This window comes from Motacilla alba, chromosome 4A, assembly GCF_015832195.1.
Source record: "Motacilla alba alba isolate MOTALB_02 chromosome 4A, Motacilla_alba_V1.0_pri, whole genome shotgun sequence".
Classification (NCBI taxonomy): Eukaryota; Metazoa; Chordata; class Aves; order Passeriformes; family Motacillidae; genus Motacilla; species Motacilla alba.
Genome location: NC_052045.1, coordinates 5,255,309 through 5,316,256, shown reverse-complemented (window position 1 = coordinate 5,316,256; position 60,948 = coordinate 5,255,309). Strand labels below are relative to the sequence as shown.

Below are 60,948 nucleotides of genomic sequence, written 5' to 3'. Positions count from 1 at the left end.
TCCCCATGGAGGGATGGCCTGCTGTGGGGCACAGGCCCACTCCTGTGGGGCACAGCCACGCTGGGAATCATGGATTTGGAAAAGCTCTCCAAGACCATCGAGTCCACAGTGTGCCTGATCCCCACCTTGTCACCAGCCCAGAGCACTGAGAGCCACCTCCAGTCCTTCCCTGGACACTTCCAGGGATGGGGACTCCAAACCTCCCTGGGCAGCTCCAATGTTTAACAACCTTTTCCATGAAGAAATTCCTGCCCCTGTCCAACCTGACCCTCCCTGGCCCAGCCTGAGGCCATTTCCTCTCCTCCTGTCCCTGTTTCTGGGAGCAGAGCCCGAGCCCCCGGCTGTCCCCTCCTGTCAGGGAGCTGCGCAGAGCCACAAGGTCCCCCCTGAGCCTCCTTTTCTCCAGGATAAACACAGAAAGACACATTCCATGGGCACCACACGCTGGCCCAGTGGAAGAGCAGCCACCCTTCCCCTCTGCTCAGCCACTGGGGTTGTTTCCAGCGTCGGAAAACAGGAAATGGGGTCATGGAGTGTCCTGGCCCGGCGCCGACTCCTCCGTCTCCCGCGGGTCGTTCATCCCGGGCAGCTGCTGCCAGCTGGGAATCATCTGCTGGAGAAACCGGGAGCACAGCCTGGGCACGTGGCTCTGCTGAGTGCAGGATTTAAAGCCCATAAATTGTAAAACCCTGGAAGCGTTCAAGGCCAGGATAGCTGGGGCTTGGAGCAACCTGGGATAGGGGAAGGTGTCCCTGTCTGGCAGAGTGGAACAAGATGAGCTTCAAGGTCCCTCCCAACCCAACCCATTCCATCAATTCTATGAAACTTCACTGGGAATTTCTTCCCAGACAAGATTTGTTGAGGTGTTCAGGGTGCAGCCATGCAGAGCCCTGGCACAAGGACAGCTTTTCTTGTTGGGATGTGTCCAAATCTGCAAGAACAACCCCAGCCAGAGCTTCTGCCTCTTGGAAAGGGCAGCAGGAATCTCCCCAACGTCAGATCTGGGATTTGCTGGACAATGCAGTGCCTGTGCTCAGCTCTGACCTTTCCAGCACTAATCCCACACTATTTGGCTCCACAAAACTGGCATTTGAGCAGTCTTTGGGAGCAGAAAAGCTGCAAAGAGCCAAGCTCCAAGGAGGAGGAGGTTTTTTTTGTAGCTGGTCCCTCTCTCATTTCTGCCAGAGCCCCATTCCTGGGTTCTGGAGGAATTCTGAGGACTGTGAGGGTGTCCCTGCTCCCTCTGGCCCTGTCCTTCCAGCTTCCCAGAGCCTTCCCTTGGGATTCCCTCACGCTGGCCCCCACTCCCCTTGCCTCCTGCACGCCAGCATTTTCCAGCTCCTCACCCCTGATCGTTCCTCAAGTGGAAAATTCACCCAGGCTGAGTGTCCAGCAGCTTCTTTGGGAATGATGGTTGAATAAAGCCTTTCCCATCTTATCTTTATCACATCATTAAGGCACTCAAAGGTTTCTGTTTGAGGAACAAGGAGAAATTCCACAATCAGCAGCAAACGCTGGGGAAGAGCTCAAGGGGGAAAAGCCCTGAGTCAACACAAAATTATGGAAAATTGCTAATCAGCCCCAAATGATTCCAGTTCCAGTATCAAAGAATTGTTCTACCTCACCTGGTAACTGCAGGTCCTTTCTACATCGTGAGGAGAAATGGAAGTGATATTCCAAGGGTCCCAAGTTAATTCAGCTCTTAATGACACCGGGAATGTTCCCTTCCCTTAAATTACAAATGACACAAGTGAGACTAAATCCCATAAAACCACAGGAGCTTGGAGTCAAATTTGAATACATTTGTATTATTTATTGGCTGTATTAAATATATTATCTATTTGATAGTTACAATTTAGTAATACAATGCATGGCAGCTTTAACATACGTTTGAGATACCTCAAAAATGACAATACAAGAAAACCGAAGATACCTAAAATACATTAATGCCACGAGGGTACATCCTTCTGGAATGGACAACAGCTGATGGAAAATCCATATTGCAGTATAAATCCCAGATATTTTCTGGAAATATGAGCATTTTGTGGCAATCACAAAAGGATTTGATTTCATTTTTTAGCAGTGGTGACTTGTTAGTATTTACTCTGCAATCCTAATTTCAGGACTATTATTGCCAAATAAACCTCTACGAGTTGGTTCTAAGGAGTTAAAAAAGAACCCTTTGGCAATGGAGATTCGCTGCAGGCAGTTTATCTGCTAAAGGGAGACTATGAGGAAAATAAAGACAGATTGTAAACTCTTCTGCAAACTAGAGACTAATATCTGTATAAAACTCTGACACTGGAGGGAGAGATTTCTATGATATCATAAATGATTAACTTAAAGTTCTGCTACAAGTAGAACAATACATTCAAACATACATTTTTTTTTCTTTCCAGGACTTTTAATCAAAATAAATAGAGTACAAAAATGAAGAGTACGTTTTGAAAAGATTAATTTCAGATTGCACCATTGATCTACTGTGAAGAGGATTAAGTGATACTAGGTCATAATTTAAGTTTTCCACATCTGAAATACAACACAATGCCTCAAACTCTAACACAACGTTATTCCTCAACTGCTGTAGGAGAAAGACCCTTAGAAGTGATTAATTAATTACTGGAAACACATCGCCTGTAGCTCTGTCACATCCACCCTCCCACCCACGAGTGCATCGTTCTGATGGCCGAAGTGGAGCCACAGACTTTGCAAAATACCCTAAATCTACCATTCTGTGGCATGTTCCAAATGCTGTTGGCAAGACCCATCCTGAAACACTGGAAATTTGTGAGTTCCAGCTTTCAAAAGCTTTGATCTAACGGAGCCAGGAGCTGCCAGGCTCCTCCTCAGGGATTCACAAGCAGATGGAACACAACAGTCAAATGTAGTGCACAGTGTCCACAAAAATATCCCCCAGCCGACCAGGACGAGTTTCAGACAAGTTCATAGCAGGCTGAACATTCCCAACAGGAAAACCATGGAATGTGAAGCTGCTACCACTGGGATAGCAAGTTTAAAACATCGTATAAACGTTATCTAAAAAGAGTTCTCTCACGTACAATTTGCTCGTTGGGGTTAAGTTAGAAGGGCACCCAAAGCAGGCTGAACTTTTTATTTTTTAGGTTAATAATAGTACAAAAACATTTGCTCAGTTTGAGCCAAATAGTGTAACATTTATCATAAATGCACTCTTTCTCCTTAAAGACAACTCCTGTGCTGTTCTGAGCACGCTGCACAGGGAATTACTTTTCTCTCAGGCACTGAGAGTGAAATGTGGATTAGGCCAAAGCTGCTCAGGACAGCAGGAACATTCCGGGCAGAGCCTTTCCTGGGCATCCCGGCCGAGCGCCACGTCCTGCTGGCATTGGTTTGGATTAAAACCCTAAAAAACCCTGGCACCCTCTACTCCAACACTTGAAATGATTATTACTGAATCCCAAGTATTAAAATAACTGTAAAGTAGTAATATCACTAAGTCAATATTCTGCTTTCCTTCTACAGTCTAGTAAATGTGGTATGCTCTAGTAGGCTCTGCAGTTCTGCTCTAAGCTCAAAGCACTTGTGCTGCTGGATTTCATGGATATCAAACTACAGCGAAACTCGATGGAACAGCCATCGCCTCCCGCTGCTCCGGAGGTGCTGGCAAAGGACCGTTCTGGCAATGCCTTCCCTCTCCAACTGGCTGGGATGGGGAGAGAGGAGGAGCGTGCACACACCCCTCCAGTGTGCACCGTAAGGCAGCTGATTGCTGTTCTCTAACAGCTCACCCTGATCGCAGAGGCCCCAGGATCACCCTTTCTACAGGAAATCTGTGTCCAGCATTTGGAAAGGATCTGCCGAGCCAGCCTCGCCGGCAGCCAGCAGCAGGAGCGGGAACGCACGGAGCGAGGGCTTCCCAGCTAGGATTTCATCGAACTACCCATAAATACCCCAGAGAGCTCTGTACAGACAGCTGAGCGGGGCCAGCTCCGCCCTACTTGATGACGAAGTACTGGATGACCACGGCGAAGAGGATGGCGACCACGGCGAAGCCGCAGAGCAGCGCGATGGCGATGGCGCGCTCCTCGCGCAGCCGCTTCCCGCTCTGCGCCAGCTCCGCGCCCGCCGGGGCGGCGGCGGGGCCCGGCTCCCGGCGCTGGCAGCAGAACACGGTGCTGGGGCTGTAGGGGCCGCAGAGCTCCGGGCAGCCCGGCAGGTCGTGGCACTGGCGGCCGGCGCAGACGCGCGCGCGGTACTCACAGTTCGTCTGCGCGGCCGGCAGCCGGAAGCACGGCTCGGGGCCCTTGTACACCTGGCAGGAGACAGGAGCCGCTTCAGGCAGGAGCGCCGCGCTCAGCACCCGCGCCTGGAACTGCCTGTCCTGCCCCAGGGGTGTGGGCGCTGCTGGGCACAGCCTGGAGTTGCCCTCTTGTCCCCCGCTTTGTGAAACCCTGGAGCTGCCCTCCTGTCCCCAGCTTTGTAAAACCCTGGAGCTGCCCTCCTGTCCCCAGCTTTGTAAAACCCTGGAGTTGCCCTCCTGTCCCCAGCTTTGTAAAACCCTGGAGCTGCCCTCCTGTCCCCAGCTTTGTAAAACCCTGGAGCTGCCCTCCTGTCCCCAGCTTTGTAAAACCCTGGAGCTGCCCTCCTGTCCCCAGCTTTGTAAAACCCTGGAGCTGCCCTTCTCTCCCCAGCTTTGTAACACCGTAGGTTAAATCCCTGGACAATTCACGATTCATTGAAGTTTCCTGCTATGCCCCCACACTAAGGCCTCACCTAGATTGGGAGGCTCAGAAAGGAGAAGAAAAATCATCCCGCATTTTCTTCCTTAAAGCTCCTCCAGCAAAGTGGAGTGTCTGATTAACAGAGGCATTGGTACCACAGACCATCAGGATTAAGAATCAAGAGCCAAAGGAACTGTTGGGAGAACAGGATAAACCAGTGCTCACCCACTTCACACTTCCTTAAATGACAAGTCTCCCTGTCATCTCCCCAAACAGAATTTCAACCTTCAAAACATGGAATCACAGCATGGTTTGGGTTGGGAGAGACCTTAGAGCCCATCTCATTCCACCCTCTGCCATGGGCAGGGACACCTTCCACAAGAAATATGCACACCTTTCTTTGGTAATAATTTTTCCAGGAAAAACCCCTCACGTTGCTGAAGCTGTATAAAAGGTACCTGATCAAACTCTCTGCCAGCAGCAAGCTGAAGGATGTAAACAATGGAATCTCCTTTCATCGGCTGTAGAGGCTCCCACGTGATTTCAAAAGTGTTTTCTTCCAGCTGAATCACTTTGGGTGCTGGAAAATAGAGTGATTTGTTGGTGCTTTAGAAAAAGAACAATGGTCTCCACAAATGTACAGCTGTCATGCTTAGAGGCAATGCATTCCAATAACTTAAAGCAATTAAAATTTCTTTTCTTTCTTTCTTTTTGCTTTTATTTCATGAGCTTAAAAAATGATCATTGCTGTGTGTAGGTTACACTTGCTGGTCTTTTTGAGCTGCCAGGGTGAGCCCATGTTTGTAAAGAGGAACTTTCAAGTCACTACAGAACTCAGCATTTCTGCCCATGTGCAAAGCTGAAATCATGTTCTAACCATGGTCCAGTCAATCAATTTTGCTGCAGGCACTCAGCACTCTGACCTTCACAGTGGCTTTAATGATGACCTTTAATGTCCATGTTAAAAAGTGAAGATCAGAGGAATTAACTGTGCCCTCATTTGCCTACACACTGCTGTAACTTCAATGGATAACCCTGCAAAACGCCTTTCCAGCTGAGCAAAAGTAGGAATGCTCAGCTCAGGGGTGGAAGAGCTGTGCAGGAGGTGATGACAACAAGAGCCCTTCACAAAGCCCCTCACAGCAAATCTGTGTCTCTGTCCCCATGAAGACTGGCTGAGGGTCAGCTTGTAGGATCCAACCCTGCTCACCAGTGGCTTGCAGCAGTTGCCAGGGCAGTGCCAGCTCACCTTTGAGAGGAGCAGGTGGAGACTTGGTGGTGGTGAAAGCACAGACCTCCGAGAAGGCTCCTTCCCCAGCCTCGTTGTACGCCTGGATGCGGAAATGGTACGTGGTGGATTCGCTGAGCCTCTGCACCTTGTAGGTGTGACAGGGACCATTATAGACTGTCACAAACCTGGGGGACACAGAACACACAGAGTTACCCGGCAATCACCAATGTCAAGGGCAGTATCAGACCTGAAACACTTGGATTTAAAGACAAAGAGGTGATGCTGCATTCTGGGTGTCTCAGCTTTCTGCCCACTGAGGCTGCAGAGCCCAACTCCTCTGAATCAACAGAACAACCCTTGAATATCCAAAGGAAATTGAAATTTCCAGTTAAAGAACAGCTGGCCAACCACTGTTTCCTATATGCAGGCCCGACTTTGTTTTCGAATGTCCACAAATAACCCTGCCAGCACAGGATGGTGGTAAGGTATTTATTCTTTAGACAGTATTTACTGTTTACAGGCAGCAGAAGTGCAAGTTGTTGACAGCATTGCTGGTTGAAAGATAGGATGCAAAACTGCAAAAGGTCAAACTCTGGGATGCTCAAATGACTCAGTGGTGAAAACAGAAGGGAGAATAACATGAAACACCTTAAAAATTTGACACGAAGTGGTAAAACCACAAGATCCTTAATGGTCTCACCTGCCAAACCTGTCCTCCATCTGCAGGTTGAACTGAGTAGGGTTGGGAATTAAAGCTCTGCTGGGCCCTTCTCCCCATTTTAGTTTAAGGCTCTGGTAGCTGAAGACAACACATTCCAGGTGGGGAGGGTCAGGAGGTAGTGGTTTGGTTTTGGCTTTCATGGAATGACTGAAAGGACCGACTCCAAAGCTGTTGATGGCCTGTACCCTGATCCTGGGGATGGGAGAGAGCAGCCACATGGTCACAAAAAGTGCTGGGTAACAAAGCAGGAGTTAAAGGGTGTACAGAGTGTAACTCCAAACAGCAAAGCAATTAAGATGCAGTTAGAAATTAAATCTGAACTCAGCTTCAACCAAGACTGATCTCACAGAAACCTGCTCTGCTCTTACCTGTCCATCCATCTTCTCACCACACCTGAGCATCCCAATGAAAAATTCTGAACCCAGAAACCTTAAAGTCTTGGCTTTGAGACAGAATGTGAACCTTAACACCAACCACGATCTCACTCCTGCCAACGTCACGGTTGGACTCTGGATATGACAATTTTAGGAGGTTTTTTTTTGGAGCTGCAAGGATGAATTAGGCAAATAGTCTGTAAGCTGCATGAAAAATTGCTCTAAAAATTTAAAGCACTACCCTCAAAGGACTTTTAAATCCTACAAATGTGATTTGTAGAGCAATTCTTCTTAATTTGCAGAATAATTCTTACCTGTACAGGGTGTCAGGCAGCAGGTTCTCAAGGACATGGGTTGTGTTTCTCCCCACAGTGACCAGCTGCTTCTCCCCATACTCGATGTTGTACCCTGTGATCTCTGCCCCGTGGCAGCAGGGCTCTTCCCACTGGATTGCAAGGCACGTGGAGAAAGGAGGGGAAATTTCCACCTGGTCCTCTTCAAGTAAGTGAAGCACGGCCACGGCTGCGGGCGCTGATGGAGGCGTTGTCACCACGCCTGTGTCCCCAAACAGCCCCGCCCCAGCCACGTTCACAGCCTGAAAGACACCACACAGGAGTTACCAAACCCCTGCTTTCCCAGCAGGCAGTCACAGCTCTCACAGCCTTCGTGTGTTCTTAAAAGCAACGTGGAAGAGAGCGGAAAATCTCCTGAATAATTTGTCACAGGGCAAAGCATCTGTAAAGCTGGTATTTCACAGCAGACTGGATCTAAACTCTTCCAGATTCAGGGAATGAGGGACTGGGGGACCAGGGAAGTGTTTTTCCCAATTACCTTCTCTATTGCATGAGCAGGTGACAGCACATGACTTTACTCCTCTCTAGCTGGAGTTTGTCCCCAGACTGCAAGTGCCCAGTGGCACCAAAAGGCTTTTCCTACCTGGACTCTGCAGTAGTAGGTGGTTGCAGGTGTGAGCCCCTTGACCTCATAGCTCTGGCAGGGCCCAGTGTAGATGATGTGCATGGACCCCTCCACCTGGCCCCACTCCAGCCTGTACTCGGTGATTTCTGCTCCATTGCACGCTGGGCTCTGCAGGGTGAGGGAGAAATTCTGCTCAGCTCTTGCACTCAGACACTCCCACCATCCAGGGGGGAGCTCTGTCACACTGAGACACTGGGCAAGAGTCATAGAAAGTGCTAGAAAACACCTCCAAGATCAACAAATCCAACCTTTGGAAATGCTGGGGTTGAAACCTAAGGTCTGTTCCAAGGGATTTTAAGTTAAAAGGTGACACGTGGCTGTAACACCACCACAGTTCACACCAGACTTCTGACTGTCCCACAATCTCTTACCACTTAAAAGAATTAATTCACTATATATCAATTACTACACCATGAGGAGGATTAAATGCCACCCAATTTGTCCAGTTAAGACTGCAATTAATAACTCCCAAAGTTTACAAACCCAACACAGATGTCTATAAAGAAATGGGCTTTGAAGTATTCCACCTCTACACGTGCTACTTCTCTAATTTTTGTGTCTCATAAACGTGTCACTACAATTCTAAAAGCCAAACACTAATTTGGGCGGTACTGGAAGCCATCAACACCTACCTCCCACGAAACCACAGCACAAGTTGCACTTTTGCAGGTGATCAGGGGTTTGCAGCACTGCTCAGGGGGTCCTGGAGCAGTGCAAAGCTCTGCCTTCTCAGAGTGGGGGCCAAACTGCAGGAAAACAACACTGCATGAACACAGCAACAGCACCAGGGCAAGAACTGATGTGCAAGTGAAGCAAACAAACTATTTTTAACTTGACAGGGAAGTAAACAGCAGAGCTCAGGGCTCAGTTTCAGATTCCTTGCAGGTACTTGAAGCTGGCCCCGTTCCCACAAGGATATCTGAGCTCCTCCCACTGCCAGGGGTTTGTAATTTCTCCCTCCCCCAGCCAGGATCTGCCTTCCAGCAGCAGCTGGGCACTGTTTCACAAACACTTTCATGCCACCAACGTCTATCTCACGCTCCTCCCTGCCTGGCATGGCTGGCACCCACCCCTCTCCACCACATCTGCAGAGCCTGAGCTCGGGGAAACACATCCAACATTTCCAAAGGCACAAACATCAAGAGGTTCACACCACGCAGGCTCCAGAATCCCCTCAGCACCATCACTGCTGTCGCCGGGTGGGGTCAGTGAGATGTGTGAGTGCAGTGCTCACCCCGACTCTGTTCCCTGCCCGCAGCCAGAAGCTGTAGCTTCTCCCTGGGAGCAGGTTGGTCACTCCAAACTCAGCTGCTGGGCCCTGGTACAGCACCCTGCGCTCGTCCTGCTCCGAGCTGGCCATCTCCAGGAGATACTCTGTGATCTCAGAGCCTCCATCCACAGCTGGGGGCCCTGGCAAACAAAAACAGATTGCATTTGCCTGTTAATTTCCAAATTCCCTAAGTTAGGGCAGGCTCTTGTCATGTGTCTGAGCAGAAATACTTAATGAGGCTTGCTTTCCCCCCCCAGGTACTGATACTTAGTTTAAGATGGCCTTCATCAGGGTTTTTTCATGTATTTTCCCTGTTTCCTTCACTAAACAGTGTTTATCTTCATTAATTTTTGCTTATCTTCTTTACTGAGATAACAGTAAGAAAACAAGAATTGATTTTTAAATTGCCAAGCAGGTGCCAGTTGTCTGTCAGGGCAGACAGGAGGCTTTCTCACTGGAAAATATTTATGTCTTCTTAAGTCTCACTGTACCACCCCTACCAGAAGTGGACAGAATCTTTGGTCTTCTTAAAAAAATCCCACAAAACAAACCAAAAACCCCACCCCAAACCCAAACAAACCTAAGGCCACAGACAGCATCTCTATATATTTTTATTTTTACCTTTTTTTTTTCCCTGATGAGTTCTATAGATTTTTGATTAGGATGACTGAAATCAGAGCAGTGTTTTACTCCAACTCTGGTGCTTACCCCACTGCAAAGTGATTTCCTTAGGCTTGGCTTTGCCCACCAGGGCTGGGGCAGGACAGGGCCCGGGGGGAACGGCCGCTGTGGTGACAGTCGTGACATCAGAGGCCTGCCAGGGACACAGGTCATTGCAGAGCACAGACATAAAGCACTTTGCTAAAACACGAACAGAAAGGGAACAGAAGCACCTTTCCCCTCCTGGCTCACCTGGCTCTCCCCACCTTTACTGGCACAGGACACCCGGAGTCTGTAGGAGGTGCCAGGCCTGAGGTGGTCGCAGACGTGCTCCCGCTGGGCTCCGCTGTAAATGGGCTCCCACCTCCCTCCTGAGGGAAGGAAAAGCACTTTACCCTTTCAACCTTTCTAAAATCCCACCTGGAAATTCTCCCATGCAATTATTAAGGTGGTCAAGCCAGAGAATCGATCTGAAATGATTAATTATACAGAGAACATGTACAGCACACACACACGAGATCAGAAGTGACTGCTGGAGTAAAGCACCATTTAAGTTGGAAAACATCTCCAAAATCCAAGTCTAAACCATGTCCCACATCTAAATGTGAATTAAATATCTCAAGGGATGGAGACTGAGAACTGTATCAGCACCCAGAGGTGATTCCTTACCAACTGATGCCTCGGAGATTTCCAAAAAGTATTTAGAGATGTCTGATCCTCCATTATCCTTGGGGGGTTCTGAAAGAAATCAACACCCTAAGTTACAGAAGATCTAATATCAAGGCATTATTCTGTTATCAGCTTTTCCAGTGAACATATTAATATTCATTCAACAGAAAAGTCAACCAGCTAGAGAAACCAGCGTGCTTAATTGTTCACAATACATTTTTCAGAGCAATTTTCCTCCTCTTATTAATTATGATTATGCCAGGAGGAGTAACTGCAAAACCACTCCCAATTTCAGGTATCAGCTCTTATTTTTTAAGTGAACATAGGAATTATTTCAACATCACAGTAAACCCACAGGGGGGTTTAGGACAGCAGTCAGTGCTTCTCAGAAATGAATGAACAACAGCAGTGTGCTTCCACAGCCCCAAAATAAACCATTTTTTGGGTGAAATTGAGTATTTCTCCTGCAATAACAATACCTGCAGATAAATAATCAGCCTGAGTTCCCTCTCATTTAATTAGAGAGAGGCTGTCCACACCCCAGCAGCACTGGAACACCCCAAGGCACCTACCCCACGTGACTCTCACACTGTGGGGATGGATCTTGCCCTTTACAGAAGGTTTGCTGGGAGCTCCAGGTCTGTCAGGTTTGGTGCTGTGCTCCACCACCTCACTGGGGCTGCTCTTTCCTTCACTGTTGTAGGCAAAGAGCTGTTGGAGGAGGGAACAGAATAGAGAATAAATGGTTTCTTTAATGACAGTAATATATGTTGATAATACATGAGGATAAACATGCTGGTGATTAAAAAAATCTATTAAAAACCCAACCAAAATAAAGAAAACCATTTATACCAAAATTAGCTGATGGAAAAAAAATCTGGTTTGTATTATTACTTCACCAAAACCTGCTCTAACAACAGGTAATTGTGGGGACAACAGGTGAATTCCTGCTGTCTCCATACAAAGCTGAAAAACTTGCTGGGAAATGCCAAAGCCCAGGAAAGCACATGAAATTAGGAACAAACTGTGGTACAAACCCTGAACTTATAGGACGTACTCCTCCTCAGGTTTCTTAAAGTGCATGAGAGCTCATCTCCATTGTACTGGGGCTGGAATCCATAGCCCTGGCAAGGAGGGAAAACAAGGATAACACAGTCACTGATGGTTAAGATGAAACAAAACCCAGAGCAGGTAAATCACATTTTTTTATCTTCAACTTCATTTCTGTGCTATGAATTGCAAACAATACTTTGTGCCATCAATCCCATGCAATGCTTTCTCTCTCTGCCATCAATCCATGCAATGCTTTCTCTCTCTGCCATCAATCCATGCAATGCTTTCTCTCTGCCATCAATCCCATGCAATGCTTTCTCTCTGTGCCATCAATCCCATGCAATGCTTTCTCTCTCTGCCATCAATCCATGCAATGCTTTCTCTCTGTGCCATCAATCCATGCAATGCTTTCTCTCTCCCATCAATCCATGCAATGCTTTCTCTCTCTGCCATCAATCCATGCAATGCTTTCTCTCTCTGCCATCAATCCATGCAATGCTTTCTCTCTCCCATCAATCCATGCAATGCTTTCTCTCTGTGCCATCAATCCATGCAATGCTTTCTCTCTGTGCCATCAATCCATGCAATGCTTTCTCTCTGTGCCATCAATCCATGCAATGCTTTCTCTCTGTGCCATCAATTCCATGCAATGCTTTCTCTCTGCCATCAATCCATGCAATGCTTTCTCTCTGTGCCATCAATTCCATGCAATGCTTTCTCTCTGCCATCAATCCATGCAATGCTTTCTCTCTGCCATCAATCCATGCAATGCTTTCTCTCTCCCATCAATCCATGCAATGCTTTCTCTCTCCCATCAATCCATGCAATGCTTTCTCTCTCCCATCAATCCCATGCAATGCTTTCTCTCTCTCCCATCAATCCATGCAATGCTTTCTCTCTGCCATCAATCCATGCAATGCTTTCTCTCTCCCATCAATCCATGCAATGCTTTCTCTCTGTGCCATCAATCCATGCAATGCTTTCTCTCTGTGCCATCAATCCATGCAATGCTTTCTCTCTGTGCCATCAATCCATGCAATGCTTTCTCTCTCCCATCAATCCATGCAATGCTTTCTCTCTGCCATCAATCCATGCAATGCTTTCTCTCTGCCATCAATCCATGCAATGCTTTCTCTCTGTGCCATCAATCCCATGCAATGCTTTCTCCCTGTGCCATCAATCCATGCAATGCTTTCTCTCTGTGCCATCAATCCATGCAATGCTTTCTCTCTGCCATCAATCCATGCAATGCTTTCTCTCTGCCATCAATCCATGCAATGCTTTCTCTCTGCCATCAATCCATGCAATGCTTTCTCTCTGCCATCAATCCCATGCAATGCTTTCTCTCTCCCATCAATCCATGCAATGCTTTCTCTCTCCCATCAATCCCATGCAATGCTTTCTCTCTCCCATCAATCCCATGCAATGCTTTCTCTCTGTGCCATCAATCCATGCAATGCTTTCTCTCTGTGCCATCAATCCATGCAATGCTTTTTCTCTCCCATCAATCCATGCAATGCTTTCTCTCTCCCATCAATCCATGCAATGCTTTCTCTCTGTGCCATCAATCCATGCAATGCTTTCTCTGTGCCATCAATCCCATGCAATGCTTTCTCTCTCTGCCATCAATCCATGCAATGCTTTCTCTCTGTGCCATCAATCCGTGCAATGCTTTCTCTCTCTGCCATCAAGCCATGCAATGCTTTCTCTCTGCCATCAATCCCATGCAATGCTTTCTCTCTCCCATCAATCCATGCAATGCTTGCTGACCATTTATCAGAAGGCAAAAAAAAGTTCATTTTTATTTCACCACTATGAAGGAAGTTTCCACACAAAGCCCAGCACTTACAGAACCTTCTTCCTCCATGTCCAGGCTGTAGGTGAGGGAGTCATCCGAGGCCCCTCCTGCAGGAGGGCTCCATCCCAGGGCCATCCAGGTCACTCCTGCTTCCAGCAGCGTGGGCGGCGCCGGGGCCGGCGGCACCACCCCGGCCGTGCCGAACGTCACCGTCTCACTGAACCCACTGGCGAGGAGATTTTGAACAAGGGTGAGCAGCAGCTGATGGAATCCAGGGGGAAATCCAGCATTTGGTATCCCTGGGCTCCTGGTTACCTCATTCCAATGTCGTTTTTAGCAGCCAGTCTCAGGGAGTATCTTGTGGAGGGAGTGAGTCTGGTGAGCTTGTACTGCTTCAGGTGCCCGTAGTAACATTCCTTGAAGGGGCCATTCTTCCCCTGGAAAACAGGGAGATCCAGAGTCATTCCCTAATCCCTGCCAAGGTCACCCTCCTCACTCCACATCTTCCTAAATCCCAGAATCTCAGATTGGTTTGGGTTGGGAGAGACCTTAAAGCTCATCTCGTTCCATGGGCAGGGACAACTTCCATGAGAAATGTCATTTCACTCATTTAACAGTAATTAAAAAAAAATTACTGAGCCTCAAGCATGCAAAATTTAATGTATCATGGTCATCCTGAGTCCGCTGATGGTCACCCTGAGCAGTCCTGACAATAAACCACATTAGGACTGAGATATCTGATTACTTTTGGTACTGGAGATTTGACAAAAATGGTGATAAAGCACTGAGCTGAAAACAAAACACATTCTGGAACTTTACATCTCAGCAAGATGCTCCAAGAGCTGAGGGAGATTTGTGACACAGCCCAAAGATGTCAAATGCTCCTGCATTTGAAGAGAACACAGGAATGACTGATGCTTTGGATGACAAATGTGGTGATTTTAACACTGTCCCCTCCCACTGATCATTTGTCTCTTTAAAACTGTCAGGACAGTTGCACCAAAATAGCTGCTGTACCTAAGGAAAGGGTATTTTTAAGTGTAATTGCTCTACAGATGTAATTATGAATTTTTTTGGTACTAGAAAAGCTCTTACCTCATCCCATTCTAAAAGAAAATTAGTTATTTTGGAACCATTGTCATTTGAGGACTGAAAATAAAGAAACAATGAAAAAAAGAGTTAAAATCAAGTGGTTGTAAATGTGTTTTACAAATATTTTTACACATTGAATGAACTCCAACTGCCTTTTAATACAAGGCTGCTGTGCTACTTCTTTTAGTTCTGACAGTTTAGAATATGAATTTATAAATGGTTTGATTTTATAAATGAAGCAAATTCTGTTCTCAGAGCTCTTTTCCTGGTGCCTTGCACTGTGTGCTCACCACCTGCCTGTGCAATCTAAGGGTTCACACAAGCAACATCTGATGCATGAAATGGGAACTGCTTCATTGTCTAGGCACAGATACTACAAATAATTTCACTCAAGTCATTTGGCTGGAACCATTTTTCAGCATGTTTTCACCAAAAACCAAGCAAACACAGCTACCAACAAGCCTTGACAGGTAGTGGTTATATTCAAAAGTCAGATTAAAAATGAGAATCTATGGATGGTTCTGTCCAAAGAAATTTAGTCTGAATGGGTCAGAATAACTAAAAGAACATTAAGTCATATCTATTTATCATCCAGGACATCAAGCAAAGATACAAATAAATTAAAATCCCATTTTTTCCTCTCTGCCAGCTCAGAAGAGATGAGCCCTGCTACCAACTCTGCCACACTACAGCTGCAGGCAAGAAACTCAGCAAACATTGAAAAAAAGAAAGGTAATTATTATTTCATTATCAATCTTCACTGAGCAACTTAAAAGGCAACACCTACAGCACACACTGAATTCCTGACAAAGCTGATTTCAATCCAGTGCCCAGGAATCCAGCAGAGTGCTCTGCCCCCCTTCACTCAGCCCCAGGTGTGGTTCTTACCTTCCACTGCAAGCTCAGGCTGTTTTTGGTTCTGTTTATCAGTTTTGGGGCAGCTGGACAGTCTGGCTCACAGCTCTCTGTGGTGAAGCTCACCAGCTCTGAAATGGTTTCTTTGATGGAACTGCTGGTTGCTGAAACTCTAAACAAAGGGTAATTAATGATGTGGCTGTTGCACTGGCATCTGGAAATGTAAGGGAAGAGTTGGCAGCTTCAGGGATTTAATCCCAAGCAGTGGCTGCAGGCTGGGGGTCACACAGTTCACCTGCTGACCCCAGAGCCCCATTTCTCACCCTTCATTTACTCTGCCATTACTCTCTGTCACAGTGGAGGTATTTTAGTGCTGAAATACCTGTGGGATAGGGGTGGAAACTATGGCATGTGTTCCAAAATGGCAACAGGATATCTGACTGGAAATGAGCATTTTGCTAAAAACACCTTAAAATTCCAATACAGCCAATACTTGTGCAGGAGTATGGGCACTAAACAGGCCAAATCATAAAATAACAATTGGATTGTTATTAAACAATGAAATCACAATTTTCATAGGAATTGTTTCATGTTTTCAGCAGTCCTGCCTCTTTCTGTGGAAAACACAACACTGTGCAGGTGGAGCTGTGCCCAGCACTTCCCACACCCAGAACTGTTCCACAGCTTGAGAGCAGGATTTGCTGCAGGGAATCTTTAATCTGATCTGCTCCAGTGCCCCAGCACTGAGTGTGACTCTGGCTCCCCTGGTTTGTTTAGCAGCTGCTCTCTCCCTGGCCAGCCCAACACCTCCAGTCAGGATCATTCACTCCTGATCATCCCCACTGAGCCCAGTGCCACCTCCCTGCTTGCACTGCTGCAGGTCAGGCAAGCATCTCTCTAATCAAACTGACAAGTCAGATCTCAGATCCAATTTCCAGGCTGAATTATTTCATTTCCCACTGACTTCAGCCCACAACAATCTACAGAGTGTTGTTCTTAAAAAAATACCAGCAGAGAATAATTTTAAGTTTTTAACTGAGGAATCTGAGGAGACAGAGAAGGGTAGGGAAGGAAATGAGTCGGTATTTTAATGAAGTTAGAAGATAAATGGGAATTCAGATAGCAAACCCAGTGTCCACAGCATGGTGTTCTTTCAGAGTATTCCTGAACTGTTTGTATCACCCCTCTTCCACGAAGCCACAATAATCCTGCAATGCCCATATCCCCCAAAGCTTTATTTCCTCCCCAGCAGCATACCTGGCATGATAATCAGTGGCTGGTCTGAGATCAGGAAGTGTAATTGTTAATTCTTCCCCACTGTGAAAAGGCAAAAACAAACAGAAAGCAGAGTTACAGCTCTTCCTTAAACCTCAGGGCTCAAAGCTCATTGAAAAGCAAAACCACGTAGTGCACATTTAAGTTTCCCACTGTCCATGTACAACTCTTTAGTGACATTACTTAAAATTTATTTCATGTGAAGTAGGAAGGTCTGCAAGTCAACAAACAGCTCCTGATAGAGAGATTGCTGATTGGTTAATGGTTTAAACATTGTGCTTAAAGGAAGAAACTAAACTTACACATAGACAGATTTAAATTTTCCATTTTTACCACTGTTGGATATTGCTACTTCAAATGTAAATGCTGCTGGACTATGACTATGGCTCTCTCCATTCTGTGAACTAACTGGGAGATTCCAGGACAGAACGGCTGATCTTGCTTGTATATCAGAAACCTATTAAAAGCATAAATAATGCAAGTAAGTTTGCTTTCTGCAAGAAAAGGTTAATTAGTCAATAACATGGCGTCGCTAATTGGCCTAGGAAGCTCCTCACTGGAGGAATTCTTTTCCCTTTGCAGTGGGAATATAGAGGCATTCTTTGGATTGCAATGATTTCCTCTTTTCATTTCTAAAGGCTTTCCCTTCCAACACCAAACCAACACCACAGTGGGGCAGGAAGAGAAAATTCCTGCATCAAGGTTTCCATCACTCACTTGGAGCAAATGTTCAGCTGGGGAGTCTTGGGCAGGAACCCAGATCAGATTTAGGCACAGACACCTTACTGTCATTTTCTGACAGCTCCCTCACACAATATTCAGCCACTGATCCTAAGGACAGCACAGGCTCTGTTTGTAAAACTCAACATTTCTTGTCTGATATTTTTTTTTAGCTGCTTAGTTCCCACACTCCAAATTCTGTCTGCCCAAGGCAACGCAGCCCTGGGGTAGCTCCAAGTACAGATGTCAGAAGCAGCAGGGAAAAAGTACTAAAGGACCAAAAAACCCCTCAAAAGCTGGTGCAAAGGAACACAACCCCTGTTTGCTGTGTGGATAATGCAGAGAAGAGCTCATGAAACTTGCTCAATATCAAACACAGACATTTCAATTACCCTCACCAGCCTCCACCTTTCTAAATAAGTCTCTAAATATTCCAATATTTGCTCCAGTTTCTCAATATAACATCAAAAGAGGACCTATTTGTGTAAACTTTATCCTCAACACTCCTAAATCCTCTCTGCTGAGCAAAGGATGGTTCCAAGAGTGGACAAACTTCCAAGAGTTTAGCAGGGCCCTGGTTTGCAAGGGAAAGCCCTCACATACACTGGAAAACTGCAACAGTGGAATATTCTGGGATTATTCTGGGATTATTCAGGCTGGCAAACTGAGAAATACTGGATTTCCAGCATGGGTGCCCTTTCCCAGCTATGAACTCTGACAACTGAACTGTATTTATCTTCTCTATTAAAAAAATTAAACCACTAAGAACAAAGAAAAAGGGATTGGTAAAACACAAGTTATTTTCTAGGAAGCACAGGCCCAGAAAATAATGGGATTTTAAGGCTAATACTTACAACTGGCTTGCCAATGCTCAAGTGAGTATCACATTTCCTGGATTCTGTGTCAGATTCTGCAATTCAAACACAAACCAGATTATCCCAAAGCCTGAGAGCAACCCAGGCTGTTACCAAAAGGCCACCACGAGATGGAGTTGGCCTCATTAGGACTTGAACAATGGTTCTTATTGTGCAAAGTTCATTTCCCCTGTTTGTTTTGGCTGTGTGAGGGGCAGAAACACCAACTATCCAAAACCAACAGTGGTACAAAAACCCTTTTAGTACATCCTGCACAAAGGGGATCTTTTCCTAATGGAGCAGAAATAGGTTTTCTTTGACAACACAAAAACATTCCTCCAAAAATGAGAGGTGTTAAAAAAAATGACAATAAGATCTTATCTCTGCCTGATGTGTTTTCCTGGAATTTCTAGAGCAAAATATTCCCAGTTTGGAAGAAGCCTGACACTGTCTCAAAGCAAAGCAAAGACACTGCACAAGGGTTTTAGTAGCCACAAGGTATTAAAAAGCTGAAATTAGAACTAATTAAACAGCAGTTTCTACAACTGCCCAAATTTTTGTATTTCTTGAAGGTTTAAGTGGCTCCTGGTTAACCAAAAAGTACCACAAACAGTGACACCAGAAGTTCTGGAAGTACCTCTGGGTCACCCTCACTGGGAATATTGATCAGTCCTGACTCAGAAATGGCAGGGAAGTAAAAAAGTTTAAGATTAAATCTTCCTGAAGACCTTAGTTGATAAATACCAAATGAAAAAACTTGATATTCCAATGATTCCTAGAGGGAAAAAAAAAATCTAACCATAATGGATTTCAGGCTTCCTCTAATCCTGAACAGCCAAGCAAATTTATTAATTCAGCTTTTTCAGAAGCTGTTTTGCAATGAGTTTATAGAAAACAACTGAGATTTCCCCTGTCCATGCCACCTACCTCCCATCTCTGCCTCTGGACTGCCCTTTGTTTTTCCTATCTGCTTCTGCTTTAGTGCTCCAACTGCCCCTTGCTGGCCCTTGCCATTCCCATTGGGAATTGTGGCATTGGAAGAATTAAGGACTTTATGTGGTGAGGAGGGAGGGCTGTTCAGTTTATTGTTGGTGTGACCACTGGCTTGTCTGTCCTTTAGCCTCTTCTTGAGGTGCTCCTGCATTTTGAGACTCCTCTCGTCCCTCTGGATGAAGTTTGTCCTCCCATGGGAACGAGGTTCTGCAAAGAAGGGAGAAATGACTTCATTATTCTGAATTATTCATTTGACATCTGAATCTACAAGCTGGAAAAATCACTAAAACCCAGCCCCTGGAACTTCCCTGTGCTTTGTCAGTCTGGAGGTGCAGGGATTCTGGAGTTTGGGGTCTTTTTAAACTGAATTTTTTGGGCCTTTTTCCTGTCAGCTGCTCCAGATCCTGCTTTACAGCTGCCTTTCTTCCCTGCTACAGACACATTTACAAAAAACTAAGCAAATTTAGAACCCAACTGATTTTTTCCAACGCATCCTGAATGCTATTTTAGCCTAGAGTGAGTCAAAATACCTAATTACAGAATTTAAACTTGAGAGACAATGAGTAGTCTTAAGTCTAATTTCTGTTTTAAGACTTGATAATAAAAGAAGGATTAGAGCTTGGATTAATTCAACATAACATAATCAGTCCTTCACTGATTTTTTGCTTTGTTCAGTTTTTAGAGTGGGTCTGCACTTCACCCTCCACTATGGATAACAACATTTTTGGGGTTGTTTTTGTTCACTTTTCAGTCACATTTGGACTAAAAAAAAAAATACATTTGTGTATCAAATTAAGTTCATTTGCAATAAACTTCACACCAAGGCTGTGACAAACTCAGTGGGCAGAGTTTTAGGGAAAGGACTTTTAGGGGTCACTGCTGTGGGATTTCCAGTGGCAAAAGCAAGGATGCACGGGAAACACAACATTGGAAAACACAACATTTCTCAGGTACAAATTTGCATAACTCCTTGAAAACAGAGGATTCAGAGAAAAATCAGAGGACACACAACCAGACTTTGCACACCCAGGGACTCAGGTGAGTCCCTGACCCACAGGGCTGTTCTAAGTTAGTAACACAACCCCTGGGGATGTGCGGGGAGGCAGGGCCAGCTGTCCCCAGAGCTTGGGGACACTCTGGGCTCTCACCTTGCTCCTGGAACACGTGTGGTGGCGGGTGCTGGTGCATGAACTGAGGTGGGAGCTCTCCTGTGCCGGGCACCGCGGGGAACACGGGGTGAGGGGGGGGTGGGAGCAGGGCGTGGGGGTGGTGCATGTAATGGGGCACGTGGGGGGGAGGGGGAGGAGGAGGAGGGGGATGCATGGAAGGATGGAATTCCCCCGAGTGGGGCACCACCACCACTCGCCGAACTCCATTTTCTTCCACCACCTGCAGGGAAACGGGAGAAATCAACTGTGAGGCCAGAGAGAATCCCATCAAATACTGTACATTCAACAAGGGATTTCCCTGCTCTGGCTCATCTCCAGAACCTGACAGGCAGGGTTTGCACACCAGACTGGATTCCAGCAGTGACCAGGCAGGTGCTGCTGGGATAAGGTGGAGTTTGAGGCAGTCAGTCACTCCAAAGTGCTAAACAATCACAGAATCCCAGGATGGTTTAGGTAGGAAAAGACCTTTAACTTCATCTCATCCCTTCCACAGAACAGGCTGCCCCAAGCTCCATCCAGCCTGTCCTGGAACATTTCCAGGGCTGGGAGTCCACAACCTGCTCACTCCTGAATTATGTCACTCCACTTTGGCAGAATCCAAGAGAACCAGCCCCGGGCTCCTCCAGACACTGGGAACACAAAGTTATCACCTCATCTGACAAGAACAGTCCAGGTAACTCAAGCTCTGATTTAAAGCTGCTTTCCAACTTGTCAATCCCTGTCACAACAACCAAGGGAAAACAACCCAACTCTGCTGGTTTCAGGTGACAGCAAACACAGAACAAATAAATGTGGTTTTCAGGCTGAGCAGCTCAGTGCTGCCAGGGCTTTGCCCACTGTTTGCACTGAGGGATCCATTTCACAGGGATCAGAAATTGTCTGGGGGAATCTTTCCTCAAGGTCTGCAGAGCTGAAGAAGAGCAGAAGCCCAAAATGCAGCTGTGTGAAAAGAAACTGCCTGGAGAAGCCAAGAACTCACAGGTTTCAAACCTCCTCACAACACTCCTGCTTTTCAACATTACTACAACACAAGTTCCGTTTTCACATTTGGTTTTGATTATTTCCTTTTAAAACACATTAATTTAGAAATAAATCAAACTGGGAACTGGGAGTATCTCTGGTAATAACTGCAGGTCTGACCTGAACAACACCCAGGAGTGGAAAATCCATGGGAGTGGAAAAGCAAAGCTGGGAGAGCCCAGAGCCCTGCTCATTTCCCAAACACATCACTGGAACCAGTGTTTGCATCACCACCACACTCTGCTCCAGCAGTGCTGCTTTGCTGGGATTTCAGATCAAGAAAGGGGCACTGAAAATTCAGATAAATTCTTCTATTAAATAGAAAACCTGCAGTCAGTTGGGACTGTTCACATGACCCAGCTTCACCCTGCAAACAGGACTGATGAAAAATAAACAAGTGGATCCTGTTCATGGAGCTCACACAGTCAATTCAGAGCTGTCCTTGTTACTAAAAGTGTTCTTAACTGCTGGGAGCAGGATTAAAAAATTCCTGGAAACGGGATCAGACATTACTCAGTAACAGAAGGGACAGAGCCCACAATAAAGTGAAACAGTTGGTAAGTTCAATGGAAAATATAGCTTTTTTTTCCCCCAGCTAAAATCACCAATAAATAATAAAAATATTATTAAAATTTCCCCAAAAACCACCCAGCAAGAGAAGGAGAAGTGAAGGTACCTGAGATACGTAACCGGGAGGCACAAAAATCGGCGGCATGGAACCGTTTGGTGACATCATAGGGACATGTGCTGGACCTGCCAAGGACAAGGGGCCACTTTTTAACCACCACCAAGGCTTTTCCCATCTGGAGACACCTTTTGCCAAAGATGGGAGCTCACCCTGGAGCGTGAAACATCAGGGATTGCATCCCATTCTCTGTTTGATTATTGGCTTTATTCCAGCCACCACCCTTTGGCCAGCAGTGTCTTTTTAATTGCACAAAAATCTGTATAAATAATTTTAATTTGTGACAGCTAAAAGTCTGTAGCACTGAAGGCAAATGCAGGTATTGGGGTAAAGCTGATGTAGGAATTTAAAAATTGATTTTAAAGACATTATTTTTTATATTAAGCTCAAGGGAAGTATTCCTGTAGGGGGTTTGATGAAGGCAGAATGGACACATTTTACATAATATCATGTAAAATGGTGAAAAATACTCCAAAAATGGAAATACTGCTAAATTCAACTTGACTTACAGGAGATATTTTGCCCTGACTTGGGTTTTCTGTCACCCACCCAGAAGGTAAGAAGGAATTTGCAGGCACAGAGCGGAGCAATGATTCCCCCACCTCACAGCACAGGGAGGTCCCAGTGCCCCTTAAAGTTCTGTAATTCACTGTTAATAAATACATAGATACAATGTGTTAGGATCCTGGGAAGACACTTAGCCAAGGATCACGGCAAACCATTTTTTGGGAGTGAAAATCTGCAGGATTCAGGGAATCCTGGCAGCTTCCCAGTGCTGCCTCATTTGTGCTTGGACACAAACTGAAAAATCTGATTTATTCCAGTGCAGAAAACACATCTGACATCACAGAAAAAAACCCCAGTGGAATAACCCAAGAACCAAAATATTTGGATTCAGGACTTGAGCCTCCCTTTACCTTGAATGCACTGAATGTGTCCATCCTCAGTTGTAATTGTAAATGTTTCACCTGGGTTTACCTGGACAAGAATCACCTGCAGGAAACAAAACACAAAGAGGGGTTGGGGGCTTTTTAAATTTTAGACATTCTCTGGGGGAAAATCCCTTCTCTTTAGAGAAAAACAACATCAGAGCTTTGGCAACCTTGGAGTAAAACAGGAAAATGGGTAGAATGATGGGTAGAATGAAAATATTTCTTCCTACTTTGACATAAAATCCTTGTATTTTTCCTATGGTTACTCCCAGAAGTGCCTCACTTGGTATACATGAAATACGCTTTTAATTTCAAATTTCACACTGATTTTTCTGCTTTTTCTGAGGCAATACTGCCCTGAGATTCAGTCTGCATTCCAGGCTTTTCCCACCCTCTGTCCTGCAGCTCCTGTGAGCCCAGGTGAGTTTTCCCTGTGGAAGGAACCCAGGTCCCAGTGACATCCTGCAGGTCCCTCTGGTCCCCCTGCACACAGATCCACCTGGAGCTGGGCCAGGATCACTCCTCAGGCACTGCTGGGATCCCAAACCTTCCCCTCATCCTGCCCCAGCTTCAGGGGAATTTTGGCAGCTGCACTTTATTGTAGCATCTATCATATTCCACAGTTAATCCTTTAACAAAAGGGGGTTTGGCCAGGTAAGAACTGCAGGTACACAATTCAAATTCCACCTAGGGACAGCTGGAGCTGATGTAAAAATTGAAATAAAACGAATTTGTTAAAGCAGCTGTGAAAATCAGTATCATTTTCTTCCACTCAATTTTTATACAGTATTTTTGCACCATTCATGGAGTGACATTTGCAGCAGGCAGATGGGATCTGAAGAAGTCACCTGGTCATTTAATTCCTGGGAAAATGAGCTACACGTGACATTAATGAATAAATTTTTCTGTGCTGGAGCTCTCTGAACTCCCCAGGCAGAAGTTTCACTGTGATCACTACAGACTCCAAGGATATATTATAAATGCTATTTAACACTGGTTTTGCAGCTTCTGCATATTGGTGTATTAATCTTTGATTTTATTTTTCATAACCTCCCTCGTAGGGGAGAATTGATGCTCCTTATACAGGAGAATTTTATTTTGGGTGGATGATTTGTTTCTGGATATAAGGAAGCCACCAAAATCCCTGAAAAGGCCATTTAGGCACTCAGTAATATTTATTATGGTTCCAGAAGAGTGAGAGATGGCAGAATTAATGATGAATTTTATGCAAATCTGTCACTTCAGAATGCAAGTAAATGCATGACTTCAATGCTAATACATTTCTTAGGGTAAAGGGAGAGCAGTGGTGTCAATTGTTTAAAGAAAACTGACAATAATTTGGGCTGGGGATTTGCCAGAGCACAAGAAACAGGAAAAAGATTTGCTGTGGATCCAGGATTCCACAGGCAGGGACTGACCTCAGGAAAAGGCTCATCTTTGAGGGCAAAACTCAGAGGCAAGAAAGGGAATGTTTGAGAGATTCAGAGCCCCTGAGGGTGGCACGTCCCCAGCACAGGCTTCCATGAACTGCAGCTCTCAGAGCAGAGGGAAGGATCCCGACAGTGCTGCAACCCGGCAGTGGGAGCCTGGAATGCCAGGAATGCTCCGGCCATGCCTCAGAGCAGTGACTCACTGGAATTAATGAAGCAAATGCAGTCCCAGGCACCTTCCAACAAGGAACATTTCCAGGAAGCTGGAGCAGGGCTGAGGGTGGATCTGAGCCGGGTGAGCCAGGGGAGTGCTGAGCCCAGGAGCTGCCAACGCCTCCAGGTGTCCTGAGCACCTCTGCAGGGCTGGTGGCACCAGCACAGCCAAAGCTGCTCAGCCACAGCTCTGCTTTTAGCCCTTTGCACACATTTTTGGATCCAGAAACCCTTCCAGAAAACTTCCAACTTTTGCTTCAAGTGAAATGGAGCTAATGGATTCAGTGGCCAAACACACAGGTTTGGTTTCTGGAAACAAATCTCTCCACAATAATTAAATATTAGCACTGTCCTCCACAGCACTGGCAGAGAAATAATGACAAATCCTCTGCATTAATAAAGATTCTGAATAAACATCTTCTTTAAAAGATTCTATTTAAACTTCAAATCTGCTCTTTAAGTGCATCTCCACAATACAACTCTATTATTTTCCTTTTTTTATTTTTAATCTCACCTGATTGCAAAGTCTTCTCTAGGTCCTAAAAACATCAGTGACTGTCACCTCCATGTCCCACACACAGAGCTCTGGGGACAGGAGCCAGCTAAATCTACATGATCTCCTTTCCTCATGAAACCTGAACCACCTGAGCCACCTCCCAGCTGGGCAGGGCTGAAATTTCACCTTCTACTGCCAGAACTTCAGAAATGTCTTGGAGACTTTGCTCATTTCCAGACATACTCATTGTACTTCCACCTCCTGGGTCTGAGGCAGAAAGGGAAAAGGACTTTTTCTTTAAAAAAGCCCATTTTTCCAAGTGTACAACTGAAACAACACAGATTTCTCGTTCTTATCTGCAGCAATGGCGAATTAAAGGAGAGCTCATGTAAACTTTCAGCATTTATGGCCTGCCAGACCTCAGAGGATGGGAAGAACTCCTAGTATTTGTAGTACAAAGCACCCAGCTCTTTCTGCTGAACACTAAATTCACATTTACTGACAGACTTGGGCTTCAAAATTGTTCTGCTGCCACTTTTTACCTGTATTCCTAATCCTACCAGGGACTTCAGAAGGGCTGTGACCAATAAAGCTCTAAAGTTTCAACTCAATACACTCAGGTTTCACCACTGCACTGTAATTATTAATGAAGACACTTAAAACCAGGAAGCCAAGGTCTTTCCTTTCATTTTCCTGTCATAGATTTCCTCTGCAATCCCTTGCTAATCTTTATTCATTACTTCACGGGACTTTCAAAACCTTTATTAACCCCCCAATTTTTCCTGTGATTTTTGGAGTTTGCAGCTCCATTTTAAAACCTTTTTTTTTCCACTGCCTGGGAGCTGAAAGATTTTTTTCCTCTCTCCACTTCTGTTCAACTCCTGATGTCAGTGCTCACAGCCTCATCCTTCCCCAGCTCTCAGAGCAGTGCAGAGCTGCCTGGTTTTTGTGGAGCCACCATCCCAGTTGCTCCCAGTGCTCCCAGTTCAGGGCTCACTTGCCTGCTGGATGCTGTCCCCGTTGACCATGTGAGGTAGAAGTGGCACTTCATTCAGCAGAGGTGTGGCTTCCAGGGGGGGCGGCTGCTCAGCCATCATTTCTTGGGATCACTCATGGACACCTGCTCACCTCAACCACCTGCTCCAAGAAAAAACCAGGGATGAGGTCAGACCCAGCTCTCCCTTCCTTAAATCATTCCCTGCTTGTTTGACAAACTCGGCTCTGCCAACTCCAAGCACACCCAAACAGTCCAATGTTATCCTGGTTTTCACTTTTAACTCTCTTCATGTAAGCAATAAATGTCCTTTCCCCAAAATTCTTCCCTTTAATTAGCAGGAATATTCAGCCACGAGTGCTGGAATTGGTGCCTCAGCGCAGCAATTCCACAGTAGAGGAATTTACATTTCTACAGCAATTTATTCCTAAATTTGCAGTTCAAATTCCTAAACTGCTTCCACTCCAGACCCCAATAATGCACACGCCACATTTACATTTTAGTGATGATCAAAAAAACCCCAAACCATGCAATTTCTCCAATGCAAAATCTGCCAGGGTGAAAGCAAACAAAGCTTGAGACAACACAAAATCCTGTTTTGTCCAAAAATTTTTGACTGACAACCATGGGGAAATGTGAATGGAAAAGTGCTGCAGAGTCGTGAGCTTCCAGGGAATAATCTGTAATTAGAGCAAGTCAAAATACACATGATACAAATTAATTATAGTAATTAGAGCAAATCAAGCTACAAGCTCCCGATGGCAGGGAATTTTCAGTGTATAGTTAATCCAGCATCCATAAAAAGCACAAGATAACAGGATACAGGAAATGCTGACACTTCCTGCTCCTTTCCCATTACCTCCCATAAACCAGAAGGCAAAATGTGGTTAGGAGGGTCCAATTCCTTCAAAATAAAAAGCAAACCACAAAACATCTCCTTAAATCTGTGCATGAACCAAGTCAGACTGCTTTAAAGTGTCAAGTCTTTCTTCAGTTCTCCATAAGCAGCAAGGAAAGTGCAATTTTTGGGGGAAAAAAAAGACAAAAATCGATTAATTCTGTACCTCTGGGACTGTATTTCCAGCAGATTAGTAACAGTAGGAGAAATATAATATAATTAACATGATTTCTTCTGGTTTTAACTGATTTTGTACAGAAAAATCTGTAAGAAAGCTGAGAGTACAAAGGTTTTTCCTGTGTTATCAAGACACTGCAAAGGAGCTGGTGGAATCCACTGATAAAACCCCCATTCCTCCTTTGCAAAAGCATCTCCAGAGATGCAATCACACAGCCACAAAATGCAGCACAACAAACTCCTCAAGACTTCCCAAAACCCAGCTCCTTTCACAAGGAAATTCTTTCCCAGGGCTGCTCCAGTAACAGCTTTAAGAAGCCAAACATCACTGCAAGGTGCAAGGGCTGGACAGGACCTCAAAGATCAAATTTGCATCAGGTTTGGCCTAAAAACACTTAATAAATACACTGAACTGCCTGAGCATGGTATTTATTTCCTGAATAAAATAATCTCCTTTTTGTCAGGTTTGGAATTGCCTCTGCCAAGGATGCAAATTTTAACTACTCCACTTAAAAACCCCTGCCCGGACCAGTAAAATTCAGGCAAAGGTCTCTTCCTTTACACCTCTCCTATTTTTTGAGGTTGGATCTAAGCCTTAAGAGCCATGACAGGAATTCACTGTACACAGGCAAAATGAGAATTCTTTATTTTATATATGCATATGAATTTCTTGACTCTCAAAGAAAACAGAAATTAATACTTAAAATAAAGGGGAAAACCCTTTACCAAAGGGCAACTCCTTCTGCATTCAATTTCAACTACCCCAAATAAACAGCTGCAAAAAAAAAATGTGTTCTGAAACAGCACCCAAAGGCACCTGCAACTTTAAATAGAGGTTCAGAGTTTCTGTGCTCATCCTCTGCACCTTCAAATAAAGGTTCAGAGTTTCTGTGCTCATCCTCTGCAACTTGAAATAAAGGTTCAGAGTTTCTCTGCTCTTCCCCTGCCTTGGCTCAATTTAATTCTCTCTTTAGGACAAATTACAGAGCAGAGCCCCAGCACCCCTGTGGTTTTAGAACCCTTCATCTCCTGCCTAGTGACACAGGATTTCATTTACACGGACACCTCCAAACACCTTCTGCTTGCTTAGTGCTGTAACTCCATTTCTCTAAGGAAGAATTTAGTATTTGGAGTATCAGGAAATAATTGGTTTTAAACTGTTAATGATAAACTCCAAAAGCAGCCAATTTTGTGTCTTAGTAGCAATGGCCATATGGTCAGAGAAAACAGAACTATTGACAGGAACAAAACCATCTGAAGAGGTTTTGGGGCAGTTTCACCTGGCTCACAGTATTGGTATTTCCCTGTGCAGCTGGGCTGGGGTGGCTGCAAGTAGCAGAACACTGAGGACAAAGAGGGACATCCTGACAAACTGGAAAAAAACCAAGTTATTTTGGGTTTTGAACACTGCTTCATTCCTTGAAAACACTGATAAGAGCAACAAAACCACCCTGCCCTCCACGGGAACACGGTCAATGAATGTGGGACTCAACCCCTCCCCACTTCAACAGGTAAAACTCTTCCAGGGAAATAAATCCATGATTCACCTCCCCAAAGTCTCCATTCCACGCAAGGAAGTAGGTGGTATTTGGGTAAATAAAAAGAGAATTCCTGAAAAGTTATTACATACTCAGCACAATTTCCTGCAAAGCAAAACAAAGACAGAGCTCTATCTTGAAAAGCCATTTCCCAACACCCTCCCACGGCTGGCCTGGAGCAGGGAATCCAGTCCTGCTCTCCCTCCGGGGCAAGGCTGCTCCCCAGGGAAAGGTGGAGGACAACCAGCACAGGGGCAGAGAGGAGACTCCAGGATCCTGAACCCACCTCCACCCACACTCCCACACTTGGGCATCACAGAATCCAGCATGGTTTGGGTTAAAAGGGACTTAAAGCCCATCCAGTGTCACCCGTGCCACCGGCAGGGACACCTTCCACTGTCCCAGGCTGCTCCAAGCCCTGTCCATCCTGGCCTTGAAGGTTTCCAGGGATCCAGGGGCAGCCACAGCTTCTCTGGGCACCTGTGCCAGGGCCTGCCCACCCTCACAGCCAGGAATCCCTTCCCAATATCCCATCCATCCCTGCCCTCTGTCAGTGGGAAGCCATTCCCTGTGTCCTGTCCCTCCATCCCTTGTCCCCAGTCCCTCTCCAGCTCTCCTGGAGCCCCTTTAGGCACTGGAAGGGGCTCTGGGGTCACCTTGGAGCCTTCTCCTCTCCAGGTGAGCACCCTCAGCTCTGCCAGCCTGGCTCCAGAGGGGCTCCAGCCCTTGGAGCAGCTCTGTGGTCTCCTCTGGATTCTCTGCAGCAGCTCCAGGTCCTTCCTGTGCTGGGAGCCCAGGGCTGGAGGCAGCCCTGCAGGTGGGGTCTCACCTGAGCAGGGCAGAATTCCCCTGTCCCTCCTGCCCATGCTGGAACGAGCCCTGGAATCGGGGGGTTCTGGGGGCCAGGGCAGGTCCAGCCTCTCCTCCACCAACACTCCCGAGTTCCCAAGTTCCACATCACCCCTAAAAGTCTGTCAGCGATTCCAGGCTTCCTCTAAAGCCTTGGATTTACCCCAAACCAAGTCAGGTTGGAGAGGCAAATGCAGCTGGGGGGTTGTTCATGGAGCCACCCACAGGGAGAACTGCATCAAAGAGCTGCCTGGTCCCCAAAGGCACTTTATCCCAGCCCATCTCAGGAAGAGCAGCTCAAACTGCTTTTACTGTGGTCTGCTCTTGGCAGGCAGGGATTTATCATCCCCAGGAACTATTCAAGTGGTCAGGGAAAAAAAAAAAAAAAAGAAACGAAGGAAAAAAGTACAGTCCTGGGAATTCACAGGCTGCACTGACATTAAAGATGAGCTAATACACTAAATCTTACATTCTAGACTAAAAATAAGCAAGAAAATTCCCATCTGGAAGCATTAAAGACCAGGCAAATTTTGTAATTTATAGGAATAAACTGAAGTTTAGTGACTCATTAAATATGAATCAATAGCAGAGCTTGTAGAGGTGTCTCTACAGCTTTGTCACCCTGTCCTGAAGATTTTTGACTCAGTATGGAATTAAACAGATTAAATTTTAGAAAGGTTACATTTTGCAAGGGCATTTCTGGCCTGATTCATTTTTTTTCAGTGGTTTCTATTACACACCAGCTAAAGGTCACTCCCAAACCTGGGCTGAGCTTAGGGATGAATTCAGCCCACAGAGCCACAAAAAAAGAAAATATTTTGCATTAATCATCTCAGCAACAAACCTGAAGCTGGAAGAAGTGATAGTGGGTAACGCATTTCTAAGTTAAATAGCTTGAGTTAGTTAATTAGCTTCTGTTTTCATAGATTATTCAGCATCTAAAAACCTGAAATACAGTAATTTTTCACATGAGAACATATTTTAAACTAAATAAACCAAATCCATATTGTAAAAATTGGCCCTGAGATGTGTTCTGGACTAATTCAACAATCTCATGTTACATGGTCCTGTTCCCATATTCAAAAGAAGGCAACATTTTCCAGGGACACTCCTACAAAAGCTTCTAAGAAAAACAGTAAATCTCCAGGACTGCCCTTGCAGCAAACAATTCCTGTCCACAGAGCTGGGCCTGACCTCACTTCCTGCTGCAGCAAAAAGGCTGAGCTCTGCAAGGCTCCAGCAGCAGCCTCCCTTTGCTCCAGCCCAAATCCCAGCCCAGCTCTGCAAGGCTCCAGCAGCAGCCTCCCTTGGGTCCAGCCCAATTCCAGCCCAGCTCTGCAAGGCTCCAGCAGCAGCCTCCCTTTGCTCCAGCCAAATTCCAGCCCAGCTCTGCAAGGCTCCAGCAGCAGCCTCCCCTGACTCCAGCCCAATTCCAGCCCAGCTCTGCAAGGCTCCAGCAGCAGCCTGCCCTCACTCCAGCCCAATTCCAGCCCAGCTCTGCAAGGCTCCAGCAGCAGGCTCCCTTTGCTCCAGCCGAAATTCCAGCCGAGCTCTGCAAGGCTCCAGCAGCAGCCTCCCTTTGCTCCAGCCCAGCTCTGCAAAGCCCCAGCAGCAGCCTCCCTCTGCTCCAGCCCAAATTCCAGCCCAGCTCTGCAAAGCCCCAGCAGCAGCCTCCCTTTGCTCCAGCCCAGCTCTGCAAGGCTCCAGCAGCAGCCTCCCTTTGCTCCAGCCCAGCTCTGCAAGGCTCCAGCAGCAGCCTCCCTTTGCTCCAGCCCAATTCCAGCCCAGCACAGCCCCTGGAGCCCAGCCAGCCCCCGAGGAGCGCTCGGTGCTCATTGATTCCAGCTCAGATTCCATGGAAAATGCTCCCTGGGAGCTCCTGAGGGCTGGCTGATATGGGATCATCCCAGCCCAAGCCTGGAAAACATCAGGGATTCACAGCAGACAGCTGGAAATGCTAAAATCCACAGAATTCCCAGAATGACAAGGTTGGGAGAGACCTTAAAGATCATCGAGTCCATGCCATGCCCTTGTCCCCAAGCCAACTGTCTCCAATGGTTTGGATCCCAAGTGGAATAATGAGTAATTCCAGGGCACGGGGGCAGTTACAGACAAATGGTTGGAGCTGGGGATCTTAGAGGTCTTTTCCAACCGTGATGACTCCATAAATGTTTTGTAAACTCCTGGGAAGAGTTCCCAGCATTCCTGAGCCTCCTTTAGCCATTTCCAACGTGCAGCTCAGGATGAGGCACCACGTCAGCTCTGTCACTTCCACTTCAATGACACAGGAGAAGCGACTTCAAAACTGTCACAGCAATATCTGGAAGGAAGGCTCTGGCCAGAAGAATCTTCCTGGATAAACACATCGCTCCTGTTTTATCAAAAGAGTTTTTTGGAGCAGTCACCACTAATTTATAATCTACAATTTACAGACATGTTTGTCTTTAGGCACTGACAATGAATTTGCCAGTATTTACTGCAGGACATGGAAGAACAAAAAGGTTGTGTATTTCTTAATTGTAATATATATATATATATAAAAATTTAATAAACTGAAAAAAAACCCCTTTTCATTGGAATTGTATCCTTTAGTCATGTTATCTACTGTGAGATTATCTGTTGTGCAAATGTGTTGCAGTATTACGGATTTAGTGAGTTTCAAAGTTCCTGCTGCCTCACATTAAGGTATTTTCCTATTTTATTAAAAACCCCTCTCCAGAAAGATCTCACACTGACTTTAAACGGGAGGAACACTGCAGACAGGCATGCATCAGCTTTATTCCACTGTCCAGAGAAGAAACCAAACTGATTTCATAAACAGTGAAAAATAAGTTTATAGCCCCAGACAGAAGCTGTCCCAAAGGCTGGATTTTCATTACAGCAAGTGCTGGATTTAACATGAGAAAGTCCCTATTCTAAGGAGCTTATAACTTAAATTGAGACTTTATTTTTTTTCTAAATACACCATGCCTGAGTTAGAAAGAACAATGTGTCCAGGAAGGAGAGCCTGAAATTCAGCAGAGACTTCCTGATTTCCAGGTTCAGTGCCTTATGCGACCTGCCAGCCTGATCCTAAATGTTCACTTATTGCAAGAAGTAAATGACTCCAACATTGCTCTTTACTAAAAGCAGGATTGTAAAAAGAGTGAAAGCTTGACTTACACCTTTTTATACTGACAGAATCACTCATTAGTACTATAAATATTATATAATACATAGAAGTATAGCAACTATATTTTCTCTGAGCAGGGGGAAAACCCCATGTTCTCTGATAAAGAATATTATCTGTTACTGCCATGCCTTAAAATCCAGCTCTCCTGCAAACTGCAGCTCTGAGTATTTTACACTCCACTCTGTCAGTTCCATTTTCCATCACTCATCTCCAAAGGCTGTTAAAAAGAACAACCACAGAGCCATCCCAATGCCATCCCCAACCGCAGGCTAAGGAACAACCTTGTCAAAAAGATCCAGCCTTAATTATGATTCCTAAAAAGCCCAGATACGCCCCATGCAATTCTAAAGCAGAAAAAATTGGGGAAATAAGACCCAAGCTGCCCTCTCCCACCCCAAATTTTTCCAACAAACAGCATTAACGAGGTGTTGAAGGTACCATCCCACTCCTAAAACAGTTTGTGCCCCAGGACCACACGCGAGACCTGCTGGATGGACTGGGTTTACTCTGAGCAAGATTAAGGCAAGGAGAGATTTAACAGAAGCTCAGTTACAACCTGAGCTCTGGAGGGACCACCCCTGCTCCATAAGTCATCTGTTCCCCACTAAATCCATGTTTTGATTAAAATCCTGGAAATCATTTCTAACGGCCCCCAAGGGAACTCAGCCACAGCATCTTGTGGGAAGTTTGGCTTCCAGCCAGGAGGGCAACACAGCCTTGAGCCTGAAAATGTTCCTCATGACTTACCCAAGAAACGGGCTCAAATATTCTGAATACTGAGAGCTCACCTGGAAATGTCCTTCACGACTTACCCAAGAAATGGGTTCAAATATTTTGACTATTCAGAGTCTGATCCAGGGGTGGATTTGACCCAGGTGAGGTCTGTGACCCCAGGAAAGCTTCTTAGAATAGGAACTTTCTCATGGTAAATCCAGCACTTGCTGTAATGAAAATCCAGCCTTTGGGACAGCTTCTGTCTGGGGCTATAAACTTATTTTTCACTGTTTATGAAATCTGTTTGGCTTCTTCTCTGGACAGTGGAATAAAGCTGATGCATGCCTGTCTGCAGTGTTCCTCCCGTTTAAAGTCAGTGTGAGATCTTTCTGGAGAGGGGTTTTTAATAAAATAGGAAAATACCTTAATATGGGATCACAGACCCCATATTTGACCTCACCAAAATCCCAGCCCAGCTCCACACACCAGGACAAGGCTCCCACACTCTGCTCCAAGCGTTTGCTTGGATTACAGGAGGATTCTTCATTTACTATTAACATTCATCTCTCAGGACACCACGAGATCTCAACTCTCCTTAAATTCTCCCTGGAGGAGGACTAAGACTGGGATGGAATCCCTCACTTCCCAGACACCAAAACCCCTAAAAGCACCCAGAACCAGCAGCTCCAACCCACGCAGGCCACGGGAGCTGTGCCCCAGGGATGTGATCACTTTCACCCTGGCTCAGCCTGGCTCTGGATCGGGTTCCTGGGGGAGCGTGCCAGGAAAGCCATCAAACAATTGTCCCCTGCAGCCTCCCCCAGCACTCCAGGATTGTTTTCCAGCCTGAAACTCCATCCCTCAGGATTCCACCCTCCAGGCTTACACCCACGTTTTTCCAGGGGCTGCACAACTCCCTGCTGCTCTTCCCAAAAGAAACTCCACTGGGAAGAGCTGGGCAGAAAAGCTCTGCCAGTGTCCAGAGGGCATTCATTTGATTTGAGCTGTTATTTAATATTATGCTCACGTTAAGGCCACGCTTGCCCTCAGAATTATTCATTGAGGAGGCCTGTAAAATTGGCAATAACAGTTTCTATAATACAAACATGACATGACTTTTAGATAAATATTTTCCTTCGTTGTTTTAGTTCTTTTATGGCTTTTCTGTTATTGCCAGAAAAGCAGAGTTGAATCCTGAGCACTTGTGTGCTGCTTCCTAAGTGACCAGTCCCATAAACCAAAATCCAGGAGTTCCTGAAAGGTCCTAGTCCTGTCCTAATCCCAATCCTGCTTCTGCAAATGTTCAGAGAACGGAGCACCTCAAAGGACTGAGCTATTAAGATGCTTCATTATTATTTCAGCTTAATAAATAAAGGGATTAGGAATTTTCTAGCTGCAAAAATGTTATTACAAAAAAAAAAAAAAGAGAGAAAAAAGAATTAAACCTAAAACTATCTTTTTTTCCACCTGTTTGGAAGGTGACACTTTCTGGAATAAGCCAAGGTGCTCATTTTAACATCTTAATGCTACAGAAAGACAAAAACTTTGAAGCTTAAATAAAAAGCCCTTATTTAATGCAATTTAACAATAGGCTTGTTTTAAATATGATTTTCCAAGTGTAAAACTGTGAATTTAAAACATTATTCTGGGTTGGTTTTTTTTTAGGCCTTGAAGCAAACCAGTTTATTTACACATTAACCATGTACTATGGAAATTCTATATCCAAATGGTTCTCTAAATCACTTGGAAGCTATGGAAGCAACAGACACCACAGTCCATGGAAAAGAAATCCCAAAAAAACTTCTGCCCAGAGGCACAAGACAGAGAACAAGGCCTTGTGTGTGCCTGGAATTCTCTCTTGGGCCTGAACTGGTCAGCAAAAAGGCAGCTGGAATTCCCACCTGGAAGTACCACAGAGCTGGGCAGATGAAACAAAGAGTTTCCAAGTGTGCCAAGGTTTGCCAGCTGGGAACTGCAAGTTCCTACACGGAGCTGCACCCTCTCCCAAGGCTCTGAAATCCAGGAGAAGGATCTGCATAACTGAGCACAGCCGTTCTCCATGGCACACATTTGTCTTGAAGTGGAAGGTAAAACTGAAGCCATTTAATGACCATTTTTTTCCTTGAAAATAAAAAAGTTCTGCCCATTTACCAGCTTCCCAGGGAAAAGTTCTGTTTGGGAGCCTGGAAGCAACCCAGAGGAATGGCTGCTGTGTGTGCAGACACGTTCCCTCCAACAGGAACACATCATTCCACAGCACCTTGTTCATCCCAGTCCCTCCCTCCAGCCAGGAACACCCAGCTCACAGCAAGGAATAAATATTAAAGTATTTTAAAAGCTTTTTTTAGAATCTTCCATTGAGGACCAGGAAAAGTGGGGAATTTAAGTGCACCCAGAGCTTGGCTGCTCTGCTTTGTCCTGCGCCACGTGTGTCCAAACCTGGATGAAACCTCCTGGGATTGAGCCAGGAAAGCACCAAAACTGAGCCCTTTTTAGTGCCAGAGCTGGGTGATACCTCCATGAATTTGGGAGCATTATGGGATGGCAGACACACAGAGCTGGTATGAAACAGAGGTGATCCAAAAGCTCTTTCCCAAATGCTTGCATTCTGCATCTCCACCGATTTATTTACTTTAAGCTCAGCTCAGGGAGGGCAGTCATGCAGGTTATGAAAACCAAGAGCAGCCAGGCCATTTCCAGGAGAGGCTCCCTACCATGAGGCAGCTCAGAGCAGTCAGCAGCAGCTGCCTAATCCAACAAAACGGGAGGAAAATCAGCATTTCACAGGTGGAACAAACAGGAGTTTGCTCTCAGTGTTCTGTAGGCTCCAAGGAAGCAAAGGCTGATTTTCCACCAGCTCTGATCTGCAAATCACCAGTGCTGGATGCAGCACAAACAGGCCTCTCTCATTTAACAACCCTCTTATATCAAGACTTCAAAACCAAGCAGAAAACCCCAGCAAAAGCAAAGGATTTCTTCAAATTGGAGCAGATTAAGCAAACCGAGCAAGGAGGAATTATTTTGATACAGCAGCTGCAGACTTTTCCTTGCACAACACCAGAGGTTGGGGCTGTAACACTTTAGCTGAGCACTGGGTCAAATTAGGCTGGTTAGAACAGGTTATGCTAAAACCCAGGGCTAAAACACACCAACAAATGACTGCAATTGCCACAGCTGAGCAGTCTCGTGGCATCAGACCATGTGCATTTTTTTAGTTCATGGAAAATGCAAGGGAAAAATGCAAGTGTGAGATCATCCTCATGAGGCTGGAGCAGGAACACTTCCCTCAGTCTGGGTGACTGGCCAGGACCAGCACAGAATCACTGCCACGGCTCAGCTGATGGCTGGCAGCACACTGAAATCATTCCTGTCTGTACCTGAGCTTTGGATATTTATTTGCAAATCAGTGAACCTGCTGGAAGTTTGGGGATTGAATCACATTTTTATGGAACTGCCTAAGTAGAAATTACCAGTTTTGAAGAATCTAAGGATGATGGTTTATGTAAGTAAGTTTATATTTTAAGAAATCCAGGCATTGAAAAGCAAAATTTACAATACACCAAAAGCCTGTCTACGTACTATCATCCAAATCTGAATAGTTCCTCTAAATAACTCTCACCCCTCACACTGAAATGGACAAAAATACACACCTGGGTGACATGAAAAAAGCTTTTTTCAAGCAGGATCTGCTTAAAACCAACATGAACATCTTGCAAGTCCTCCAGGAGCATAAAACTCCTCCCATGCAAACATTAAACTGCCTTCACTGCTCACTGGAGATGACAAACCCAAGTGACATCAGTGGGCACCTTAACACCTCACTCAGCAGAACTGAAAGCAACTGATTCCCATGGAAGAGATATTAATGCTGAAGTTATTTAATAAAGGTCATGAAACAGATGAAAAAACTTCATCTGAATTTATAAACCTGATTTAACCTGGTTAAATGCTTTTCCTCCCAAAACACCTGTACAGATCCAGGAATGTAGCACGATTATCACTTCTTTCTTTACCTCTTGTATGAAATCCATCTGCTGATCATGTTTTCCTTTCCAACATTCCTCCCCAAGGTTTTGACAGATTCCCTTCTGCTTTTCCAGAAGATCAGTTCCCTAACTTGACCAGTTCCACGAGAAGGAACTCAGTTCCATGATCTCCAACTGAATCCAAAGGATCTGAGCAAGGCACTACCAGAATGCTGTCACCCACTCCAGCTGTTCTCTACACAGGAAATGCATTTGGCTAAAAACAGAATTTACTTTCTTTATCCAAAGCCAATTATGCAATTCTCTCCAAGAGAAAACTTCCAGCTAAGCGGGTGAAGGGAGAAGAAAGAGTAAGAAATGTGAAAACAGAGATAAGGCTGCCACCTTACAAAATCAATAATGTTCCTGTGGAACCTGAAACTCTTCTTACCTCAAGAACTCAATCACTTCTTCCTTCCCTAATTCATTTTTTCCATTTGATAAGAAGTAGTCCAGAACTTTCTTCCAGAAAAAAAAAAGAGTCCTAAGTTTTACAGGTCTGCCAAGTACATTAATTTCAACTTAAAGTGTTACTTAGACACTTAATGAGAAAATAAAAATCATAAAACTTTGGAGAATTCTAAATTCTGTGTAATTACCGTTATCACTCTCCTGGCTTGGAATTCCTCCTGGTGAGTGTTCCAGTCCTTGCTGCAGAGTAAGCAACGTGTGCTGTCCTCAAGCTTCTTTCTGCAGGCAAAAAACCCCACATTTTCATCTTAGTGCCTTGGCAAACATGAAATCCAAAGAAAAACAAGCTGCAGGGAACAGCAGAGATCCATGGAAAGAGCAGGAGCCAGGAGGGGACAGGCCGTGGTGACACCACTGGGGAGATCTTTAGTTATAACTGGATTTATTTAGTTACCTACAACATCCCTGTTCTACTCCTCTGCATGGCAATAAAGACAGAAAAATCAGATTCCAAACATACCCAAATTTAAATTGGCATGCACACATTTCCTGTCTGATAAGGGGCATAAAAAGACATAGATTGTACATAAAGCTGGAAATACAATCCCAGTTTGCTGTTACAGGGCAGCACAGAAGGAAATGAACAGCTCCAAGAGCTGTTAAACCACTTCAGATGTTGTATTTAACAATGTAAAAATCACCACCTTTCTCAAGCTGCATCCAGCACTAAAACACTTCCTAAAATATTTGCACACTGAGCCCTCTTTTGGCCCTCCAAACGCAGCAGGGTTTTGCAGGGATCAGTCAATCCCCAGTGTTGTTCTTCACATAACTGTTAAGGTTGGAAAAGGTCTCCAAGATCACCAATTCCAACCTGTGCCCAATCCCACCTTGTCACAGCCCAGAGCTCTGAGTGCCACCTCCAGTCCTTCCCTGGACACCTCCAGGGATGGGGACTCCAAACCTCCCTGGGCATCCCCTTCCAATGCCCGGCCACCCTTTCCATGCAGAAATTCCTGCTGAATCTCTAAAGGCCCGGGCAGGTGCAGAGTGTTCTGCAGTTTTACTGGAATGCTCCAAAAAAATCTCAGTCCTGGTGGCTCCTCAGGCTGCCTGGAGAAGCTCCCACACAGCAGCCCGTTGTCACTGTCACCAAAAAGGTGATACTGTCTTCAAGTCACACGGATGACATCACCCGAAGATGCTGCTGAAGTCGCAACCTTACAAATGTTCCTCCTGAGCTACTTTAAACGAGACACTGGAAAAATATTGAATGTAAAGCATCAGGCCCCAGAGTGAATCTTGGGCAAAAGAGGCATTTTCCACATCAATCAAGATCCTGGGAACAAGGGGAGATTTACATTAGGATTGAAAGGGCCCAAGGGCTGGGAGCCAGTGGTCTGTCTGTGCTGGTCAATACACAGACAGGATTGTGTTAGCACCACTGAAAGAATAAATTATCGCTGCTTTTACAATAAGCTCTTCAAGAATGCAATAAAGAGTTCAGTGTGTGCTCCTCACTCAGGAATCCAAAACTTTTCAGTGAAGGTCTGGCTTGCAGCAAAGATAACAGCTGAAAACCAACCATCTTGACCTTGGGAAGCTTCATGACAATGTGCTAAAAACAGGTGGAAAAATGCACCGGTTCCTGCTCCCACATCCCCCAGCCTTGAGACCAGAGCCTTGAGCAACCCCAGGTTTAAATACTGAGAGTTCAGACCTGATGCTTTCAGACAGACCAAAATTAGAAGTGAGAAATGTAATTTTTTTTTTCCCCTCAAGCCTCTTGCCTGCTGCAGGATTACTAACATTGAGGTTTTCTCATCTGCTTTCAGAGATAATTTTAAAATTCTTCTCCAATTCAATGAAATCATGACAGGAAATTAGGAAAATATGGAACCAGGGAAAGAATTCTTATAATATTTCATAGTAGCTCCTGACTTTGATGAACAATATTGTAAGAATGTCTTCCCAGGCACGTATTTCCTTCTAAATCTGACAAGTTTCCCAATTGTGGAAATAGCAAGTCACCAAATAAAAATGCTGCTCTTTCAAGCTTAAAAGATAAATTTTAATTTGCATGAAATTCACTCAAGGCCAGGCAGAACGGGAGCAGAATACTGGAATTTTTCCTGTCTGTCTGCACAGTCCATAGGAAATATTTGTTTTCTGAGGACTCACCAAACCTTTCCTAAAAATAACCATAAAGGATGACAATTGTTGGCAGGGGTGGGACAAGCCCAACAGTTAACAGGATGCCAATGCCAACCTCCAAAAATGACAGCCAAAAGGTCATGACAAGAGTTATACAGAATATTAATATCCAGATTTGGTGTCAGTGCAACATCAAAGAGAGATGCAGTTTGTGATCAAGGCTTGTGGCAGGAAATGGATTTGTGCAGACAAAAGTTATCTTTATTCTCTCTCAAGGTGAACCCACCAGGAGTTATTGTTTTAAACCATTCTAATATCCAATTCCTCAAAACCACTGAAGAAAATGAACGACCAAACCACCACCCACAATCAGCTGTCCCAAGAGAAGAGCAGGGCAAGGTGGTGTTTGTGCATAAATGAGCTGAAATTATTCCACTGCATTGTCGAAGCGCTGCTCCGTTCCAGCTGAAGCCAAGCTTTCCAAAAACTTGCTGCAACAATCCTGAGCTACAGCTGAGTGAATAACTTGTAAGAGCTTGCTCCAGGAGCTGTGTGAGCCGTCAGTCTCAGCCCTGTTTATCCACAGGCTGCCCCATGAAGGATCCCAAACAGAGATCTGGGATCCAGCGAATCAGTTCAGCTCTCTAGAAAATGAGGTTTATTTGATCCCAGCTGAGAACAAAAGATTCCCAGACAACATCAGCGCTCCAAAACTTTCCAAGATTTGGAAACAGGAAGGTAAAAAGCCCAAAGAGAGAGGAGAGTGTAATAGCTGGCTGCTGTTCAACACCCATGATCGCACACTGAGCCCTGAGAAAGTCAACATCTTTCCTATTTTACCACCTTATCCTCTTTCACAAATTACATAAACCAAGGGAAGGAATGCGAGTGTGGGAAGCAACTCAGCCTGTGCTTACTTACACAGATACTGAACCAAACACAAAGTACTTTCTTCTACACTGCATCTTAACTCCAAGGTCAATTTATTGGCTTAAAATACAGAGAGGATGCTTCCCTGGTTCAAATGCTAATCTGAGGCTCAGGAAATCTAGATTCAATTCCCTGCCTCACCACATACTTCCTGTGCGACCTTGGGCCATAAATATTTCGGTGCCTCAGTCTTTCCATCTGTGACTGAGACAGTATTTCCCTATTGAAGGCAGTGCTGTAAAGATAAATACATTAGGAAAACATCAGGAATCACAGGCCACAGCCAGACGTGCAGCGGGGCTGTTGGGGAACTTAATCTGTGTGTCAATATTCCCAATCAGGCAGCAGGGAAAGCAAGAAAGGGCTGCCAACGTGAAAAAAATTAACGAGCACGGGACAGACAGAAGACAAAGTAGCAGCAGAACGGACAGAAACTGACACCTCAATTATTAATAACAGAAAATTTCCATCATTCCAACCAAGTTTTGAACAGAAATGAAACTCAGAAACCAGCTGGGCGAGCTGCTGAAGGGAGCAAATACACCTGCCAGCAATGCAATTATTGCCCTGTTTTCGGAGATTATCACACAAAACACTTCAGATCTGAGGTGGCAGAGGGGCTGCTGAGTGTGGGGGGCAAAGAATCCCTGGGGACTGTCCCCGAAGGGAAGCTCCCGCTGCTGAAGTCCCCAGCCCTTTGTGAGACACACGAACAGGAGCAGGCAGAGAGTGACCCCAGTGGGGTCCCCACTGCCGCTGCCCCAAGGCGGAGAGGGGGACACAGCGGGAAGGGGGAGGGCAAAAGCCGCTCAGCAGGCAGGCAGGGGCTGACAGGAGTGACCTCCCCCTGCCCCGAGCCCAGGAGGACGCGGGGGAGGTGTCTGGGACCGGAGCTGCGGAGCAGCCAAGGGGAACAACTACAAGGCTACGTGGCATTCGCAGGCAGCGGCTGCCGGGGAGGGAGCACGGGGGGGCGGCCAGGGGGGACCTGGGGGGGACGACTGCACATCGCAGCCCCTCCTGGCCCGCGGAGCGGGAGGACAAGCGGAGGAAAGGGAAAGGAGGAGACGGAGATTCCGTGCGCTGGGGAGCGGAGCGGGCACGGGCTGGGGAAGCGCGACCCGCGGCGCGGGCTGGCATTAACCCCATCCGGGCGGGCTCAGCCGGGAGCCCCCGCTCGGCCCGGCCCCCCGAGCAGCGGCAGTCCCTTCAGGAGCGGCTCCCCAGAACCCCCGGCCCCGAGGCCGCCGGGTCTCCTGGGGGATGCCCGCGCTCCGTAGGGCAGCGCACCCGGACAGAGCCCGGCCGTCTGTCCCGGACACCCTGAACCCTGCCTGCCCCGCAGCCCGGGCACTCCAACCCACCCCAGACACCCCATCCCACCCCGGACACCCCATCCCATCCCGGGCACCCCATCCCATCCCGGGCACCCCATCCTATCCCAAGTTCCCCATCCCATCCCATCTCATGCCGCTCACCCCATCCCACCCCACGTCCCGGGACATCGGATCCCCCTGGATCCTACCCCCCCACCTGCCCCTTGCGCCACGTCCACCCCGAACGTGTCCCACAGCCCGGGCTGTCCCTCGCCTCAGAACACCCTTCCCGTCCCCGGGGTCCCGCCTGTCCCTCCAGCCGCCCCCGCCCGGCTCCGCGCCGCCTCCCGCCCTCCGCTCCGCGGGGCTCCGCTCCCGGCACTGCCCACCGCGCCCCGGCTGGGCACCGCCGCTCTCCGCCGCCCCGGCGAGCAGCGGAGCCGGGGGAAGGGGCCCCGGAGAACGGCTCCCGGCGGTGCCCGTGCGCTGCCCCCGGCACTGACCGTGTGCCCCGCGGGCTCCGCCGCTTCAGCGCCCGCCGCCCGCCCGCGCCGCCATCATGGAATGCGCGCACCGCGCCTGCGCCGCCGCCGGCCGGGGGCGGGCGGGCGCGCCAACCGCAGCCCGCGCGGATCCGCGGCTCCCGGACACCGCGCCCGCAGAAAGTCGCGCGGGGGGGCGGCCCCGGCGCGCCGGGCTGGTGGCACCTGGGGGCGGGGGACGTGTCTGGACACTGTCTGTCCCTGCCGGACACCGCCCGCCACCCCCGGGCACTGCCGGCTCCCCTAGGCACGGTCTCTTCCCCTGGGCACTGTCTGTCCCCCCCGGGCACTGCCTGTCACCTCCAGGCACTGTCTCCTTGTCACTGTCTGTCCCCCTCGGCCAATGTCACCCCCCGGCGCTGTTTGTCACCCCAGTGTCACCTGTGTCACCAAGCCGTGTCCCGGCCCCTCTCGGGGGTCTCCAGTGTCCATCCCCCGTGCCACGAAAAGGATGAGTGGGAGGTTTCCCACTTTGCACCCCACAATCTGGGGGGGTCCCAGCGCGTCCCTGACCCTGAGGCTGTGTCACACCGCCAAAAGCTTTAATGGTGACAGCAGGAACGCGAGGCCACCATCCCGACTGGGTGGGCAAAGAGACGAGGAGGGAGAGGTTTCATCTCTGGCTGTGCCAGGGGAGGTTCAGCTGGGTATGAAGGACAGTTTCCTCATGGACAGCGTTGTCCAGCAGTGGCACGGGCTGTCCGGGACACCCATCCTGCACAGACCCCATCCCTGCAGGGATTTAGGGTCCCTGGGGATGTGGCACTTGGGGACGTGGGTTAGTGGTGGCCTTGGCAGTGCTGGGGAACGGTTGGGCTCCATGGGGGTCTTTTCCAAGCTGAATATTCCTGTTGTTCCATGATCCTGTGTCTCCTGACAGGCAGCTCTGCTCCCATGCCCAGCCTCAGAGCATCCCAAGCCCTGCTGCAAAGAGGATCAAGGGCAGGGGCTGGAAAAAACCCTCCTGGGCTGCAGAGCCCCTCTGGCACATCCATTTTTTTTTCCATGGCAAATAATGTACCAATTAATCTCACACTCTACACCTTATTTCCACCAGGCAGTTTACACCAATATATTTCCATTTATGTGTGTTTAAAAATTGTGCCTCAGTCTTGCTTAAAGCAGCGATTTCAGAGATATTCTGTGTGGAATTCAGCTCCATGTGGATGTAAAATAAATGTGACAGCTGTGCTTTTATACAAGCCCCACTAAACTGTGGATCACAGCAGAAAAAGGTCACACTTGACATTTATATGCAATATAATAAATGTGTATATATAATCTATATAATGGACATAGAAAGACTAACCTTTTAAAATGAATGGGCTTGTGTTTACCCCCAGATTGATCTTAGATGTGTTCATAATGAATATAGAAAATGTTATGACGAATAGAAAGAAATTGTTCCTTAATGTCAGAGAATTTCTCTCTGGAGCATGCTGGGAGGGGTTGATTTGCCAGAACGAACACCCTGTGCTGGACAGGACTAAAATAAATTCCCATCCATCTTTTTAAACAATCAGGCCCTGCTCAGAAAGGCCACAAGAGGTGGTGGCTGCTGAGTTTTTAAGCAATTAATAGGTTACCTTGTTAAATAAAGGCCAAAGCATCTCTCAGAGTAACTTTACCATTAATTTTACTCATATACACCCATAAAATGATGAATACAGTCCCTTCTAATTGGGAGCAAATGGTGAAAGAACATAAAATCTGTTGCATCTGAAAAGCAAAATTTTAGAGCTGAATTCACAGCAAATTCCAGGTGGAAAAGGCAGGAGGAACCTTTTCCTCTTAACAAGATAACTGGTAAAAATCTCTGCACTGAAATTCCTCCTCTTTCTACCCCTTCCACAAGTTTTTCTGCACACGTGTGACTCCTGGCCTGATTCTTTTCCCTGTGGAATAGTCTGGATCAGCACATCCCTTGTTTTATTATTGATAAGAAACTATAAATTTGCCTATAAACCAGATTGAAACCTTCAGGCAAAGATTTAGGGGGAAAATAATCTGCTCCTTTGTTTTGAGTCTCAGCATGCTTTTGTCCCTGATGTTAAACTCTGAATTTCACTGACGACCCCAAATGGAATTCTTTAATTCCAGCTCCCATTCAAATCTGGGAACACCTTGGGAAGGGTGGAAGACCAGACCAGCACAGGATTCAGTGAGTGCAGACCTGCTTTAGGAACAAAAAGCTGGTTAATAATTTCACCTTTGAGAGAATTCCTGGAATCTTCAGCACTCCCTCTCAGGAATCTTAGAACTCCACAGGCTCTACCTAATCTGCAGTGCCCTGGGGATTTCGTTCTGAAGTGAAATATTTGGGCTTAATTTTTGGGAGTTTTCCTGAAAGTGACCCACCAGATGGGATTTGGAAACCTGAAGCACTCTGCACCAAATGAACTTTGCTGCTGAAAGCAGAGATTCAAGGACTGTTTTGACTTCCCAGGCTCGGTATTCATCCACTGCCAGCTAAACCTCACAAGTTGTGACTAGTGGTGGCTGTGATCCCCCGTGGTGATGTCCTGTGCCTGATATCCAGAATAAAGGAGGTCCTTGGGAGGGAATGCTGAGCATTCTTTGCTCTGAAAGCTCCGGCACCCCCCCAGCTTTGAGAAGGACAAGAATTCCTTTGTAGGTAATAACGCAGCGCAGAAAAATCCTTTACCCTTAAATCAATTTTTTCTCCTTAAATTTCAGTTTTAAATGGATCTCGTATCCTAACAAGGTCATTCCAGCAAAGTGGTGGAGGAACTTCTGGGGGTCACAGCTCGTTCCCAGTGAGCCTCGGGATGAAAGATCTCCGAGCTGCCCACACCCCACGGGCTCCAGGCTCCTCTCAAACTCCCAGTGCCACAGCTATTCCCACACCATGGAAAAGAAATGACCCAATGTTTGCTGCCTACACCCAGCATGACAGTGAGGGAAAGCTGTTTTCTACAGCTGGGCTGGAAAGGGAGGTGAGGCTGGAGGCAGAGGCGGGATGTTCCAGACGGACGAGCCGCACGGGAGGAATATTTGGCGTGAGGAGCACGGTGACCAAACTGCCTGGGAGGAAGGTCTGATTAAATGGGTCAGGAATTACATGGAACAAGGCTGAGGGCAGCTTTAACTCTATTTTGAAGTTCCTGGAGAGCCGCAAGGACCGTGTGAGGACAGCGGGTTCCACACACGGAACTGGATGGGGAAAAGTTGGATTTTGAGGAAATTTTTGCCCAGACTGTCCTTTCAGTCCGGAGAGGAAGAGGGCACTGGGTTAGGGGCGGATCCAGGGCTGGGAAAGGGGAATTAAAAATAGCAGAATATAACATCAAAGAACACTTGGCAAAAGGAAAGGGAAAGAGAAAAGAAATGGGAAGTGGAAATGAGTCAGGAGGGAGGAAAGAGAGGACAAATGGGAAGAAATCTGGGCTTATAAAGGAAGGGCAGGCTCTGAAATGGAAAAAAAAAACCATGGAAAAGAGGGGAATTGAGGAGAGTCTGTCTTAAGAAAACAATGGCAAGAGGCAGTGCCAAAAGCATGCTCATTCTTCCACTAGAAAATTTGGAATTGCAATTTCATTTTTTTAATTTGCTGATTCAACTGCCCTAGGTGAGGTAATAAAAATAAAGGGGCAGGGGGAAAGCAAAATATTAAAGAGATGGAAAAGAAAACCCTTTGACAGAGAGGGGAGAAAAGAAAGATAAGAGCAATATTGCAGCTACAACATATCCCAGTCTGAACCTGGGCTGGGGAGCCTGAATAACAAAAACCTGGATGCACACCCCCCTCCACGCCAACACCTCACTTATCAGGGGGATTAGCAGCCATCCTGGAGTTTTAGCTCCGGCCCATAATAAAAATGTTTGTTTTTCCATCCTTGGACTACAATAATAACGATTCTGGTTATTTGAACTCGTGTCCAGCACAGCCTCCCCTCTCCTGCCTTCGCCGGGAGCTGCGAGCGCGGGCTTGGAACTCGGAGCGCATTCCCTTGGCTTTCCCTGGCTCCACACAAACTCCTGCTGCGTGCACTCCAGGACAGCCTGGCAAACAAACTCCCCTCCAGCAGCACTTTGCAGGGAGCTGTGCCGGGATCTGCAGGAGCAAACAGCGGTGCTGGAGCAGATTTTGCAGCCGTGTGCGCTGGCACCGCTCCTTCCACACCCGGAGCGTTCTCTCCAGCCGTGGGATCTGCTCCACAGGGAGCAAACCAGCGCTCTGGGCTGTGGGTTTGGAGGGCAGCACAGTGGGAAAAGCCTGGAGGGAATCAGGAGAGGGGGTTTTCCTCAAAGGTCACACTCTGCAGGTGCCCTCATCCCTGTTCATGGAATCACCGAATCCCGGGATGGTTTGGGTGGGAAGGGACTTTAAAACCCATCCAGTTCCACCCCCTGCCAATGCAGGGACACCTTCCACTCCCCCAGGTTGTTCCAAGCCCCATCCAAGTGCTGTTTCTTTGATGTTGAACCACAGAAGCAAATCAACACCGGCAGAAATGCTTTAAAACACCCACTAAACAAACATGGGTGCCATAGGTGACACTGGCAGAGGCACAGGGTGGTACCAACACTGGTGACCGGTCACTAATGTTGAGTCATTTTAATTGAAGAAATGACACCAGGTTTGGGGATTTTCTTCTGGGTTCAGTACTGTTTTCAGAACTCTCTGCCTTCTCAGTGGTTTGCAGTCCTGGTTCAGTCCTGGTGGTGCCTTATAGCAAAAAAGAGACGTATGAAGAAGAAAATACCGGTGTTTGTATCAGTATGGACAGGCCAGCATGGAAGGCAGGGAAGCCTGGCAGGGGATGGCAATGCAGGTGGACACCACATTTTGCTGTCTGTGCTTCTTTCTCCAAGCAGGATCCAGAACCCCTCAAGAATCCTCACCAGACCAGGAACTCCTGGCACAGACCTGCTCCCATAAAATCCCCCTGAACATCAGCCCCGAATCCACAAACCTGCTGGCACCAAGTCACCATAAAAACCCCACCAAAAGCCCTCTGCAGCCCACAACAAACACTGCTGGTGTTTATGGCTGCTGGAGGTGGCGAGGGATGAAGTTCAGCGCTGGGGAACACCTGGTTTATGATTCCTTCACTCGTAGTGGGGCAGAGCTCACGAGCAAACACTGCATGTCCTGACCTCGAGCTGCCTCCACGCCTCCCTCTGCCCCATCCTGCAGGTTGCAAGCACAACAGGGGCTGTTTGGGAAAGGCAGTTACAACCTGGCGCACTGAAGAACTTTCTGTGAGCAGGGAGGAAAAGCTGAGCCTGCCCTCATCCCTCTGCCGTGCAGGAGGGAGGGCTGGAGCTCCCACCTTGCCACTGGATACCTGTAAATGGTAAAAACATGGAGTGGGGAAGTTGTTCCTCACTTCTCTCAGCCCCAGTGTGGAGCTGCTGTCACCACCATGTGAGGAGAAGGCTGTGGAACACCTGCCTGGTCTCTCCCACATTCTGCAAGGTCTTTCTGCTCCGTTTCTCCTCAATTTATTCAGCAAGGGCCCCGATAGGAATCAAACATCTCATTTCAGTCCAGTTCCAACCACTGGCTCTGTTTAGCCATAAATCTATAACTCTTGCCCCAAGCCAAGAAGCAAACAAGACAGAAAAAAAACCCCAAATCCAAACAGGCTGAAGAACTCTGTGCCTCAAGAAATTGTTGGGAACGGGCAGGTCCAAGCAGAGGCCTTGGGAAGCAACGCTGGGGCTTCTGCTCCAGAGCAGAACGTTCAGCTGGGGAAAACAGGATCTCCTTGTGGGATGGAGCCCATCCTGCCTCCCTCCCTGGTGTTGCTGCATCCCCAGAGCCCAGGGAAGGTGCTGCAGCAAGGGAAGGCTCGGGAGCAGGAGCAGAGCTGCTGCCAGGTGGGTACGGGGACAGTTCTCAGCTGACCCTGTCACGGGCACCCCAGGGCTGGGTCAGGTCTGCTCACCTGCTCCCAAGAAATCAAAGCAACCATCATTTCAGCATGTTAGAGCTGGAGATGCTCGTCCTTGCTCTGGTGATGAAAGGAGAAAGCCAAAATAAGTTCATTTATGAGGCTTTTCTAAATCAGAGTGAAGCTGTTTAACAAACCATCTCCAATGTGCTTTCCTGCTGCTCTGCATGAAGAGAATGTTTCCAGCATGCTGCAGAAGCACCTGAATCCTGTGGGTTTATCCCAAAGAGGGGATTTCACTCCCTGGGCTGGGCAGGGGCTCATTTTCCTGCATGGAATTCAGCTGAGAAAGGTCTTTGGAGAGCAGAACAGGCAGCAGAGCCAATGTCTGGAGAACAGAGAGGAGGGGAAGGACAAAAAAAAAAAAAGAAACCCAAAAAAAAGAGGGAAGAAAGCAAGCAGAATAAATCTGAATTGTAACAAAATTACAGCCTGTATTGAAATCTCCACATTTGGAATTGATTTTTCTTCCAGCAGACAAAAGGCTGAGTTCAGTTGTTGAAACGCTGATCTCTTTTTTAACTTGTTCTGAAGGGCACATCCAGGGGAGCTGCAGGTGAGCCCTCAGCAGTGGAGGACTGATAAAACCTGAAATATTCCTGTGTCAGGTGTAATGTGATGCTCATCCCTTTGTTTGGGCTGTTTCCTTCCTGCTGGGCACTTGGAGCAGGTTTCCTACCTTTCCACAGGTTCACTCGTTTTTCTGGCTGCTGCCCTTATTTTAACTGCCCCCACCTCACTTTTAGGGCATGCAAACCCCTTTCCCTTCACATTGGCACCAAAATTGCCCTGTGCACAGGTTTGCTGCCCTGGGCTGAGAGTGCTGGAAGCTGCAGCACCTTTGGGAAAAGCTGCCCGTGCTCCCTGATCTCCCTGCTCCCTGTCCACATGGGACTTCAATTGTTTCCCTCCAGTTCTCCATTGTCTCTCTTCAGAGCTCTATTTCTTTCCTATCTGGCATTTTCCTCCCTGTCCCCAAACAACCTCTTTTACTTGCTCTCTCCTACAATAAGCCCATTCCTTGTGATTGTTTCCATTCCCTTTTTTTTTTGTTTTATTTTTCATTTTTCGCTTGATGGAGGCCTGGGGGCCCCTGCTCTGTGCTGGGGTCTCCTCTTGCAGCCACAGCTCCCCTTCCCATCAGATCAGTGTCCTCAGCACTGCAGAAGGGGCTCTCCCCACCCCAAGGAGCATTTTCTATCTGATGGATTTTGTATCAGAGCAGAGCTGTGAATCAGGTCTGGGACGCAAATAAGAAGCAGCCACATGGCATGAGGCACTTGGGAGCACTTCAGGCTAGAGAGAAAAAAAAACCCAACCCACCCAGAAAAAGGCAGAGATGCAGCTGTGAAGAATTCAAATATTGGCTCCTCCAGGAAACCTCCACGTTGTATCCATTACTGAAATCTACTTATTTGTTTGGGGCTAATGATATCCAGTTTGAGATTGGCATGGATCTGGTTTCCCACCCTCAGAGGGAAGGTCCAGGCACTGATATTCCATGGGAGCTGGTGGCACAAGGAGCACTTCTCAGCTGGCAGAGCAGATCTCTGGGAGACAACCTGCAAGTGGAATTATTGAGGATACTTTAGGAGAGAAAGCAGAAAAAAAACCCCAAACTGGGCCCTTCCCACCTTCCCCATCTTCTCTTGCTATGAAAAATCCACCTCACTGCTTTCCCTGCTGCTGCGCCTGGTGCTGGAGGCTGCAGGGAGTGGGGAATTTCAGGGAGCCCTTCCAAAGGCTCCCCTCCAGGAGTGCTGGCTTTGCCATTTCCCTGCTCTGGAAAAGGGGCTGGTGGCTCCAGAGGCTGCAGTTGGGGCCTGGAGGAGCTGCCAGCTGAGCTCATCCATGGGATTGATGTGGGGATTGGCTGTGATGCTCCAGCAGTGGATTTTCCAATCACTGTGAGAAAAGCAGAAGGAATAAAGGGGGGTGGAAGCAGAGTGACATTTCCTGGGATGTGCCTTGAGGCTGTCTCTGCAGGGAGTGCTCCTGGTCACCACCCCTGGTGCTCATCCTGAGCTGGTGGTGAGCTCAGGATGAACTTTCCTGCTGGAAAAGGAGGTGGAGAATGGCCTGGTGCTCCAGCACCAGCCCCTGCCCCTGTGCCTCACTGACACACCAGGAATCAGTCACTTCCCACTTGCCAGGGCAGTCAGGAGTCCCCACTTGTTAGGGGTGAGATAAGGGGTGAGATAAGCATGACAGGATGAGGATAGGTTTGTGTTAGAGCTGTGAGAGGGGGCTGAGCAGCTCCTGTGTGCCAGGAAGGGATTTGGGAGCCCTGATCCCACGGTTCCTCTGCCTTGGAGAGGGATGGGGTGGCTGAGCCCCAGCAGTGGCTTTGCCCCATTCCCACCAACTGTTTGAAGAACCTCCTTCAATAAAAAGCTTGGAATGACTCTCTTTGGTCTTAATCGTGCTCAATATTTCTACTGGAGCCGAGGGAAAGCCTCCAGACATGGAATATCTGTACCTGTGAGTGGCCCCCTGTGACCGGTCACCCTGCAGAGCCACCAAATCCTTCCCCAGTGACACGTGGGGCCTTGGTGTCTGTTCCAGCAGTTCCTCCAAAAACAAACACATGTTTTGAGAGAACTACAGGACCCTTGTTTCATAAAGAAATGAAGCAATCTCCTTTTCACTTCCCCTCTTTGCTGTTACTTCATCTTTTCTCCCCCAGCGGTGCCAGCAGCGTCCCCGGGCAGCGCGTGTGGGACACGAGCAGGGCTGGCCTTTTGTCACAGTGTCACTCAGGGAGCTCTCTTAATCCCTGCTCTTACCAAAGGTTGCTGGGCTTTAAAATCCTCCTTCTGATGGATAAAATGCTGTCAGTGCCTCCTTAGGGGGTCCTGACCCCTTCAGCTTTGGGAGAGGGGACAGGAAATGCCTCACCAATGTCAGGGTCTTGTGTTGCCTTTTTACTGCTGCCCCTGGTCTTCTTATTTATGTATTTCTGTATAAAATCCAGCAAAAACCATCAATAAAAGTCTTTAAATATAAATCCCTCCATCCAAAAGGAGTCCAAACTGTGTTTGTGTGAGCTGGGATGGCAAAGGTGATGCTCTCCTGTGGTGCTGCTGCACTGAACTTAAAAAAAAAAACCCTGAAGGTTAACATAAAATAGAAATAAAAATATTCCCCAATTTACTACAGCCCCAAATCTCCTCCCTCTCCCTACAACTCCTGCAGTTTGTACTGACATAATCCTTGTAGTTTGGATGAAGAGCTGGTATTTTGTAGAAATTTCAATTTTCCAGGGAAAGCAGGGGCTGAAGAATTTACATTTTTTTTTCTTGTAATTGAATTACATTTGGGGTTGAAACTTCAGCTTTAACTTTTCATTATCACTCTCCTTGGTTCACAGGAGGGCAGTATTTTCCTGGCTGTGTTGTTTTCCTAGATCTGATAGCTAATAAACCATGTTTCTACTTCTCCCCACTTCCTTCTCAGAGTCAGTTTAGCCACGGATTGTGCCCTCTCTGAGAATGAAGTGTAAGAGCTGCCTCCTCCTCCAGCAGTCCCTGTTGGAGCACAGTTGCTTCAGAGGAACACCCAGTAGAAATAAACAGGGGAAAATCAAAATATACATCTCTGCTGAGGGGTCAGTGCTGGTGGAGGAGGCCACGAGCTCGGGCACCTCTCTGGAAGCCGTGGAGGCTGTGCCTGAGTTTACATAAACTCGGTGTAATATTGGATATTTGCTGAGGCTGTTTCACCAGCAGAATTCCCACCATGGGAGAGAGTCATCATAATTAGACATTTAATTTGAGTTGAATCATTGGTGCCACTCTCTGTGGCTCTGGAGGCTCCTGCTCAGCACTGTCAGTGGCTCCAGTGTCCTCTGCCATGTGCAGATGCACCGGGGACATTTGCTGACCCTCAGAACAACCTCAGATTCTATTGATTAGTTTTAATCACAGTGGCGGCAAACTCGACCATCAGCTGGTGTTAGAGGCACAATTTGGATCTGAACAGAGGGATCCCAGGAGGATCTGAACAGATGGAACCCAGGAGGATCTGAACAGATAAATCCCAGGAGAATCTGAACAGATGGATCCCAGGAGGATCTGAACAGATGGAACCCAGGAGGATCTGAACAGATAAATCCCAGGAGAATCTGAACAGATGGATCCCAGGAGGATCTGAACAGAGGGATCCCAGGAGGATCTGAACAGATAAATCCCAGGAGGATCTGAACAGATAAATCCCAGGAGGATCTGAACAGATAGATCCTAGGAGGATCTGAACAGATAGATCCTAGGAGGATCTACCCCAGGAGCTGAGGATGTGCAGGACTGTCCCCCAGGGCTTTGACATCCGTTCCTCAGCACCTCTGTTTCATTAGTTCACATTCTTGAGGGCTCTTTTTCCTCCCACAGGATATGATTAACCCTGACTGGACTCACCACACTACATCCCAAGAGGAAAATCCACCTGAGCTCAGCGTCTGCCCCCCCGGAGTCCTGCCCAACCTGGGATTGCTGGGGAGCCTGCTCTGGGACACATCTGGGCCATCTCAGCTCTGGGCTGGGCTGTCCGAGGGCTCTCAGCCCTGCTCCAGCCTCTTCTCTGGAGCTGGGGACCACAAGCCCTTCCCCAGAGCTGAGGATGCTGCTCCAGGTTTGTAGGGAAGCTGCTGCCCTGCCCTTCCCACCTGGCTACTGGGAAATGAGGAAGCCAGAGCAGCTCTGGAGTCCTGTGAGCCTCTGGCAGGGTGGTTCAGGGTGATGGAGGACATGGGCAGTGTGGGAGGAGATGCTGCTGACAGGAGGCAGTGGCTCAAGGCCAGTTTGGGGGAACTTTTCATTCCATTTTCCTTGAAAATTCGTGGTGAAAGGGCAGTGCAGCATTTTCCAGCCCTCACTCACGTCAGCAGCTTCCTGCCATGAGTAACGTGGGGAGGACAGGGCAGAGAGAAGGGGCTGTCTCAGGGTTACTCAGAAAGGAAATAAAGCCTCTCTGATCCTGGGGCATCCTGGGACAGATGCAATTCTAACAGTCCAGCCACAGGCTGCCTTTTGCAATAACTGCTCCCAAACCCAGAGTCAGCCCTTTGCAGCCTTCTGGGCGGGTCAGACAAAACACCTGCAGGAACCTCCTGTCCTGAGTGTCCCCGCAGCAGGGACATGGTGGCACCCCTGTCCTGTGTGTCCCTGCAGCAGGGACATGGTGGCACTCCTGTCCTGTGTGTCCCTGCAGCAGGGACATGGTGGCACCCCTGTCCTGTGTGTCCCCACAGCAGGGACATGGTGGCACCCCTTTCCTGTGTGTCCCCGCAGCAGGGACATGGTGGCACTCCTGTCCTGTGTGTCCCCGCAGAAGGGACATGGTGGCACCCCTTTCCTGTGTGTCCCTGCAGCAGGGACATGGTGGCACTCCTGTCCTGTGTGTCCCCGCAGAAGGGACATGGTGACACTCCTGTCCTGTGTGTCCCTGCAGCAGGGACATGGTGGCACTCCTGTCCTGTGTGTCCCCGCAGAAGGGACATGGTGACACTCCTGTCCTGTGTGTCCCTGCAGCAGGGACATGGTGGCAGTCTGCTTCTTGTCCTTGAACCCTCCAGGTGTTACTGGGGGGCTCAGGGGCTGTGGGGAGCCTGTCAGAGTCACACAATACCCTGAGCTGCAAGGGACCCATAAAGATCACCAGTTCTGCTCCTGGCCCTCTACAGACACCCCAAAAATCCCGCCCTGTGCATCCCTGACAGCGTTGGGGCCATGCCCTGGGAGCCTGGGCAGTGCCTGACACCCTCTGGGGGAAGAACCTTTTCCTAAAATCCAGCCTGACCCTCCCCTGGCACAGCTCCAGCCATTCCCTGGGTCCTGTCCCTGTCACAAGGAGCAGAGATTGGAGCTGCCCCTCAGGAGGAGCTGCAGCTCCTGAGGAGTCTCCCCTGTGTCCCCTCTCCTCCAGGCTGAACAACCCAAGTGACCTCACCTTGCTGATAGGAAACTCAAGCAGATCACCAGGGAGTTGTGCTCCTCACAAATAAAGGGATTTTGAGAGGCCAAACCCAAACCAAATTCTGTTTAGTCTTTGCCTGCCCCAGCAGAGACCTGCAGCAGTGGAGTTTGACCTCCTGCACTTGGGAGTTTTTATTATTGAACAAAAATGTGGGGGTTTGCTGCCGTATTCCTTCTATGCCTCCCAACCTGGTGAAGATCCACCAGGAATGTATTTATTGACCTAGCCAAGGGCCCTTGCTTTGCTCCCAGGGCAGATGCTTTCCTCTGAAGCGTAAGAAACCACACTGACAAGAACAAAACGGGCACATTTCCCCCTCCAGTGAAGCCTGCAAATATTCCAAAGAGTTGTTTGTACGTGCAGCCCCTCTCAGGGCTGGAATTAGGAGTTTGGGAGAAGCAGGGCTGAGCTCCCAACCTTGCTGATCCCAAGAGGGATTTGTAACCCCAAGCGTCAGGCTGGGCTTTTCATCCCTCAGGTTTGCTTTCAGGAATGTTTCTAAGACATTTTATTGCTTTCAGGAATGTTTCTAAGAGATTTGGGTGCTGATGGTATTTCAAAATCTGCCGGGCTTTCCTTCATTTTTGCTCCTTAGTTTTTTTCCCTGGTAATCAGGTCGTACCCTGTGTAGGGGAAGGATAAAGAGCTGGTGTTCTCCCTCCTGCCATGTGGGAGAAGTCCCTCTCCTATGTCGGACCACAGTGGAAATTGGGCAAAAAATGCTAATTCAAGGTTTAGCTTGAGAATTAGCTCCTCCTTAAGGGTGCCAGAGCTTCTCAGTGCAGATCCCTGGGGAATCCAGGCAGTGGGAATGGATTGAGCCCCTCCACCCCAAAATTCATGCTCAGGGATGGGGGAGGAGGAGGCTCCATGCTTGGAGCAGGAATGAGAGGAAATCTCTCTTTATTGCCAGTGCTTGGACTTTATTGCTCATTAAACTGAAGGGCTGCTGGCTTCTCACATCCCGCAGGAGTTTTATGGGAAAGCAGTTTATGGAATTAAGGTGAGCATGTCCCACGTGCAGTTTCTGAAGTCCCCAGCTGTGCCTCTGCCTGTGTGGCAGCCCCCTTCCCTTTGGCGGGAGACAGGCAGGATCATTCCATCCCCACATGGATAACCAGCTTCTCGCAGAGCTTTTCACCCCCAGCTGTACTGGTTTGGTCACAAATAACCCTCCCAGACACACCCAGGCCAAACTGGCACGAGGAGGTGATGCCCAAGGGCTGGACTCACCACCAGCTCCCAGAGGAAGCTCTGCAGGTCCATACTGGAACAGTCATCCTATGGAAAATCAGGGGTTTTTAGGCAAAGTCAAGCGTGTAGCTGGAGCCCAAGGCAGGAGGAGGGTCCTGAGTCTTTTTGTGGCTGGGTCCTTCCCAGCTGGAGCATCCATCCTGAGAAATAGGAAAACCAAAAGGAAGGTAGAAAGGGAAACCCCAAAGATTGTGAAATAAAATACAGGCAGGGGTGGGAGGGGAGGAACGAAGGGGTCAGCACCAGAGGAAACAGGACCATGACAGGAGAGGAACTGGGGCTGGACGGAATGAAAAGAGGAAACCTCGGCAGCCACAGGCTCCGGGAAGGGCTCAGCACTAGGGGACACCATTGGACCAGAAACTGCAGCAGAAAATAGCCCCGTTTCAAGCAAAAACCCCAACCCGCTCACTTTCGTTTTCTCCGCGTCTCTGTCACCGCACCAGGGTGACACTTGGTCCCCAACTCCCAGCTCCTGTCACAGTGTACAGCCCCTAAAACACCACAACTCCTAGCTTGCCCCATCCCGGTAACAATCCCTGTTTCTGTGCTCAGCTTTCTCTGCAGGCTCCTCTTCCTGAGCAAAACCTGCCGGGAGTCGCTGCCAGGGTGGCTTTGCTGTGTCCCCAGGGCAAAGGCACACGCGGGGACATTGTCACCCGGAGATGGTGGCAAAGCCCCTCCTCACGCCTCTGGGCCGGAGCTTTGTGACCAAACACCCCCCTGCAGACCCTGCACCTGCTTTGGGAAGCTCCAAGGAGAAAGCATTCCCAGCAGACTTTTCTGTGCATTTGTGATGTGGGGCCACGCAGAACAGACAAAAATCCCCCCACCAAGAGCATCCCTGCTCCTCCAGCTGTCTTCCAAGCATTTTCTGTCTGTAAATCCCAATTTATCCAGGTTCCAGCTGCTTTTTGTTGGGCTGCTCCACCACTGCAAGATCTACCAAGACCCTCAGAAGTGTTTTGGCTCCAACACATCCCCAAACAGCAGCTCCAGGTAGTGGATGAATCTCGAGAAGTTGGAAGCAAAGTCCAGTTTGGCTGGAGCAAAAGAACTCCCCCAACATCTCAGCAACATCTGTGCTGCTCTAAGTGTTTATGACACCATTATAAATTATTATTATTAAGCAAATATTACACTCTGGTGCTGCGTGCAAATAAAGTTTTATTGTAGCGAAGAAGAATCCGTAACAGAGACTTTCAAATGAGCCACAGAAAACAGTAACTAAAATTTCACTTGCAATGTCTTCGTTTGGTTTTCAGTAAAGTTTTTTAAAACAGGCATTCCTATTGCACAAAAAATAATAAAAATAATAGTAAAAAAGCTGCCATTTCCTTTGCCATTAACATTGTCTAATTCAAATAAAAAAGGCAAAAGGTTAAAAAATGCATCTGGTACAATAAAAAGGCTTTGCAATATATACATATATATAAATATATATATACACACACTTAGCTTTACTGTACAATAGTTTAAACTTTGGGAATGGGCATGTTATTCCTGCATATTCCAAATAAAAATCCATGAGGATTTTTTACAGTTTGACAATGCCTTCAAAGCCTGGAGAAACGAGTGGAATACTCAGTGCTGACCCTTGAAAATGAGTTTAAGCCAATTCATTCACATTTTTTCCCTGAACAATTTGCAGTTCTGGCTTTGAAATCTTGGCTCTGCCCTCCTGGGGGGTCTTTAACTCTACCCTACAGCAGCAGCTTTCAGCCCTCTACTGCTTTTTCCTTCAAATTTAACAAAGGAATTTCAGATCTCCTTGGAAATTCACATCCATCATTTGTCCTGCAGGTGAGTTTGGTTTATTAAGTGCCTTTTGCTGAGCTGTGGCTGTGGTGCCAAGAGAGAATTCACACTCCAATTATCTGTACAGATAATTTCTCCAGCAGATGCCTGTCCAAGCCAAACTCCTTTTGCTCACTGTTATTCTTCACTACTAAAACTGTTTTCTTTATTGAAGATAACATTGAGTAATTTCATAAATACCATATCCAAACACACTTTCAGTTGGAGAGGGAGCTGATAAATGAACAGTGAGGTTTAATCCTACAAGAATTTCTATTTCTGTCAGGATGTGTCTCACATTTCCGGCCAGGCTCTGCTCCAGCAGAGCGGGAACTACCTTCCCGCAGATCCCCTGGAAAATTACAAGAATGTTTCCCTCCATCCAAGACTTTATAGTTTTTCTTTACAGAAGAACAACAACCCAATGTTTTTTCAGCATCACATCTCATCCAGATTTTGAATCTCCAGCTCTTCCTAAAAGCCTTTCTAAGGAGCTCGTGTTGCCTCTTTGCTGCCAGGTGTGGGTGAGGTGAACACTCTGTAACAGAATCAAACATCCTGGAGAGCTTTTCTAAAATGTATTATTAATTTAACACCCTTGGCCAATAGTTGAGAAAGGCTAATCTGACTCCAAGCATACAGAGCTCCACTTTTACCTAAAACTTCCCCAAAAACTGAAGTGATATTCGGAATCCTACAGCCATCATTTCACCAGTCCCTCTCATCCTTATTCCTAAGTTATCCTGTGTAGTAGGATACTGCAATTCTACAACTTATCCCATGGATTTTTCTAGAAACAGGGAGAACACTGGCAAATCTGCTGCCCACCAATACCTCTCGAGCTGCTCAGTGGGGTTGGGAGAGGGGCCCATCCCAATTTGCAGCCCAGGCACAGCCATGGGAGCCTAAAACACACACAATGATCATAAAAACCAAAATCCAGAGGCAGCTGGGAGCAGGGCAGGAATTATCCTGGCCTCGCTGTGTAAATAACTTGGCGGCTGTTTGAAGTTCCAGTGAAAACTCTGCCCTTGCTGTTCATCAGGAGCTCCCCGCGCGCCGCAAGCTTTGTGTACATTTCCCGCTGGCTCGGGGAATTAACGCTCTTGGAAAGTTGTGAAACGAAGCAAATGCCCAAATATGTAAAGGACACAAATACAGCCTTGGAAGGGGGTTGGGAGTTCAGCAGCAGCTCCACAGCTTGCTGGTGGTGGCTGCTCTGTCCCACGTGGCTCTGGGGGTCCCAGGGGCTGCCCGGCCCCAGCAGCAGCTCTGCCACCAAGTACCACAAACCAGGGACTGTCCACAGTTATTTAACTCCAACGAAGGCTCGAAAGCCTCCATCCCATCTTCTGGAAGAGTTCAGAGATCTCCATCCCCCACCAGAGCTCTGAGGGGAATGTTTAACTTCCTTACAAAGGAGCCACAGCTGCCTTTCCATTCTCCCTCTGGTTTTCTCCAAAGGGTTCCTCATCCTTGTCCTTCACGGAGATCTTTTTCCTGAAGGCTTGCGACAAGCTGGAGGAGGACGCCTTCCTCAGCGTGGTGAGTCTCTGCCGGAAGTTCCCCCCGGAGAAGAAGTAGAGGAGGGGGTCAAAGCAGCAGTTGGCAGCGGCCAGGGGCAGGGTGACGATGACGGCTTTCTGCAGGAAGACGGTGTCGGCGCAGCCGGGGCCCCGCAGGCGCAGCGTGTGCAGGTGCACTGTGCGCAGGACGTGGTACGGCGTGAAGCTCACCAGGAACGTGGCGGTGACAATGACAATCATCCACACGGCCTTGCGGCGGTTGGCCTCGTTCTTCCGCAGCGAGTTCCGCAGCAGGGTGCGGATGATCATGGTGTAGCAGATGGTGATGATGACGAAGGGGAAGATGAAGCCCACGAAGAGGGCGATTAAATCCAGGATCACCACCAGGTTTGTCTTCTGGGAGTTCTCCGGCGGTTCAAAGCACTTGGTCTTGTTGCCGTGCTCGTACGTCCCGTTCCGCAGGAAGGGCGCGCTCGTCAGCGTGACGAACACCCAGATGCCAATGCACAGAAACTTCGCCTTCTTCTCCGACACCAGGCTGATGTTGCGGACCGGGAAGACGATGGCGATGCAGCGGAAGAAGCTCATGGCCGTCATGAAGAAGATGCTGCAGTAGAGGTTGACGTAGAGCGCGTAGGACGAGAGGCGGCACAGGAAGTCGCTGAAGAACCAGTTGCCCTTGTGCACGTAGTAGATGACACGCAGGGGCAGCGTGAGCACGCACAGGAAGTCGGACAGGGCCAGGTTGAGCATGTAGATCTGGAAAGCCGTTTTCTGCCGGTACGTGCGGATCAGCACGTACAGCACCACGCCGTTCCCCACGAAGCCCATGATGCTGATCATGGAGTAGAGCGTGGAGTAGACGCTGTTGCGGAAGTCGTCGATGGAGTGGTGGTGGCACGACAGGTTGGGGGACAGCGCTGTCATGGTGCCCAGCTGGGGTGCCAACTCCCTGGGGATGGTGTCAGGCCTGGGGGGGGGGGAAATGCAGGTGAGGTAAAGCAGGACCGGAAAATAAATATCTGCGATGAAATAAGAGGAAAAATCTGTCATCTGTCTCAGGAGAGAGCTGAGAAGGGGTGTGGATCTGACCCATCCCCGCTACATCCAACCAGAGACAGGAAAAGTGGACGTGGGCTTAAACTGCACCAAGGGAGGCTTAGCTTCGATGTCAGGAAGAAGTTCTTCCCAGAAAAGGTTGTTGGGCATTGGAATGAGCTGCCCAGGGAGGTGGTGGAGTCACTGTCCCTGGAGGTCTTTAAGGAAAGACTGGATAGGGCATTCAGTGCCATGGTTTATTTGACAAGGTGGTGTTTGATCATAGTGTGGATGATCTCTGAGGTCTTTTCCAGTCTGGTTGATTCTGTATTCCTTTCCTTTAAACTCAGAAGAAAACAAAAATGCTTTGTTTTACCATTTTGCATGCTTGCAAGGAAGAATATTTTTAAAATTAGAAATGGAATCCGAATCTCCATACTTGTCGCACTCAAAGTTCTGTCCTGTTTCTTTGACTTTGTGGATTTATTTTGATTTTTTTTTCAGTAAGTATGAAAGGTTCCATATCAAAATACA

At 47.5% G+C, this 60,948-nt stretch overlaps 2 protein-coding genes across 2 annotated transcripts in view; both read right to left on the bottom strand.

Annotated features, from left to right (window-relative positions):
• Nucleotides 1–1,792: 1,792 nt before the first annotated feature.
• On the bottom strand, nt 1,793–42,944 carry LOC119694980 (fibronectin type-III domain-containing protein 3a-like). Its single transcript, XM_038122709.1, has 27 exons — nt 42,870–42,944; nt 38,155–38,245; nt 26,190–26,325; nt 23,035–23,110; nt 22,109–22,185; nt 20,392–20,632; nt 19,178–19,450; nt 18,251–18,306; nt 16,979–17,133; nt 16,659–16,718; nt 15,435–15,573; nt 14,550–14,603; nt 13,770–13,891; nt 13,506–13,680; nt 11,641–11,727; nt 11,176–11,314; nt 10,604–10,672; nt 10,187–10,305; nt 9,983–10,088; nt 9,239–9,414; nt 8,637–8,750; nt 7,963–8,112; nt 7,341–7,621; nt 6,632–6,844; nt 5,950–6,116; nt 5,159–5,280; nt 1,793–4,291 (listed from the first exon to the last, which is right to left on the bottom strand). Exons 3-27 carry the CDS (start codon nt 26,283–26,285, stop codon nt 3,974–3,976), a joined length of 3,585 nt encoding a protein of 1,194 aa, XP_037978637.1. The 5' UTR covers nt 26,286–26,325; nt 38,155–38,245; nt 42,870–42,944; the 3' UTR covers nt 1,793–3,973.
• Nucleotides 42,945–57,212: 14,268 nt separating this feature from the next.
• Nucleotides 57,213–60,948, bottom strand: part of CYSLTR1 (cysteinyl leukotriene receptor 1) — a 6,093-nt gene continuing 2,357 nt past the window's right edge. The window contains exon 2 of the mRNA XM_038123189.1: nt 57,213–60,346. Within this exon, the coding sequence (XP_037979117.1) occupies nt 59,263–60,303 (1,041 nt within the window). The 5' untranslated portion in view covers nt 60,304–60,346 and the 3' untranslated portion in view covers nt 57,213–59,262. The remainder of the gene's footprint in view (nt 60,347–60,948) is intronic.

Excerpts from the sequence above, each read along its gene's own strand:
- LOC119694980 (XM_038122709.1), bottom strand. The coding sequence starts at position 26,285 with ATGATGGCTGAGCAGCCGCCCCCCCTGGAAGCCACACCTCTGCTGAAT. Across the intron at positions 19,451-20,391 it reads ACACGTGTTCCAGGAGCAAG|AACCTCGTTCCCATGGGAGG; the intron begins GTGAGAGCCCAG and ends CCTTCTTTGCAG. Across the intron at positions 10,673-11,175 it reads CAGTGTGAGAGTCACGTGGG|AACCCCCCAAGGATAATGGA; the intron begins GTAGGTGCCTTG and ends GATTTCTTTCAG.